Consider the following 72,089-nt stretch of genomic DNA (forward strand, 5'->3'; position numbering starts at 1 on the left):
GACAATGGTAGAACACACAGGGATAGGCACAAGACACTATCGACCACTTAAAGCACACAAAGACAGTGGTAGAACACACAGGGATAGGCACAGGGCACTATCGACCACTTAAAGCACACACAGGTATATCATGTAGTACAATCTATAATCGAGATAACATTAAAGTATCCATAGTGTAAGCGAATATGAAATCAAATGTATGCCAAAATGTGAAACCGATTATGTATCCAAAGTATGTAATAATAAGCATTTCCAAAATATGTAGTCATAATTGTATCCAAAATATGAGATTATAAGTGTATCCAAAATATGTAATCAGAAGTGTATCCAAAATATGTAATCATAAGCGTATCCAAAATAGGTTGCACAAAGTCATATCATATAGTACCAAAGTATATACGTTTTACCATAAACACGATTTGTATCCTTTCAACCCCATGAAAACATGTGAAAAGGGGATTACGAAACTCACCAGAGTGCCAACAACAAGATTAAGCTACGCAAGGTATCAGAAGCAAGTAATCCGAAACGAAACAATTTGTTTCAAGTTATCATAACTAAGTATGTGTTCATTATTTGTAAACGTGCTCATAACGTGCCGTCAAGTGTTGACTAAGTTGTCCGAAAGCCTACTAGTTTGACTTTGACCACATTTTACAAGTTTGACTAAAGTTGACCAAAGTTGACTAAACTGACCAATGTTGACTAAACCGACAAAGGTTGACCAAAGTTGACTAAACCGAGGTAATAATCGAAAACCGAGGTCTCAATTGAAAGTTGTGGGGTATTAAATTGAATCCGGGGTCTTATTTCACTAAAGGACAAAATTGAAATTGAGAGGCTAAAATAAAGGCTAAATTGAGAGGCTAAAATAAGAGGCTAGTAATTTGGGGTGTTATTTGGAAATACGAGGTCACAAATGAAATACGAGGTCAAATTTGGAATATGAGGTCGCAAATTGAAATACGAGATCACATTAGAAATACGAGGTCACATTTGAAATACGAGGTCACATTTGAAATATGAGGTCGCAAATGGAAATACGAGGTCACATTTTGAAGGGGTCGCAAACTGGGCTGTTCTTCCCCAAAATTCATTCTAGAAAACCCTAATCGTATCTTTTGATCTGGAAGGTGTTTTTAACATCAGATTGTACTTTTAGACTCCCTAATATGATGGAAAAACAATACTAAAGTTGGAAACTCGAAAACAAAATTAAACCCGAAAACCCATTTGAACAAAGTTTATAAAAAATGTACAAAAATTCTTATAACTCAAAATTTTGTTAATGAAATCGCACGAGACTTTGACAAAAGTTTTGGTATGTATTTCTAAACATTTTGGACATAAAATGATTTGATACTTGGCGGATGTAGTGTGTGAATTTGAAGAAAAACCGAAAAATACCAAAAGAAGAGCATAAAAATGGGTTTTGATTTTATACCTTAAATCTGTAAAATAGATGTTTATGATGATGTTTAGGACGTGAAAACACTATTAATGAAAGCTAAATCTAAACAAAACAATGTTTGATTTCCATAAGGCTTGATGTTTATGAGGTAGTAAATGTGATGTAGTAAAATGAGTTAGTAAAGTGAGGTAGCAAATTTGGGGTAGTAAAAAGGAGGTAGTAAAGGTTTCTGTGTGTTTTTCTTAGAAGCTAAGTTGATGAAAAATGAGAATGTGTGGGGAATAAGAGTATTTATATGTAGGGTAAAAAAGAAGGGTTTCCATACAACTCACGAATACGATGCCGGCTAACAAATATGAGGTCGTTTATAAAATACGAGGTCGATTTTCTAATACGATGCCGACAGATGAATACGAGGTCGTATTTTTGAAGTCTAAAGTTTTAGTTTGACTTAAAAGCTTTCGTGGTCAATTGATGGGTGTTACACCTACTGCGATGTAAGTGACTTGATCTTTACAAGGTATAGAAATAGGACGCAAAATAGAAAACTATGAGATACATACAAATTCTAACAGTACAAAAACAATCTCAAAACTTTACGTGACAGGTCATCATGGTAATACTAACTATGGCTCACTTGTATATGAAACTATATAAACATATACATGTTGCATCTATGATGTGAATTATATATATATATATATATATTGAAAAGTTATTCTGAGAAGTTTTTTTTACGAGAACCTTTGAAAACTTTTCAAATCAAGCCCAACCGATGATTATTCTTTACATGAAAATTGTTTTTTGATTGTTTATAGAATAATTTATGTGTAATTTTGAAGTTTATAATTGTGTGGAGGCATGGATTATCATCCGTTACACAATTATGTGGAGATTTGGATTCTTGATCACATGTGCACGAATATTTCTATGATTACATGTGATCGACTTACATACATGTAATCATAGCAATATTCGTGCACTTGTGATCAAGAATCCAAATCTCCACATAATTGTATAACGGATGATAATCCATGCTCCACACAATTATAAACTTCAAAATTACACATAAGTTATTCAGAAAACAATCAAAAAACAATTTTCATGTAAAGAACAATCATCGGTTGGGCTTGATTTGAAAAGTTCTCGCAAAAAAAAGGGTTCTCAAAATAACTTTACCCTATATATATATATATTGGTCCGGTCCAGTTTTCACGGTTTTTTCTTTGTTCAAACCGTAACTGGACCAACGAACCCGGTTTTCATAAACCTTAAACCACCAGACCAAGCTTTTACAACTCAATCCACCAAAACCAGCCCAAATACCCTGATTTGGTCCGATTTAACGGTTCAATGAACACCCCTATCACAAATGTTACAATAGCTTTGCAAAATGTTGTGGCGAAAAAGAGAAAATATGTATCCAAATGTGAAAACAACAAATACAAGTTTATACCATCCACTTTTTTTTTTCACGGAATTCAATAAGGGTGCTTTGTAGTTTGTTCACATTTTCAAGTGTTTATTTTATTTCTTGTAGCCACTCAAAGATAGTTAGTAGTCACTCTATTTCATAAATTATATTTTTGTATTAAAAAGGAGGAATACCATTTAAATTAGGGAAGTGATATTTGTACCATTAAAGATAATGTATCTACCACATAGTACAAGTTGTACAGCTAATTGTACAAATCAGTATTACACAGTTGTGGTAGATCTATCAAAATAAGTGGTATGAATATCACTTCCCTTTAAAGAGATTAAGCTCACATTCAACTTCATGTAAATAATAATAATAATAATAATAATAATAATAATAATAATAATAATAATAATAATAATAATAATAGCCCAACTGGACATTTAATGTCCCTTATGTCTTTCAGTCAAATATTGGTCACGAGTTCGAAACATTTGAAAGCATTTAGCTGGTTTGCTCCAGAATGTTAGTGGGACTTCCACCGCTAGGCATACCTTCAGATTGACTGTGCTGGTGAGGTGGTCGATCTCTAGCGGACGATGAAGAGACAATGCCGTTGAGTCCAGTTACAAATGCTTTTAAAATAATAATAATAATAATAATAATAATAATAATAATAATAATAATAATATAATAATAATAATAATATAATAATAATAATAATAATAATAATTTTGAATATTTTTAAAAAATTTACTACGTTAAATATGTTGACCAGTTTGTTGTCCCATTGGGCCGAATTATGTAGGTTATTTCAACTTATCTGGGCTAAGGCCCATTACCAAAAAATAACTAAATCCGGAGTTTTTTTTTTTTTCAAACTAGTGTATTGTATAAATTTATTTACCAAATTAATATAGTTTTAAAAATATTTATCAAATTAGTATAATTTTTAAAATCATTAGATTACTAAACAACTTTCCTATGCTTCTTTTCTTTCAATTGCAACAAATTACTTCTAAAATCCTCACAATAACTAGGGGCTTGGATGAGGAGCATAGATTGAAGTATTTACACATACTGATGAGGTAATTAACAAACTAACAATGCTAAAACTTATCATGACTTAAATGAAAAAACTACTTTTGCCTCAATTGCTTTGTCTCTATTGTGTCCGAAATCCAGATAAAATCTGCTTACCGAAATCTAGTGATATATCATTTTTAACAAATCCTCCGAATAACATTTTTAATGTCTTCAATTTATGTCTAATCCATTAGTTTTTTTCTTCAAATCCTATTCTTTTTACTTTTCTTTAATTTTTCTTTTTTCGTTTTAAATTATGGTATGTATGATGATCATATCGATAACATGTTTTTAAAAAATTTATATTAAAAACTTAATCTTTTTCTAAGTAAAGTAATATGAATTTTGCATTTTGTAAATTTTTGGCTGCTGGTTGGCAAATATGTTTTTGGGTTTTGAATACCATAAAATATATAAGGCGGGCTTTAAAATGAAAATTACAAATTTTTTATTTAAGTTAATAACAAACAAATTCTATTCTTTTTAACCCATATTAAAATTTTAATCTCATCATTGAAAAATATTACGAGCATAACATTCTGATTTTATACTTACAAGTAACAGTTTTAAACTTTTAATCCTTAACTTATCAAATGTATAAACTATATATGTCTGACATTATATTTTAATTTATTTTAAAAAATTAAAAATCTGGTCTAAAATTTTAGGGAATAAGTTGGACTGACTTTTCTTAATATACAACCACATATTTATAGACTTATCAAACTTTAGTACATATCTTGCATCTGGTTGTAAAAGCAATTCTATTTTCATTATTTTGCATGGTTGGAGAATTTGTGACTCGGATTCAATTCAATGAAGAGGGGAGTCAAGAGTTTTTGGAGAATTGCACTTAATTCAGGGAGAACTCGGATTAGAATTTTATATACAAACATAAGAATTTTTGAAATTATATGTAATAGAACTTTAAAAATATATTTCAAACTTCATATTTAAATATAATTGTTTAAAAACATTAACATAATAATTCAAATTTGAATATTAAACATTAGATTAGTTGAAAAATTCACGTTTCATTATCATTTTGTCCGTATCAAGGTTGGAGAACTCGTGACTCGGACTCGACTCGGCGAGGTGGGGAGTCAAGATTTTATTTTGGATATTCGGCCAACTCGGTGGAGTTTTACAAACTTTTTTTTTTGTGTCACATAAAATGAATTATCTATGTTGAAACTATAAATTGTAAAATTAACAAAAAACCAAACAAAATAACCAAACGCATTAGAAATTTCGTTTCATATACTTCAGAAATATGGACCATCATATGATGTTTCAGTCCTCAACTATTGCAGCATCACATATAAAATAATTTTCACTCACAAATTACTCTAATAAGCCACATAGATATATTTTTTAAACAAACGTTGATATTAAGGACAACCTTTAAAATCGGAACAACCGCTAGGGTCAGGCTTGTCTATAAAACCACAACTTTTTGTGATATCTTGAAAACGAGGTTTAATAAGATCCTTGCAATACCTTGAATCCTTTAATAGCTCACAATAACAACCAATTTCATCATTGAGATTTTTGCAACATTGTGAAGCTTGGGTTGGAAGTGGAGCATTATCAGGGAAAAATGCAACACATGCACTTAATAAGTCTGAAGAACATGCTGGAAAATCATCCACCATTTCTGATTGCAGTCTCCCCATAAAAACTGTTATCATGATCAACACTATCCCAAATAGATGATATTTCTTCATATTATGATGGAAAGAATGAAGAGGATAATTGATGAAGTTGAAGGATAATAACATGGCATCCAATAATTGTTGTTACCCTACTTATATAGAGATTAATTTAAGTTCATATTTGAAAGTCAATAAAGTACATTGATGACTGATATGATAACTATAAATTTAATCTGTTACTATGTATATAGATATGTTAACTACTAAATTAATTTGTTACCATATAAATATAGATATCGAAAGTTATAACTATTAATTATCATAATTATTAGGGTTAATTTAATAACAAATCCATAAATTGCCATTAACGTATATAAAAAGTTATATTGTTTTATCATAAAGCTCAACAAGATATAATTTTTTATGATAATAATAAATCAACCTAATTGATGTGTCTAAATATAAACTTAATAATAAAATGTGATATTTGAAAAATTCTAAGGATAAGATTAAGAAAAAGAGTTGGTGATATACACATATAAAAATTTTAGGTTGATTTTAGACATATTTTTAAGACTATTTTATCATTTTTCATATTTTATATATTATTAACAAAGTTCTAAATGATAATATCAATTTAATTTGATAAATGAAAGTCAATAAAGTAAACTAAATAAATACCTGCACAATGCGATACTTGTGGTGGTGGAGGGAGAGGTGTGTTGGTGATGACAACAGTGAATAATGTAAGTAATTGATATAAAATTAAATAATTTAAAGTATAATGAAGATAATTTAAATGATAAGAGTCCGATGATGTAAATTTACTCATTAAGAGATAATCATTTCCCATGTTAAAAATCTAACTTTTCAATATTATGGTCAGAACTTTTATACTGTAATATGGATATTCATAAATATTGATACACAAAACTATCAATCATTTACCAACTAATACCTCAAAATATTTGTTATGATGCATAGGGATTTTCGTGGTTTGGTTTTTACCCGGTTAAACCGTGAACCGAACCGTTTAAAAAACCAAAAAAAACTAAATCGAATTTGAATTTGGTTGGTAACCGAAACCGAATTGTATATTTGGTTTTTGGTTTGATTATGGGTAAACGATAACGAAATTAGTTAAACCGAAAAAACCAAAGAACTTTTATCATTATCATGTATTTCAAAAAATATTTAATATTTGTCTTATTTATATGGATTAATACTAATGTATTTCTTACATTAGATGTTTTATTTGTTTATTATATTCATCTTTTTTAATTATTTGAAACGATTAGATAGAAAAAACAATAAAGAACTTGCAAATCGAAGATTAAAAGTTTTTAATCATGATGATAACCAATAATTTATTTGTTTCAGTACTTTCTAAGACTAGGTTTTTTTGTGATGATTATGTTACTTATTTATCCATTTCGTGTTTGAAGTCTAAAATTACTATTTTGGTGAAAAATTATGAACCTTTTGGTAAAAAACAACTTAAACAAAAATTGTGAATTTGTTTTTTCGTATTTGGATTTTTTGGTTTTAAACCGAAACCGAACCGGTTCTCGGTTTGGTTTTTAAATTTTGAGTTAGGTTTTGGTTCGGTTTTGGTTTTGAAAAACAAAAATAAAAAAACCAAAAAATCCGAACCAAATAGACCGAATAACCGAAAACCAAACCGATTAAAACCCCTAGGAATAAATACATAAAAAGATATCTATACATAAAAAGATATATATATATATAGGTTGGGTATTGTAAAACTAGTATTAAAGTAAAACAAATAAGACATGATCTTGACCCTTGGATCATGGTTAAATTGATGCATGAAGATTCACGAAGCAATTGATGCACAATGATTTTCATGTTGCACGGTGATCTTCAATGAAGAAAAACCTATTAATTTATTTGTTTTACTTTAATACTTGTTTTATTTTACCTAAAACCTATATATATATTATAGATAATGTACCACAAACCAAAAAAAATTTTTTTTTTTTAAATTATAACTATAAAAGTAAATTATAAGCATAAAAAATTACCAAGTTTATTAATATGAAAGTAATAAATTTCATATTTTTGTATAGGTTTAACATAAAACGAACAATCCCAAAAAAATACAAATATACATATATAATGGAATGTAAATTATTGGGTAAAATTAACAAAATCTAAATTTGAAGGATAAAAATTAATAAAGTACAACAAATTTATTTATCTAACTTCAAATTATTAAAAAGGACTTGAATGGATGAGTCTTAGAAAGCATGACATCTTCTTCTATTTTGTCAAACCTGCAAATCAAAACTTCCGCCGCCGGCCACGTGAAATTTTTTTTTTACAGTATATATGGGTTGAGGGTGGGGCGGTGACCACCCTCTGTCTACATTGGATCCGCCACTGCCACCAATACGCAATTCCAACGGATCATACAACCACTGCTGTTGCTCGTTCTTATCCACTACTGCTGATGTCGTTCGAAACTTACAGCCATCACCACCACTGATCCACTCTGATGCACGGAATTGGCCCAAGACTTCTGGAAACCTTTAAAAAAGGTCCTAAAAATAGAAACGGTTCAAGAAACGGGTGTTGACTTAAGGAAATGGTCAAGAAACGGGATGGAAACGTTTCCAGCAGTCCCCGTACACGTTTCCGTCCCCAGGCAGTTTCTGGTACGTGGGACGGCACCTGATTGCCGTTTCCGTGCATCAGAGGTGGAAAGCCAACAGTTTTTTTTAAAGGTGAATTTCGTTTGAAGCTCTGTGTCGCAATTCAACAGTGGGAGGTCTAGCATACGTTGTCTTAATCGGGTCTGCGCTAGAGAGTTTCCTCGAAGTAGAATTGCCTATTCCAAATACCCGACGGAGGGAAAACCCCCTACTAATCTTCCCGAAGTCACGATGATTAATAGGGGTAAATTCTGCCCCGGTATACCCAAACCAAGCCATTGGGACTTCCTATGTCCTCCTAAATTCTTGAACTCAAGACCTCTTTAATTGAGGTGGCCCTTTCATTTTTTTAATCATTGAGCTAGTGTTCAAGGACAAAAATTCAACAGTTTTACGCTAGGGTTTTTGAGTTTGAAGGTGTGGACTAGGCGAGTATATGATCTCTGGGATACTTGAAACATAATCCAAGCTGAAATCCCTTGTATCGTAGTGGGCGTAACACTCATTCATTTAGTGAAGTATGGATCTTGTAGAAGATAGCTTTGGCTTTTCTTCAATACACCATATCAATACAATAATAACACTACTTAAGTTTGTCAAAGTAAGATGTAGATATACTCTACTCAATTACTTGAAGGTAGAGCGACTACTTCTAGAAAGCCTTGCAGCAAAAGTGCATGTCAAAAACACTAGAAATATGCAAGTATATGTGTGGGCACATAGGTAAGAACAAATTAATATGATTAATTTTTTTTTTAGTACGACAGTTAGTCAATTAATATGATTAATATGTTTTAAGATGAACAAACTAATATGATTAAGATGAAAAAGTGACATGAAAGTTCGTAACTCTTGTTGATGGGTATCCAACTGTGGTACTGGGGTTAGGGTTCCCCCGATTACCCTTTTTTTTTTCTTTCTAAGTTGGTAACTCTTTTCAACCGGTTAGCCATCTTAAGATATTATTAATTCACCACTTCATTGATAGCACTTTATTATGTATATTGTTGATAGACTGATCAAGTCCTTACGTGGGTTACTCTTTCCCATTCACTTTCCTTTTGTGTGTATATATATCTTGTTTACTGTATTGTAATGATTATCAAAGAGACTACTATTATTTGTAGTTCTCATATGGTATCATAGCCTTCTTTGACCCCTCCCTTCCCATCCCATATTCTCGATTCCTCTCTTCTTTCTTCCATGGCTTCTTCCTCCTCTGACTCTTTCCCCATGAACTCCATCATGCATATGATCACCAACAAATTATGTTCCTCTAACTACCTTCTTTGGAGAAATCAGATCCTACCAGTCCTTACATATCAAAATCTGGTTGGACATGTTGATGGCACCTCCCCTCAACCCGATAAAGAAAATGTTGTGTCTGAAAAACGAACAGCCAATCCCGCTTACTCGGCCTGGATTCTTGATGACCAGCGTGCTATCATCATCCTCCAAGCTTCTCTGACCGAAGAAGCCGCCACTGAAATCATTGGATTGACCACCGCTTGTGAAATATGGGTGGCTCTTGCTAATGCCTATGGCAACTCCTCCCCGAAACGCATTCAGAATCTTTGGGACCAACTTCGCCTCCTATCAAAGGGTTCCATGACTGCCGCTGAATTTGGTCGTAAGTTTACGACTTTATATCATCAACTTGCTGCCATCGGCCATGCCGTTGATGAATCCGACAAACTCCATTGGTTTCTACGTGGTCTTGGACCAAGCTTTGAGAATTTTTCCACTTCCATTCGTGCCGTTAAACCGCCCCCATCGTTTCAAGAGCTTAAAGCCCAAGCTGAAAATCAAGAACTTTTCATCCAGTCTCTTCATGGCAACAACACTCCTTCTGTTGCATTCTCTGCCCAAACAGATCATAATTGATTCCGTAACAACATCCGTGGTCGTGGTGGTCGGTTTTCTCGGGGTGGTAGGGGTCGTGGCCGTCGCACCCCTCACTGCCAGTTATGTAGAATTGATGGCCATTATGCAAATTCTTGCCCCTAACTTGCATCATATGCTTCTCGTGTAGTTCCTAATGATGATCACTTAGCTCAAGCATTTCTTTCTCAATGTCATGTGAACACTGGTAGACCAGATTGGGTTGTGGACTCGGCGGCCACAGACCACATGACTCCATCTCCTTCCTTACTTTCCAACCCAACACCCACCACAGGCATTGAAAGTGTCAGTTTTGGTAATGGAGCTACTCTCCCCATTTCTCAAAAAGGTCATTCCATACTTCCTAATAATATTAATTTAAAGGATACCTTGGTTGTGCCCCATCTAACCAAAAATCTTTTGTTTGTTAGTTAGTTAACAAGAGATAATTTTGTTGACGTCTTACTTTCCTATCCTTATTTCTTCATTCAGGATCGTCAAACCAAACAAGTCTTGGCTCAAGGCAGATGTGAGCAAGGTCTATATGTCCTCCAACCTGATCATCAAGTGTTTTTTACTTCAACCGCGCGTCCTAAAGCTTCCTTTGAAACTTGGCACTCCCGATTGGGACACGTTAATTTTAATATTATTGCCTTGTTACAACAGTTGGGACATTTATCTATTAATGCACTTTTACCTAAACCAAATATTTGTTCATCTTGTCAACTTGCTAAAAGCCATCGACTTACCTTTGATCTTAATCAGAAACGTACATCTCACCCGTTAGACCTTATTCATTGTGATGTGTGGGGACCTTCCCCTGTGTTGTCTGTTGATAGTTACCGCTATTATGTTGTGTTTGTTGATGACCACTCTCGTTTTTGTTGGTTCTACCCACTGAAGTTCAAGTCTGACTTTTATACTACCTTGTCGGTTTTTTCTCAAATTTGTTCAAACTCAATTTTCTAGAAAAGTTAAAGTGTTTCAGAGTGATGGAGGCAAGGAATTTGTAAACAATAGAGTTAGGTCTCTATTTGAAGAAAATGGAACCCTTCACCGTCTCTCGTACCCCTACAATCCTGAACAAAATGGCCGTGTCGAACGCAAACATCGACATATTGTTGAAACGGGCTTGGCAATGCTCTTCCATGCTCATCTTCCCTCTTCATTTTGGGTTGATGCCTTTTCCTCGGCTGTTTTCATTATAAATCGCTTGCCCACATTGCTTCTTGACGGTAAGTCCCCCTTTGAGTTACTATATGCTCAAGTTCCTGATTACAATACCTTTTGGCCTTTTGGTTGTAGTGTATTTCCGTATTTACGGGATTACGCTGCACATAAGCTTGCCCCAAGAAGTTTACCATGTATTTTCGTGGGTTATAGTTCTACCTACAAAGGTTATCGTTGCCTTGATCCAATCACTTCCCGTGTGTATCTCTCGCGTCATGCTCGTTTTGATGAGAGCAATTTTCCCTTTGTAGGGACTACACTTGAGAAACCCGTTACCCACCTTGAACTCACTACATTTCTTGATATTAACTCCCACATCCAGCCCACCATCACTCCCGTGATACACACCCCATCTCCTACCTCTGTCCCACCATGTCACTTATGTTCAGACTCACTAGAACCAAGCCAAGAAACCACTCCCATATCGGTTTCAACCATCCCCTCCACCTCTGACTTACCTCCCTCTCTTTCTGCAACATCACCTGATCCGATATCTGACCCCTCACCCCCTACATCCCCATCCTCTTCTACTGTCTCATCATCTATCCCTACCCATACTCCACCTCCCCCACCTCCTCACCCGTCTCACCCAATGATTACTCGTTCTAAAGCTGGAATATTCAAACCTAAGCATTCTGCTGACTTGTCGCATGCTACTGATCATGCTCTACATGCTGCTCTTTATGCTTCAACGGATCCTAAAGGTTATAAATCTGCTCTTAAGGATCCTAAGTGGGTCATAGCCATGCATAATGAACTTAAAGCGTTACATCAAAATCACACATGGACTCTTGTACCTCGTCCGATGAACCAACCTATCGTTGGGTCTAAATGGTTGTTTCGGACAAAGTTTCATTCTGATGGCACTATTGACCGCCATAAGGCACGCCTTGTTGCTCAGGGTTATAGCCAAACACCGGGAATTGATTACTTCTACACCTTTAGCCCGGTTGTTAAAGCTTCTACTGTTCGCATTATCTTATCATTGGTTGTTCTTAATAGTTGGAACTTACATCAACTTGATGTAAATAATGCATTTTTACATGGCTAACTTCATGAGAGTGTTTATATGGAACAACCCCCTGGTTTCATTAGTCATTAATTTCCAAACCATGTGTGCAAGTTAAACAAAGCCTTATATGGTCTCAAACAAGCACCGCGTGCTTGGTTTCATCGGTTGAGCACCTTCTTAATAGGTGATGGGTTCTTTTGCAGTCGTGCAGACCCATCCTTGTTCATTTTAAAACGGGACTCATGCATCATGTATTTGTTGGTATATGTGGACGATTTAATCCTCACAGGTAACAATGAGCTTATGGTCAAGTCATTCATTGCTTGGTTAAACAAGGAGTTTGCTATTAAAGATTTGGGGAAGCTGAATTACTTTCTTGGGCTTGAGGTCACTTACACCAATGGTGGTCTTTTTCTTAATAAGTCCAAATATGCTAGGGAAATCCTGGATCGTGCGCACATGATAGATGCAAAACCAGCTCCGAACACATGTCTCATTTTCTACCACCGGAGAGCCGTATTCTGATCCAACTCACTACCGTTCTATTATCGGTGCCTTGCAATACTTAGCAATCACCCGACCTGACATCTCTTATGTTGTCAATCAAGTGAGTCAATTTCTTGACAAGCCAACGGTTCATCATTTTCAGGAGGTGAAACATATTCTTCGATACATTAAAGGCACATTGACTTTTGGTCTCACTTTTTCTAAGCCATCCATGCCATCTCTACTTGGTTATTCAGATGCTGACTGGGCTCGATGTCATGAGACTCGGCGCTCCACATATGGCTACTTGATCTTTTTTGGTGGTAATCTTGTCTCTTGGAGTGCAAAGAAGCAATCCACAGTGTCTCGGTCTAGTTGTGAATCTGAATATCGTGCAATGGCTAATACAGCAGCTGAAATTATTTGGATCACGCACCACACTCTTTGTGAATTACATGCACTACCTCCAACGCGGCCAACCATTTTATGTGACGATCATAGTGCGTTTTTTCTCACTCAAAACCCAATTTCACATAAGAGGGTCAAGCATATTGAGTTGGATTATCATTTTATACGTGAGCTTGTTGCTTCGAGGAAGCTTCACACTCGCTTCATTCCTACCAAGCTTCAAGTGGCGGACATATTTATGAAGAGTCTTCCTAAACCCCAGTTTGAGTTTTTCTGTAGTCTACTTCATCTTGGACCACCGCCATCTCGCTTGCGGGGGGATATTAATTCACCACTTCATTGATAGCACTTTATTATGTATATTGTTTATAGACTGATTAAGTCCCTACGTGGGTTACTCTTGCCCATTCATTTTCCTTTTTTGTGTATATATATCTTGTTTACTGTATTGTAATGATTATCAAAGAGAATACTATTATTTGGAGTTCTCATAGATATAATAGCGTTGGTGTTAAACAAAAAAGTAGTCAAAAACAGTCAGTTGCTCTTTTCAACCGGTTGGCCATTTTAATATATATAACATCATTGCTGTTAACAAAAGGTAGTCAGCAACTCATTCACTATAAGTATATGCTCTCACAACATCGACTATAGGAGCTTCACAAATCGGGCATTTCCTGCTAGTACATTTCAACTCTAGACCGCAATCATAGCAAGTGCACATATGCCCACATCTGACATACATACAGACATCATCAACAACTAAAAAAATGTCTTAAAAAATATCAGATACCAAGATATACAACATACCTGTACAGAAACGAATCGGCTTGCATTGCATCACATACACAACAGTTGCGTTTTGTGTTGATTGGCTCATTTGTTTTCTTTTGAGCTATATTCATTTATAACCATGACATACAATTAGTATACAACTATACATACTAAAGTAAATATTTGTAAACTAATTTTCTATAAGCTAGAGTTAAACCCCTCCCACTCAATAGTCATTTTTACTATTGCAATCCAATTGGCTTAGTTGGTCTGACCCATTAAGAAGAATGCATTTTGGGACACCCAAAATCAATTGTTAATAAATACAAATTTTAAAATTGATTTATTACAATAAAAGATTTTATATTGATACTAGTAAAGTTGAACATCTTGACCCTTGGATTAAAATCAAAGGTCAAGATTGATAAATAACTTTTGAATATTGACCTTTGATTTTAATCTAAAGGTCAAGATCCCTCCAATCTTAATAGTAAAGATGTTTTTAACTTTAGAGGATCTTGCCGTTCCAAAAAAAAATGTATGTAGGTCAAACAAATCAAGGCACACCCATACCCATTTTGAAAGGTAAGCAGCAATGTATGCATTCAACCTGAACCCGTTACTCAACCCGCCCATTTTGTCACCTCTAGTTTTAATTTGTAGCTCTATAGATGAAAGGTGTCTCACATGGCTGTTCAATCTTGATTGTGGTTATTGATTTCTTTAGTTCAGTTATTTCATGATGGAGTTGCTCCACATATCGTCTCAAATCATATATTAGTTCCATCTCCTGTTACAATTGTCAAAAGTAAGCACATACGGAGAACAACCGTAGATTTTTGATTTTTTTACAAACCCAAATAGATTCTAAAAACTCACGATGGAAGATGTTTGAGGAGCGTTGTTGTGCCAAAGAGATGATGGAATTGGAGATTGTGACGGTGTTTGATAAGAGTCGTAAATTGCATTTGGATGACTCCATGATCTTGGTTGTGCTGGTGTGGATGAGCACGTGGTGTGATCATTAAACTCGATGTTTTCACTACCTTGCCTATCACTTCTACTGTCATCATCCTCTTCTTCTTTCCTTAATTCTCTTACCAAGACTTCTTGTTTATTTGAACTTCCTTGTGCCCGGCTAACCATTAGCTGGTCTAACTTAATCCGCTGATTACTTGAAAGAAAAAATGAAACACTTCTTCTGTACACAAAAAGAGATAACATATAATAACATATTATTACCAAGAGTTGTTACTGAAAACTGAAATTGTTCAGAAAGTTACAAATTTATTACCTGTCTAAAAGTTCCTGAAGGTCTCGATTGTAAGAGAAAATATGATGCATTTCTTGGTATCTTTTTTGCCTCATATATTCCCAATAACTTTGTGGGCGAGCTATCTCACTAATCCAGTCATCGTTGTAGTAAAACTCGTCTTCATCCCACTCACTTTGCGATTGCGAGTATTCACTAATCCAATTATGACAGCTTTCTAGACCCATATCACTTTGTAATTGAATAGAATCATCATATTCCTTCTCCTTAACCCCATTTTCATTTAAACTTTCTGATTGAAACTGAGGTTTCACGTGGTAATCTAAGATATTGGGTACCATGATCTCAGAATGTGTATCTTCTTTACTTTGGATTGAGTGAGATGAACTATTGACGTCTCGAAACTTATCAAGAGTCAACTCTGTATTTTGTTGATGATCTTTGGCTTCTTGTGTTAACTGATTATATGATGTGCTTGTTGTTTCCAGTTCTTGGCTGTTGGTGGCGGTGGTGGTGGTGGTGGAAATGGTTGAGGTGGCGGTCGTGATGGTCATTTCCATATCTTCAACTGCATTACAGCCAACCGAACATTCAAGACTAGCATGACTCCGTGTGTCTTCCCCATTTTCGTTTACTTTTCTTGATGCGGTTGCACCATGTTTTACTCCTGTGCTAAATTTATCCCTACACGTTACGTGCCATATCAAGTCAATGATACATTTGAGTTTCAGGATTGATTAAATTGAGTATGTTCCAGTTCAAAGTGTTTGCTTAACATGTAGAAGGCTATATTATAAAAGTAACTTTCAGAAGGGCTTACCAGATGGTTTTCATTGTTTTTGAAACGCTACGCTTATAGCTTTTGGTTTCTAATTTGGGCTCGGCTCCAAGCCTTATTAATCTAACACGGAGCATAGCCTGCAAATCAAATTCATAACGAGAAGGATCAAGAGACCGATTCCTGTTTTTTTCTTCTTCATATATAAAAAAGAGATGGTGATTACTTGAATACGACCACGGTGTGGGAATTTTGATACTACTCTTTTGTGAGTTAAGCTTTCAAGCTCTCGCCTTTTATTGAATTCTATTAAACTAAGAAAGTCTAGGTAAGCTTGTCGACCACGTATCAAACGAGTTTTGCCTAAAACAGGAGAAACACATTTGTTTTCTTTTGCAAATGATTCACTTGTACTTTTTACAGCCCGTGAAGCTGCCAAATCCTCCTTTGGCAACTTCTTAATTTTACTCCCCATCCGAATATTCTCTTTTTCTACATCAAATGCTTCCATAATATCATTTGTACCAGAAGGAATGTTGCAAGAAAGTGACCTGTAGGGGATCGATTTGCATGATTCTGAACCAATAAAAGACTCATCGGCTGTGCAACCATCGAAACATTTTGAAGGCTTTCTTGAATGATTAATATTGTTGTTGCTACTAAAGGAACTTCTTTCTTTTCTATCAAAGGTCTTTGTTTCAACGTCCTTCCATCTTCGAAGGAGCGTAGACACTCCACCTAAACTATCCGTCTCCACTGAGCTTTCTGATATAGAAGGAGAAACTCGGCCCTGAGATCTTGAAGAGTCTGTTTTCTTACTCTGCAAAACCTTTGGATGTTGGATTTCAGCAGTAGATGTTGTTGCCTCACGGGCACGTTCCCAATATTCTTGATTATCTGATTTTCTATGAATGCTGATACTTTCCTTCTTTTTATCCTCATTTTTCACAATAGGGTAACATGGCAAGCTTGAACGATTCAAATTATTTGATTTTGAAGTTGTTTTTGTATTGTTCTTCTTGATATAGCTTTGTCCCTTTATTTTGTTTTCATTTTTCACAGTTGTATTCGAAGGCAACCATGAATCATCAAAACCATTTTCGTTTTTATGAGAACAATTATTAGGCTTATTCAAGATCGGGACACTTGGTGAACTTTTCTTTTTGGTTTCATTGTAAGTAGCAGGAAGCCATGAATCATCAAAATCATTTTGTTCATATTGATGACATGATTTATCATGACCGTTGGCGAAGTTATCATCGTTGTAATTGGGAAGCCACGATAAATCAACATTGTTTTCGGTTTTTGGAGAAAAATTATCTGTGTTGGATTGGATGCCTGAATTAAGATATGTTTTGTTATTTTTCTTATAAGAATTTGGGTTTGAAGTCGTGGATGTTGATTGTCGATTGAGCATCCACGAAGCAAATTCCGCCATACACAATACATTAACACCACAACTATGTCCTCCTCATCCAAACAAAAGCTCGAAACTCTTCTAAAAAGTCTACCATCCTGGGTGTTATGGGAATGTATGTACGTATATACAATGAAATGGCTAGATTGGCTCTTTTTATTTAGAAGAAGAGGGTTTAATAATGGAAACTCGAAGTTGAATGATTCGGATGAAGAGAGGAAAGCCGACGAAATGAAACGATTTTGGGAGCTCCCGAGGCGGAAGAAGGCCAACGGAGAAAGAGGAAGAAAGAAAAAAAAAAGAAAGTAAAATTTGGTTTTTTGGACAAATCAAATAGAGGTTGTTATGAACGTAGGGATATGCATACATACATGGGACTTCAATATCGATCATCACCAAATTTCTAGGACCCTTTCTCCATTAGGGGTGTTTGTTGGTCAAACTAACATATATTTTTGATTTTTGAGGAGGATATTGTTGTCATTATAGATGAAAAAGAATGAGAAGTAAACCTAACAAATGAAGATCAAGTTGTTTATTGGTACTCACTTTCTAAGAATTAACAAGCTCAAAAGAAATGAAACCATAATATAGCAAACAGTATGATGAAGAAGATGATGATAAATGTACGCAAAGCGTTCGGATTTGTATTTTAACTCATGTGGTAGGGAATTAACTTAATGCAACTACAATGATTAGTTTATATGCAAGTTATTAATTTGCATTATTTCACGCTTTCTGACGGGTTCTTGTGCCTAAATCTTCTATTTGAGAGTTTTTCCTATGGAGGGCCTTCTCACACTCTAAAAGGGCTAATTAAGTTTTCGGTGGTAAACAACAATTGTTGGTTGTGCCCAGTGCTGATGTTAGAGGTAAGAACACATGATAAGTGTTGCATTATAATCAAGTGGCGAAGAGATTGTGATATATCGCGTCCATACTGAAGTTCAATAATGTTCATATTGGAAGCATGAGTAAAAACAACAGCTATCCGATCATCTTTCGCGAGTTACAGATGGATGGGATGTAGACAGTTTTACCACTACCCAAAGGTAGAAAGTTAGACTGCTTCAAGAGGACCTCGACCCGACACAACGTTTAGAACTTCAACGGATCCTACTTTTGATCATCTCTAAGAGTTACCAAAACAAGGAGAAATAAAACTTCTTATAAAGTGAAAACATCTTAGGTGTTAAATAATGTTATGTACTTATGCATATATTGTGTTGGAAGTATACATAGAGTCCATACATAGACTATATAGCACAATCGGGTACACTAAACTATAGTATTCTTTTAACATCTAGATGATTTTGCTTATAGCAAAGGTTTTGGCTTTTTCATCACATTATAGATATTAGAAACAAAAAGATGTTTTCAAGAGAAGATTTGTTTTTGGTAAGTTGAAAACCTAGATAGAACAGTGGTTGGTTACTACCAATCACTGTGAAAGCGGGCCGAGTTCTAATTAAGATAAGTCTAACACACAACCAAGGTCCAAACTTTGGATCAACATCCCTTTTAACGTTTGACAGACCAAGTTAGACACCCTAGCGGGTAGATGCCCACGCCTATAAGACAATTTGAAATTTTTTTAATGTTTTATTGACAATTGCCGCATTAATACACGGAAAAATATTTCATTTAAAAGTTGATGCAAATATCAATCGAGTTTGGAAATCCTTGTCACGCCATGTAAGTATCCCCAGGTACATATGCCGACGGGAACAAGCAAGTGCCAGTGGAATTTCGCAACTGATTTCTTGAACTTTAAGTTGGTTGAGCATCATGATGTATCTACATAAAAGAGCCCTTCCCCGGACCCTAACCAAGCCCCCGGGAAATGATTTTGTGGTCTTCTGTTGCACTCAGGGTCTCCTACAAAACCATACCAGAAGAGAAAGCCAAAGAATAATGATAAATATGAAAATCAAGGGTTCAAAAGTGGAAACAAACCATATCAAATGTCAGAAACTATATAAGGTTGCACCTCTTGGCCAGCACAGAACTGATGGTACCGCATTCATGAATTTATCTTCGTATAACATTTCCCCAGAATTTATACTCCACATCCGCAGATAGAAATCTTCTCCCCCTGACACATGCATTTATCAGAAATATAATTGGAGCCTTGGAGGTGGCAAGACAGGTAATTTCTAGTACTGATGGAGTCTGAACCACAAGCATTATCCATCTTTTCAGATTTTACCATTCAGACTATTATAGGGTCTAATATGATTACAAAAACTCCTCTGTATACTATTGCAATAATATGTTAACTATAAAATGTTGAAATATAAGCATATTAAACATGTAATAATCACCAGTAAACGCAGCGGAATAGAAGATCACGTATAGTGTACAATTAATAAATATAGAAAATATATAAATAGAATTGATTACCTTAACCGTGTGGGTTGAAATAAAAATGGGTTTAAGAACACGAATAGATTGAAACCAATATTCAAAAGCATAAATATCTCTACGGTTAGTCCACACTACACTTCAACCAAAGTCATTTGGATGCTAGTCCTTAAGAGTTAAACCTTTTTGCTTTTCCTCTACTGTTTGAATGGAACAAAGGTAACACAAAGAATTGATTGGATTTTTTGTTTCTTGTTTAGTCGGCAAATTAATACAAAGAGAATGGAACAAGGCTGCCGCTTGCGCTGAACAAATCCATGACAAGTCGGACTACATACATCGAGTGACTTGATTGCGTAAGCCTCATAAAAGTATCTATATTTCACATTATCACATAACACAAAGCTGATTGGAATTTACAGCCAACTTTAGGCCTTGATTCGACAAGGAAGGAGTCTTCCCCAAACTTAGGAGTACACTACAAAGTTGTAGCCCACGGTGTCATAAATCTAAAGTAAAAATTTGAGGTCAACTCTTTAAGGTTGATTTGTTACGAACCTTTTAGTGAACAAGTGTCAAGCTGTCAAAAATTAAAAACTTAACCAGCATGCGTATAAAAAGTTATATAAAAATCCCCTTTTTTATTTTAGGTAATTTTACCTTTGAATTACCATAATTGCCTTTGACTTTTTATGTTTAGCCCTTAATGAATTATAATTTACATTCTAAACCTTTATTTTAATAATTAACACTTTAAGTCCTTATCTTCTAAAAATTTCCATTATCACAATTACATCGATCTACACCACTTGACACCGCCACCACCACCAATAGTACCACCACCGCCGCTGCATTGCGCGGGTACCGTGCTCGTTAACCATTAACTAATAGAGTTATATCAACATATCAATAATCTATAGCCATGAAAAAACATACATGTATTCATCATGGATGTCAATTAAACAATTAAATTCGGTAATCAACTCAAACAACGATCAATTAAGGCAATTAACATGCGTTATTTGTAGATAAAATTACAAGATGACCTAAGAGTTTTCTTCTACCAGTTTTCAGACATTTGTTGGTCACTTAAAACCAAAAAAATCCCCTAAATGGCTGATCAAAAATTAAAGTAAAGAAAAACATGCAAAATTTGCGTTTTTAGGTCCAATTTTACACATATTTATGTAATTAACTACACTATACGTCACTAAACAAATATAAGCATATTAAACATGTAATAATCACGAGAAAACACAGCGGAATAAAAGATCACGTATAGTATACAATTAATTAACATAGATAATAAATAAATAGAATTGATTACCTTTAACCGTGTGGGTTGAACTAAGAACAGGACATGAATAAATTGAAACCAATATTCAAAAGCATGAATTCCTCTACGGTTAGTCCACACGACACTTCAACCAGGTCATTCTGATGCTAGTCCTCAAGAGATAAAACCTTTTTGCTTTTTCCTTTACTGTTCGAATGGAACAAAGGTAACCCAAAGAATTGATTGGATTCTTTTGTTTCTTGTTTAGTCGGCAAATTAATACAAAGAGAATTTGGGAGAGAAGAATAAGTGTGTTTGAAAAATGATTTCATATCATCTACCACATACACAATGGTCAATGGGTTTATATAACGGCAAGTGTAACCGCTCCTAACAACCTAAGTTTCCTTTTGTCACTTCTAATCCTTCAACTATTAACAACTCACATAATACCCCCTAAATTCACATAATATGGTCCCAAATGGACTTATTTCGTAACACAAAACAAAGAGAACTAATCAACTCAAACAACGATCAATTAAGGCAATTAACATGCGTTATTTGTAGGTAAAATTACAAGATGACCTAAGAGTTTTCTTCTACCAATTTTCAGACCTTTGTTGGTCACTTTTTAACCAAAAAAATCCCCTAAATGGCTAATCAAAAGTTAAAGTAAAGAAAAACATGCGAACCTTGTGTTTTTAGGTCCAATTTTACACATATTTATGTAATTAACTACACTATATGCCACTATACAAATATAAGCATATTAAACATGTAATAATCATGAGTAAACGCAGCGGAATAGAAGATCACGTATAGTATACAATTATTTAACATAAATAATAAATAAATAGAATTGATTACCTTTAACCGTGTGGGTTGAAATAAGAACGGAACATGAATAAACTGAAACCAATATTCAAAAGCATGAATTCCTCTACGTTTAGTCCACACAACACTTCAACCAGGTCATTCTGATGCTAGTCCTCAAGAGATAAAACCTTTTTGCTTTTTCCTTTACTGTTCGAATGGAACAAAGGTAACACAAAGAATTGATTGGATTCTACTGTTTCTTGTTTAGTCGGCAAATTAATACAAAGAGAATTTGGGAGAGAAGAAGTGTGTTTGAAAAATGATTTCATAACATCTACCACATACACAATGGGTTTATATAACGGCAAGTGTAACTGCTCCTAACAACCCAAGTTTCCTTTTGTCACTTCTAATCCTTCAACTATTAACAACTCACATAATACCCCCTAAACTCACATAATATGGTCCCAAATGGACTTATTTCGTAATACAAAACAAAGAGAACTAATTTCTGTGGTTTAGTGAATTCAACGGCTACATGATGGAAGTGGGATGTTTTATTTGTTTTGGTTATTCGCCGCTACTCATATAGCCAAATCATAAGATCCGTTTTATATACATAGTTAATAATTATTAGGTTAAACTAATATAATTAAATAATGAAATGGCTTCATCCAAAAGACTAATAAATATTTGTCAATACAAGTCCAATCAATTTAAGTCCAACTCCCTTTTAACTCGTGATAATAATATAATGCATATAACTACAATATACAATGTATATGTATTATAATTAATGACATCTAGGTGTATATGTATGTGACCCCATACACTCACGTATATTCCGGACATATATCTATTTTTGATCATTGTTGTTAAAGGCGTGCGCCCAGGCCACCCTATTTAGGGTCTTTGCGCTTTGAGTTCGCCGTCGATTTTGACAACTATGTTTTTGATATGGACATATCCCAACATGAAAATCTTAACCTGTTTGACCTATTTTCCCATTTGTCCCAAAAGTAAAATGAGTTGATATGACACAAATCTGATCAAAAATCAAAATATGTCTGACAAAATAGTCAAAATTCAAGATACCTGACATTAGAAATCTCTCTGATGGGTCCACCCCCATCTGGATACGAGTATGAGAGTTCACATTTCCCTCGTACAGCTGTACAGCTCCTCTTTGTGTCAAACGATGATCATATAGCCTTATCTACAAAAGTCAACAGAGTTAGCAGTTTAGATAACAAGGATTCCAATACTATAACAAGAATTTAAGATGCTATACAGAAATGTTGATGGAGTAAATCTGGTGACCGTTAAGATTTAAATGAACAAATATGAAAAAGTACCGTTCCATCCATGGAGCCGGCCAAGAAATAATCATCATGCTTAAGTGCCACCAAACTGCAGTTTGTAAACCAACATATATGTGCTCATTCAGTCATTCATAAGAAAGAAAGAGAAATAACAATGAACTCTGAAGCATTATCTACTAACCATGAAACTGGTGAAGGCACATGGACATTTCCCATGACCTGCACGTATCAAATTCACTCTCAACTTATTCTAGTTTTGACCTCTTCAAACTCTTAAAGGATAGCAATGAAGGTAAGAAAGCAAGTTTAACTTCTTGGAAATAAGAGTTACCCCAAACCATTCTTTATCACATTTCTGGCGAGTATCAACCATCACAATAGCACCACTTTTAAGTCCACATAAAACAAGCTTTTCCTGTAAATACAAGACATGGTTTATAATAAGCTAGCTACACAAAAGTGATACTCAAGTATTATACACACTAAAAATTCATAAGAAATGAATTGAGCAATGACATCAATTTGGTCAGAATAAAAAAAATAATAATATCAAAATAGAGAATAACTAAACGTTTACTCTATAGATCGTGTTCTTACCGAACGATCAAGTTGCAACGAAATAACATCACTTTCGGAACGGCATATCCTTCTCCTTCTTTTTGTTTCTATATCTATCAAAGCAGCTCCAATGTTGGTACCTACAAAGGGATATCAACAAATATATGTAGACCTAAAATTGGATAGATGAAAAGGAAAGGAAGACAGAATGCAAATATAGGTGGAATGAAGAATGGACTTTTTTTTTTTTTTCCTTTTTCAAATATAGGTGGAGTTGAAGAATGGATTTTTTATCCTTTTTCATATGTAATAGTATTTGACCATAAGAGATAAGATTCATTCATTAGTGAACAAAGATCAATTAGATATGATTAATAACGTGGTAAATAAACCTACCAACTACTGCTCGGCTTCCATCTGAATAGCTATCTGCCGACCATATTCTCGATTTGAGTGAAAAAATCTCATCCATACCTCGACCCAGCGAGCCAGCGTCAAAACGATCCAATGGACCTCTAAGGTTTATCAACCAAACAGATCCACCAGATGTTTCGGATCCCAAAGTAGTCATTCTATTAATTTAGTTAAAGTCATTATAACAGCAAAATCATGCAATCATGAATTACGTAAAAAGCAGGCACAATAGCACCAGCAAATTAGTATTTTGTAAAAAAAAAAAAAAAAAAACATGTGAAGGATACAAAGCATGAGGAACTGATGAATCAACATCAGTTGCTTGAGGATAATACTTTTTTGGTATACTTATATTAGATATACTTGAGTCCATGGAAAACACACATTCGCTCCAAATAGGTCCTGGTGATTGTAGTGACGTGGTTTCTGTTTCTATCTCCAAAGACTGCAAAAGATCGGGCACACTCTCCTCCCCTTTAATACCATCCCATTTCGCATATCCAACCTCATAACAACTGCACAACATTATTAAAAGATAATATAATTGTGGGGAGCAAAATTTGGAAATGTATAATTGTCATTTAGACAGTGACATCTATATACTACATAGATTATCATAAGCTATATAGCATATATTCAGGGTACGCTAGGTTGTGTGCCAAAGATCTCTCTCTCAGTAATTAGTTCTAATAACATAGTTCACTAAGGGAAAACTTTAACTTACATTTTTAGCCAATATAACTTATAAACCTTACATCAAAATAGTAACAACACATAGTCACATACAATACTGCATAAGTAAGTGAAACCATAATGTACATGTGTAAACATTCAAGACTTATGCTTGTGGCATAAATGATTGCCGGCTAAACCAGTCTCTTATTTATAGCTTTTACGGAAGATTGGATTATAATGTTGATACTTAAAAATCTTTTTAATTTTGGAGAAAACATTTGTTTATTTATAGAAGATTATCAAGAATTGTGGGATAATCCCTCTGTTGTTCATAAGTTCTCATACACTGACTTTTTTTTAAATGGCAATCTATCCAACTCCTACTCCTAAACTACACGAAATGCCCAATGCAACCTAGGTCTTCTTTGGGAAAAAACCCCAAGAATTCACTCTCACAAATGTGAGGAGTGAGACTCATACCTAGGTGGATTAGCCCAAGGTGGAAGACACTACCAATGGGCCACCAACCCCATTGGATCATACACTGACTTTAATGTGCCAACTGAACTACATACAATACCGAATTCAATAAGATAGAATATTTCACTCCTGATGAAACATCAATACGTTAAGCACACTATAATAAGATTAGATAAATTAAATGCGCAGCTGCAACTAAACTTGGAATCTTTGTGGTCATTTATGAAGAGTGAGTTTTAACAAAGATTCCAGAATAACTAGACTTTAATCTATCTAACTGATAGCGGAAACATACCGAAACATGTTACTATGACTTCCAGTTAGCAACATTTCAGATTTAGTAAGGCCATCTTGTGTCTGCATGTCGACATATACGTGTTCCAATGCAGTATCAGAATCCCTCTCTGTCTGTGGATATTTCCAAACCTGATACATAGCATGCATATATTGCATAAAATAGAATTCATATTGATCACCAAAATAATGTGGCAATTTATATTAGGCAATCACCAAAATAGAATTCATATTGATCACCGAATGGGTTGGTGGTCACTTAGCTTCATAGTGAGTTCTAACTGCACAGTCATAATACAGCATCCAGATGTGCAAAAAAACATATCTTGATTTCAAATAGAATCAAGCTGAACTTACCATAGGCTTTGATGCCCATAACTTTTGGCATTCAGCTTCAAAGTTGCCCTTCTCTTTCTTAGATCTAATTGAATTGCCGCATAACTCCCTGAGATGAATTCTCTTGAAAAATTTCGATGCTATATTACGCATTCCACTTCCACATTTTGTCTGTATGAATGTTAAACATATAGTCAGTAGCTTTAAGCATTGATATACAAGGCCACAAAAAAGGGAGAAAATTCTTAGAAATTCATATTGATATACGAAAAAATAGAGAGGACCTGAAAACATCTAAAAGCACTTGGATTTATCCTTGTACTTGAACTTTATAACTATAATCCACATGTTATGGACACAGTGTTAACAGTAAAATCAGATTATCATCCAAAACAAACTCACATCAATGCTTTGAAGCTAAAGGTTCACTTCATAAAAGGCCTAGATCTCAACCACGGAACCTTATCTTATCGTGAATAACTAATGCAGTACCATTAAATGAATCAAGTAAAAGCAAACAATAAACAAAATACGCAATTTTCCTCCTATCTATTTTTCATAGAAATACCGGTGTCCCAATCCAATTTTACTTCCATGAGAGTAAAGATACATAGGAATACATACTGATACACGAATGTCATATGGATAGGTTATCTTGTATTGAGCTACTATTACAAAAAAAAATAAAATAAAATAAAAAAAAAACCCAAACCTCTAAGCGTATTCATTTACATGCGGTAATCACCTGGTTTCACTCTGAATTTTTTTTTGAAACGGGTGTATTTCAAGGGTGTTTTGTCAAACAAGTTTTCGAAAAAAAAAAGTAATAAAACCAGTTAATCCGGTATTTGAAATACCGGATTCAAATTTTTCCCTCGAATCCGGTATTTGAAATACCGGTTTCAAAAAAGCAACTTTGAATCCGGTATTTCAAATACCGGATTCAGACTTGATGTGACTGGGACACAGGTTGCTACAGTGGTCGATGGCACGTTTTTTGAAACCGGGTTTTCAAATACCGGTTTCAACAATTACGAGTTTTTAGAATATTTGTTGTTGCAGATTTAAAACCAGGGAAATATCTATGCTTTGGTTCAGACACTTTGACAAAATAATCCGAATGCACACACAATACGAAGGAAAGTATATTCTTCGATGCATATATGAGACTATGAGTTCATACATAAATTGTCTTATGTTACATACTTACATGTATAGCGTTGGGGTTATGTGAAATCTTGCAGGCAAGATTTCAAAACTCATTAATAGTGCTATTCACTCAAACGTCTAGTATTTCCTCCAAAATAATGAAAATGCTTTAGTTCCTCACATTTCCAATCTTTATCCTTTTTGTAGCATCTTTACCGCATGTCCGCATCAGAATAGGGGGATAGTTAAATGTGTGTTTTGGGTAGAAGATAATGTTCAGATTATTCTAATGCTAATATCTGACACTATACTAATTATATAAATAACAGTTAAAATGTTGACTTCCAATTTTACTCGTAATTGTTGAAACCGGTATTTGAAAACCCGGTTTCAAAAAACGTGTCATCGACCACTGTAGCAACCTGTGTCCCAGTCACATCAAGTCTGAATCCGGTATTTGAAATACCGGATTCAAAGTTGCTTTTTTGAAACCGGTATTTCAAATACCGGATTCGAGGGAAAAATTTGAATCCGGTATTTCAAATACCGGATTAACTGGTTTTATATCTTTTTTTTTTCGAAAACTTGTTTGACAAAACACCCTTGAAATACACCCGTTTCAAAAAAAATTTCGTTTTACTCTACACTTGACAAAGTTTCAATCTTAACCACGATTATACGTGTTTCTTTATAAAGGAAATGATGAAAATTTCACATAAACCTTCAACTTAAGCCAACAAATTTATGTGCTTAAAATGACAATTATAGGATATAAATTGTTTAGCGCGCGACTTAAAAAGGGTAAACATTAGTTTACCTTTTTGGAAGCTGAAGAACGAGATTGAGCACCATGAATCTCAGCCGAAGAAGAAGGAGGAGCACCGTGAATCTCAATCTCAGCAGAAGAAGAAGGTGGAGCACCAATAATCTCAGCCGTAGAAGGAGGAGGAGCACCATGAATATCAGCTGAAGAAGAAGAAGAAGAAGCTGAAAAACAAAAATTAAAATGTTTTTTAGTCTTGAAATGAATAATATTACATGTTATCCAAATTGCAAACACAAATTAAATTGTATCAAACTTTATCAAACCTTGTGCCATCTTTTGCAGTTTGTTTTGATTGCCGGCTGAAAACGCGTAACAATTTTTTCTTTTTGCAATTTGCTTTGATCAAACCCTGCATCTTTTATTTGGATAAATAAAATATTATATACTGGATAATTCGAGGATTATTAAATTATTAAGAAGGTTAGGTAGACGGAATCTATTTGTTTATTTCATGGCAATAAAAAATAGTGTCAAAGGAAGAGGATATATATAGTGGTGGTGCTGGTTTTCATTGGCGGCAATTTATTTTGCCTTTTTATTCAACTTAATTTAATATTTTAATTTTAATATATACGTTGAATTGCAATGAAATAAAAGATGATGTGTCTGTTTTTAATTTTAAAAAAATAAAAAATTTAAAAATATGATGTGTCTGTAGCCTTTCATGTGATAGATTTTTTGTTTTTTCAATTTACTGAATTTTAGTGGCTGCGTAATATTCCATGGGTCCTGCTTTACATTTTTTTTTTTTCTTCTTTTTTCCCGTTTCTTTTTTCGTTTTTACGGCGTCATGAGTCCTGTATTGTTGTTTGAGAGATATAAATCCAAATTTTTATTATTATTATTTTTATAATGGCACGGTATAATTAAAAATAAAGTTATCAAGGAAAGGGCAAAATGATAATTACAATACATTGAAACACAAGGAGCAATTTTCCTAGATACCTCCTAAGACCTGAACTTCGAATATTGCAAAAAAATAAAAAATAAAAAACACACACCAACTACTCTACGAGACATGAGAAAAACTCTTACTCATAGAAACCGAGTCGCTAGATTTCAATGTGTAGTGTTTTTGAGGTAATATCAAATAGGTACAACGAAAAAAAAGCTTAGAACTAATTAAGTGGGTTTTAAAACAACTCATCTCGCAAAACAGCAACCTTTCAATGTTTCCAAGTGACATTGAGCCACAGTGAAGTCAAACAAAAAATATGAACGATGTTGACCTACCAAAAAAACTTTACCATTTCGATGTATCCAAATAGTATAAGTTGTGGAAAACATAATGCCTTCAATGCACATTTTCTTAACAGACCTAATGCGCATATCAGCAATTAATTGAAAAGCATCTTGCAAATGAGAGACTTAAAATGGATGGATGTCTAGCCAATTAAAAACCAATTTCCACAATTTGGTAGCAATTGAACATCTAGACAAAAGATGGAAAATAGTCTCAACCTCGTTTGAACATAACAGACATATGAACGCAGGATATCAATACCCGTACCTAAAAAGATTCACCCGAGATGAAATGCCACCCGAAAAAACTCTCCAACTAAGATATTCACCTTTTCCGGAAGAATATTACTCCAACGAGTTACCAAAAAAGCATCGGATAAATTCTAGCGCCATTTATCAAAATCAACGGCCTTACATCATTATGTTAAGTTCCGTAATAAACAACCGCCATTCACTTTCCTCCGCACCTCCCTTTATAGATCTCCACCAATGTGACTGAAATTGTCCACCACTCCATCGATCCAATACCTTACAATCTTTACTTTGTTCCAACTTCCAACCTATATAGACAGGGAATCGGTTTTGAAGGGGAGTATGGCCGAACCAAGTGTCATGCCAAAAATTGTCAAGCTTCCATTACCAATTAATAACAATTATTCCAACATATAATTTTACACTTTTGTACTTATACCAATGGGGTTGGTGGCCCATTGATAAGGTTTTTAACTGTAATAAATCCAACTGTATTTGAGTCTTATATAGTGAAATGGCTCGATTGAGTCTTTTTATTTAGAAGAAGAGGGTGTAATGATGGGAACTCAAAGCTGAATGATTGGGATGAAGAAAGGAAAGCCGACGAAATGACAAGATTTTGGGAGCTCCTGAGGCGGAGGAAGGCCATCCTAGGAGTAGGAGAAGAAGAAAAAAAAAAAGAAAGTAAAATTTGGTTTTTTGGACAAATCAAATAGAGGTTGTTATGAACGTAGGGATATGCATACATACATGGGATTTCAATATCGATCATCACCAATAATCTAGGACCCTTTCCTCCATTAGGGGGGTGTTTGTTGGTCAAACTAACATATATTTTTGATTTTTGAGGAGGATATTATTGTCATTATAGATAAAAAAGATTGAGAAGTAAACCTAACAAATGAAGATCAAGTTGTTCGTTGGTACTAAAGTTCATTAGAAGCAGTGAGCTAATTGACTTGAATAAACAGTTACCAATGTCGCGTCTTCCATAAGTAGGGATGAGCAAAAACAAAACCAAAAACCGAAAAACCAAAAATCGAAAAAACCAATGGTTTTCGGTTTTATTTTTCTAAAAACCGAATGTTTGAAAACCAAAAATCGAGAAAACCAATGGTTTTCGGTTTTATTTTTCTAAAAACCGAATGTTTGGTTAGGCGTCGGTTTTAGACCCGGTAAGGGAAAGAGGCAACTCTATTACATAGACTAGTAGGAAACACTTACCAATAGCTAGCTATTGTTGCACCTCCCCTCTAGCCTTAATGTGCCAAATATAATATAAAAGAATAAACATATTTAACTTCAAAATGTGAAATGCAATTGAAAAAAAGCTACCAAGTCTGTGAAAGTATTACAACACTATCATATCCCAACAAAACTGGGTTCGAGTTCTAAAAGCATCATTATTAAGTAAATAACTTAAGATGTAGTAAGTTTGACCTAAATGGATCACGGGTTGACTAATAGCAATTAACATCAGAGCTAATCAGTAGGGCTGAGTTCTAAGTTATGTCTAAGACACAACCAAGGCCTAGATTCCAGCCTTAAGTGATTAACCCAGCATGGAGGATCGTTAGCAGACTGAAAACATCTATTTTATGACCAAGTAAGACGCACCCAAGCAGGTAGATGCCCACACTTGAAGACAATTTGAAATCTTTAAATGTTTTGATAGATCATATTCACATTGATGTTGACCCGCAGTTGCCACAAGGAAATTGGTCGTTTGAATGTTGAAGCAATATCAATCCAGTTTGAAAATCCTCGCCACACCATTTAAGTAAACCCCGGCACATATGACGATGGGAACAAGCAAGTACCAGTGGAATTTCATGACTGATTCCTTCTAGAACTTTAAGCTGGTCAAACATCATGAAGTATTTACATAAAAGAGACCTTCCTGAGACCCTAACCAAGCCCCCGGGAGATGGTTTTTAGGTCCTCTGTTGCAGTCTGGACCTCCTAGAAATCCATACCAAAAGAGAGAGCCAAACAATTATCATAAATATGAAACTCAGAAGAAGAAAAATCAAAGGTGAGAAATACGGTTGTACCTCTTGCCCAGCACAGAACTGATGGCACTGAATTCATGAATTTATCTTCGTATAACATTTCGCCAGACTTTATACTCCACATCCGCATATAGAAATCTTCTCCCCCTAATACAGGCATTTGTCAGAAATATCACTAGAGGTGGCAAGACAGGTAATTTTTAGTACCAGGGGAGCTGAGCCACAAACATCGTCCATCTTCTCCGAATTTACTATTCAGTTATGATGTCTAATACGATAATAAAAAAAACTCCGCATATTATTGCAATAATATGTTAACTATGTCTATGTGAAAATCTCACAGCCTGTTTGACCTGTTTACATTTAGTTTATTTTAAATTTTCGTGTTTGTCCCAAATTCAAAACTAACCCTTTACAACTTAATGAGTTGATGACACATCTAATCAAAAGTGATAATAAGTCTGACAAAATAGTCAAAATTCAAGATACCTGACATCAAAAATCTCTCTGATGGGTCCACACCCATCTGGATACGAGTATGAGAGTTCACATTTCCCTCGTACAACTGTACAGCTCCTCTTTGTGTCAAACGATGATCATAAAGCCTCATCTACAAAAGTCAACAAAGTTAGCAGTTTAGATAGCAAGGAGTCCAATACTATCACAAGAATATACAGATGCCATACAGAATTGTTGATGCGGTAATCTTGGTGACCGTTAAGATTTAGATGAACAGATATGAAAAAATACCGTTCCATCCATAGAGCTGGCCAAAAAATACTGATCATAAAGCTTAAGTGCCACCAAACTGCAGTTTGTGAACCAACATATATGTGCTTATTCATAAGAAAGAAAAGAGAACTAACAATTCAATTTAAAGAATTATCTACTAACCATGAAATTGATGAAGGCATAAAGATCATTCGAGAGTGATCGACATTTCCCCTGACCTGCATGTATCAACTTCACTCTCAACTTATGCTAATTTTGACCTCTTCAAACTCTTGAAAGATGGCAAGGAAGGTAAGAAATTAAGTTTAACTTATTGGAGATAAGAGTTACCTCAAACCATTGTTTATCACGTTTTTGACCTCTTGCACTGTTAGATTTGCCAGTTTTAATAGATGGAAAAGAGATTTCATGTTTAGGACACCCAGCATGTAAGTCTTGGGGTTTCTGGCGAGTATCAACTGTCACAATAGCACCATTTCGGAGTCCACATAAAACAAGCTTTCCCTGTAAGAACAAGAGAGGGTTCATAATAAGCTAGCTACACAATAGTGACAATCAACTTTATATACTTTATAAAGTTAGTAATCAAGAAATAAATGGAGCAATGAGATCAATTAGGTCAAACTAATAAAAAAAGAAAAAGAAAGTAAAAGCGAGAATAACTACATGTTTATTTTATAGATTGTGTTCTTACCGAATAATCCAATTGCAGAGACAAAACATCACTTTTGGAACGGCATATCCATGACTTTCTTCCTGTTTCTATATTTACCAAGGCAGCTCCAATATTGGTACCTACAAGGGGATATCAACAAATTGTAATGCATTTATATCAACTAATAACTGGATAGTTGAAAAGGGAAGGAAGACAGAATGCAAATATAGGTGGACATGAAAACAGAGAAAAAAAAAAGTTCTTTCTCATATGTAACTGTATTACCAATAAGACTCATTCATTAGTGTAGCAACAAATCAATTTTATAAGATTACAATAACGTTGTGGATAAGCCTACCAACCACTGCTCGGCTTCCATCTGAATAGCTATCTGCTGTCCAAATTGTTGATTTGAATACAGAAATCTCATCAATTCTTCGACCCAAATCCAATGGTTCACTAAGATTCATTAGACAAACAGATCCACCTGATGTTTCGGATCCCAAGGTAGTCATTCTATTAAATTTAGTCAAAGGCATTACAAGAGCAAGATCATGCAATCATGAATTACGTATAAAGCAGGCACAACATCCACCATCAAATTAGTAAAAAGAAACTTCAGAAGGATACAAAGCATGTGAAACAGATGAATCAACATCAGTTGCTTGAGGATCATAGTTTCTTGGTATCTTTATACATGATATATTTGAGCCCATCTGAAACAAATGTGGACTATAAACAGGTCCTGGTGACTTTAATGATGCAGTTTGTTTTTCTATATTTGTAGGCTGCAATAGATCTGGCACAATTTCCCACCCGATAATACCATCTCGTTCCATCACAGATCCAACTTCATAACAACTGCACAACATTTTTATAAGATAATAAAATTACAGGGAGCTAAAAATTGGAAATATATAATTGTCAATTACAAAGTGCCTTCTTTATCCTGCATACATTATCTTAAGCTATATAGCATATTGAGTACACCAGGTTGTGCCAAAGACCTCTGATAAGATCCCACAGCTAGGCTGTTCTTAATCTGGTCCAGGTCGGGCCCAGTTATTGTTCCTGGGCAGAAAATTAAATGGGAGGGAGGGTTGACTGGCAAGATACCAGAAAGTCAGGGTGACTGTTAGAATGGATAACTGTTAGCATTTAAATAGCATGCTTAGTTTTAATTTTGAGTAGTTCATGTCTTTGATGTTTTTTAAAAAGCAAACTTGTATGCTTGTTCTGGAGATTTGCCTTCTCGAATAGGCCTTATCATGTGTTTTAAGATCATAGATTCAAGCAGCAAAAACTTTTATTTAACCTGAGATAAACGGCCCAATTCGAGATGGGCAAGGTCTCCAATCACACGATACTTTGATAATGAAAACTACAATGAGAAATATGAAAGTAAAAGGTCTGCTTTTATAACCAATGACATTTAGAAACTGTTCCAAAAAGTAAGCATACGAACAGCTCTTTACCCCTTCGTCTTCTTGCTAATTATGGGGAGAGTAACTGCTGCCCACTCTTTATTGATGACTAAAATAGATAGTCTAGCAGTAGCTGGATCAGACCAGCCAACGGCAGGATCCAATAACTTAATTGGGTCTGCATCAGCCCCTCTCTTAGTAACTACTAGTAATAACATAGTTCACCAAGGGAAAAACTTTGATTTACATTTTAGCCATAATAATTAATAGACAAAATTCACATACAGATACTGTATTAAAGTAAGCGAAAACATACGGTAGATCTATAAACAGTCAAGATTATGCTTGCGATATAAAAAATTATCTTTAATATGAGATTAGCTTGAAATGTTGATACTTAAAGATTGACTTTTATCAGGAATTATAGGTATATAGTCCCTCTGTTCTACATAAGTTCTCATACACTGACTTTTAAGTGCCAACTGAACTAGTTAAAATCCCAAATTCAATATGATAGGGTATTTTACAGTTAATTATACTAAATTTAAGTATACTAGAAGTAAAACTAGGTTGATAAATTTACAGGTAAGTCATCACTAAGATTGGATACACTTGGAACAGCTTTGTAGTGGTTGAAGATGAGTGAGTTTTAACAAAGATGCCAGATTAACTAGACTAAAATCTAAGTGATAGTGGAAAGTGGAAACATACCGAAACATGTTATTAAGACCTCCAGTCAGTAATACTTCAGACTCAGTAAGGCCATCCCGTGTCTGGACGTTGACATATACGTGTTCCAATGCAGCATCAGAATCCCTCTCTGTCTCTTGATATTTCCAAACCTGATACGTAGCATACATGTATTACATAAAAGATGTAAATGATATGGCCATTAATATTAGTCAATCACCAAATTTGAATTCATATTAATCGGCGAATGGGTTAGTGGTCGCTTAGCTTCACAGTGACTTCTAACCTCATATAACATCCATACAGAAAAAAATATATATAAAAAAATAAACAGGCCAAACTCCACTCGGATGAGAGAGCTTCCTATAGGTTAAAAGGCCCTTTCAATAAAATCAAACTGAACTTACTATAGGTTTTGATGCCCGTATTTTTTGGTATTGATTTTCAAAGTTGACCTTCTTTTTGTTAGAGCTGATTGAATTACCGCATAACTCCCTCACATGAAGCATCGTAACAACTTTGTCTGCTATTTCATTCCCTCCATATTTTGCCTGTATGAATGTTAAAAACATAGACAGTAGCTTGAAGCATGGATATACACGGTCAAATAACAAGCAGAAAAGCCCTGGAAATTCATATTGATATATGGAAAAATAGGAAATACATAAAAACATCTAAAAGCACTTGATTCTATCCTTGTACTTGAACTTTATGATTTTAACTACACGTTATATGAAAAACTTTTAAAGCTTAGAAACAATTGTTAACGGTAAAATCATTAAAACAGAAGATCTTCCCAAACTGACATCAAAGCTTTGAAGCTACGGGTTCCCTTCATAAAAGCCTAGACTTACAATCTCATTGAAGGAATCAAGTAAAATCATTTTCCCCTAATTATGTTCAATTTCACTTACATGAGAATAAAGATACATAAGAATAACAAATGTAATATGGATAGGTTGTCTTCTATTGAGCTACTAAAAAAACAGAACCTTGAAAATCTTAATATAACAAGGAAGCATATTCATTTACATGGGTTGAGCACTAGCCACTAGGTTTTACGCAATTGGCATGAGAAAATGAAGAGATGGATTTGAGACCACAGGTCCTCGAGTTCAAATCCAATCCAAGGCGGGTTTTACCAAATGAGCATTCGAGAGGCGGATTCTTCCCAAAACTAGTGGATTTGGTGGGCTTTGGCTATATACCGCTATCTGTCATTCGAGGGCTTCTGGGGTGCCTTTTGCCATTGGGTAACCCGGGTAGCTTTACATTAATCTTTGTTGGACGTTATAAAAGAAAAAGCACTAGACTTTTACTCTACACTTACAAGTTTCAACCTCAACCATGAGTCCACTATACGTCTTTTTTTAAAAGGAAATCATGTACGAGTCACATAAACCGTAAACATAACTACATAAGTCAACAATTAATATGTTTAAAAAAGACAATTAACTGCATTTGTGTTATTCGTGTAGCAGGTATTAATTATAATACCAAATCAAATAAAACAGGATAAAAAGTTAGGAACTGTTTGTTTAGTGAGTTTAAAAGGGTAAATATTATTTACCTTTTTGGAAATTGAGGTTGGTTTTTGAGAAGCACTGGTGGAAGGAGGGGCACCAGGAATAGGGGATTTAATAGGGAAATACCTGTTCTTTTCAGCATCATAATAGAATCCGGGAAGCTCTTTTTTCAATAAATAAACACACAAAAAAAAAAAATTATTAGATTTTTTAACACTATTATGCAACTGTAAGTGCGAATTAACATGTATCAAAGTATCGAAGTTTGGAGCATGTGATATACCTTGCGGCATCTTTTGCTATTTGCTTTGTTTGTCGGCTCCGAAGAGATTATATATATCTGTATAGATATATGTGTGTGTGTATCGTGTAAGAACTGCAGTCGTCGGGTTCCAAAGCGGCAGCACCAAACGTGGATTCTACGGGGAAGAAGCCAGAATTTAGGAATTTAGAAATTCAGTCCCTCTAATTGGATCTATTTAGATACACGGTCCCTTTTCTAATACTATGGCATTTTTTTTACCTTATGGTAGGGTGGTTAGTGGTGTGCAATTGTGCAAACGAACTATCCTGGGAAATTCGTTCATGTTGTTGTTAACATAAACGATAGAAATGATATGTTGATTAACATTCAATGATATGTTTACGAAATAAGTTTAAAAAAATATGATTTTATAATGTGTTGTTAAACATTATTTTACTTTTATGAACTTATTAGAAAAAAAAAGAAGTAAAAAGTAACTTTCATTGTCGTCTTCAACGGTACGTGAGAAAAGTTGAATGCTAGATAGCCTTACCCCTACCAAAGTTGAGATACTGCTTCCAAGTTCTACCAAAGGTAGAAAAAGACATCTAACCTTCTATCTTTTTGGTACCTACCACAGTTGAGAGGTTTCATGTATCTTTTTATTACCCAGAGTGCACACCACATAAAACTCAATCTTGGTGACTCACAATTATCATACATAGATTAGAAGTTTTAGTTTCTTCATTTATCTTTGAAAAAATTTAAACTTTATGACTTGAAGCCTTGTGTGGATCCATGTAATCACATGGTAGTAGTACCAATTAATCTCAATCTATAATGGGGATTGATATATCCACAATAGTTTTTTGACATTCATAACAAATGTTCATGTTATACTATAAAGTGTACAATTGTATAAAACATGTATTGTTGTGAGTAGCTAAAAGTTGTTGTAGATACATCACTTCATATCTATAAATGTATAATCATTGTATTTATAAAGAATGATAAATGGATAGGGACCATCTGGTCCATGTACATTTTTGGTATTGATAGTTATATTCATCAATCATCATTATGTATATCTTAATAAAAATTAGTAATTTGGTTCTGTTTTATCATTCAATAGCCATAGGTATCATTCTATAGGTTCAAGTGGTGCTCAACTTGGATTCACCATGTAATTTATATTGGAGTCGTCTCTATAGGTTATAATCCATTACGGTTAAGATGTATATGCATACAGATTTGTAATCGTCTTGGGATGAATGAAATAACAAAGGAATTCATTTATATCCCCTATTCATATTGCATGTATACGGTTTTATGTATGTATGTATGTACGTGTCAACAACTCAACACGTATAATCCTCAAGAATGATTCTAGATGAATTCCGCACATCGAGAAGTCATACAAATCTCAATATCAATAGGATCCTGCATCCGTCAAAAGAGCATTTTACAAGTTGCCCGCATCATATCAAGTTAGACACACCCTAGCGAGTAGACCACATTCGCATTGATGTTGACCCGCAGTAACCATGAAAAAACATTGTCAAATTGATCGTTTGAATGTTGAAGCAATAATAATCCAGCTTAGAAACCTTGTCACGCAATTTGAGTATCTCCGACACATATTACGGTGGGAACAAGCAAGTGCCAGTGGAATCTAATAACTGATTACTTCTTTGACTTTAAGCTGGTGGAATATCATGAAGTATTTACATAAAAGAGACCTTCCTGAGACCCTAACCAAGCCCCCGGAAAATGATTTCTAGGTATTCTCTTGCAGTCCAGACCTCCTACAAATCCATACCAAAAGGGAAACCCAAAGAATTTTTATAAATATGAAAATTAAGGGACAAAAAATGAAAACTAGCCAAATCAAATTTCACAAACAATAAAAGGGTGCACCTCTTGTCCAGCACACAGCTGATGGCACTGAATTCATGAATTTATCTTCGTATAACATTTTACCAGACTTTATACTCCACATCCGCATATAGAAATCTTCTCCCCCTAATACATGCAGTTGTCAGAAATATAACTAGAGGTGGCAAGACGGGTAAAATATTAGTACCACTTGAGTCTGAACCATAAACGTTGTCATCCAGATTTTACTAATTTGGAGTTTCAGACTAGAATAGTGTCTATACGATTACAAAAACTACTCTACATATTATTGCTATAATATGTTAACTATGTGGAAATCTTACAACCTGTTTGACTCATTTGACTTGTTTACTTCTAGTTTATTTTCAATTTTCCAATTTGTCCCAAAAGTCAAAATTACCCCATTTATAAGTAAATGAGTTGATATGACACATTGACCAAAAGTCAAAATAAGTCTTACAGACTAGCCAATATTCAAGATACCTGAGATCAGAAATCTCTCTGATGGGTCAGCAACCATCTGGATACGAGTATGAGAGTTCATATTTCCCTCGTACAACTGTACAGCTCCTCTTTGTGTCAAACGATGATCATAAAGTCTCATCTACACAAGTCAATAGGGTGAGCAGTTTAAATAGCAAGGATTCCATACCTATCAAGATGCTATAAAGAATTGTTGATGCAGTAACACTGGTCACCGTTCAGATTTATATGAACAGATATGAAAAAGTACCGTTCCATCCATGGAGCTGGCTAAGAAATACTGGTCATAAAGCTTAAGTGCCACCAAACTGCAGGTTGTAAACCAACATAAATGTGCTTATGCATAAAAAAGAAAAGAGAACTAACAATGAACTTTGAAGAATTACCAACCATGAAACTGATGAAGGCATAAAGATCATTCGAGAGTGATCGACGTTTCCCCTGACCTACATGTATCATTTTCACTCTCAACTTATGCTAGATTTGACCTCTTCAAAATCTTAAAAGATGGCAAGGAAGGTAAGAAACTAAGTTTAACTTCTCGGAGATAAGAGTTACCTCAAACCATTGTTTATCACATTCTTGATCTCTTGAACTGTTAGATTTGCCAGATTTAAGAGACGGAAAAGAAATATGATGTGTAGGAAGCCCATCAGGCAAGTCTTGGGGTTTCTGGCGAGTATCAACCGTCACTATAGCACCATTTTGAAGTCCACATAGAACAAGCTTTCCCTGTAAAAACAAGAGAGGGTTCATACTAATCTAGCTACGAAATAGTGATAATCAAACTTTATACACTTAAAAAGTTCCTAATTTTGAAATGAATTGAGCAATGACATCAATTGGGTCAAAATGTAATGATAATAATAATAAAATGTAAAAGCAAGAAAAAAAATACATGTTTATTTTGTAGATCGTGTTCTTACCGAACAATCCAATTGCAGAGACAAAACGTCACTTTTGGAACGGGATATCCATTACATTCTTCTTGTTTCTATATGCACCAAGGCAGCTCCAATATTGGTGCCTACAAAGGGAGATCAACAAATTGTAATCCATTTATGTCAACTAACAATTGGATACATGAAAAGGGAAGGAAAAAAGAATGCAGATATAGGTGGACATAAAAAGAGAGGAAGGACTTCTTTTCTTTCTCGCACAAATGTAACAGTATTAAAAATAAGACTCATCCAATAGTGAGCCAAAATAAAATTTTTCATGATAAAAATAAGTTGTAAGTAAGCTTACCAACCACTGCCTGGCTTCCATCTGAATAACTATCCGCTGTCCATATTGTCGATCTGAAATCAAAAATCCTATCAAGTCTTTGTCCCAGCAAGCCAAAGCCCGAATGACGATCCAATGGTTCACTAAGATTTACAATATAAACGGATCTTGAAGTAGTTATTCTATCTAATTTAGTCAAAGTCATTATCAGAGCAACATCATGACCAATCATGAATTATGTAAGAGCTGGCAAAACATCCACCAGCATATTAGTAAGAGAAACATCCGAAGGATACAAAGCGTGTGAAACAGATGAATCAACATCAGTTGCTTGAGGATAATAGTTTCTTGGTATCTTTATACAAGATATCTTCGGCCCAATGTAGTACACACGTGCACTAACTGGACGCCAAACAGGTCCTGGTGATTTTAAAGATGCGGTTTGTTTTTCTATCTCCAAAGGCTGCAAAAGATCTGGCACACTTTCGCACCGGTAAAAACCATCTCTTTCCACTTCCACAGATCCAACTTTATAACAACTGCAGGACATTATTAAAAGATAATATCATTACGGGGAGCTAAAATTGGAAATATATAATTATCAATTAGAAAGTGACTTCTATATACTACATGGATTATCTTAAGCTATATAGCATATTGAGGGTACACCAAGTTGTGTGCCAAATGCCTCTTTCTCAGTAACTACCTGTAAAAACATAATATACCAAGTAACTTACAGTTTTAGGAGAAATACATACCAATTCTGAATTAAAGCAAAAACCATAATGTACATTGTGTAAACATTCAAGACTTATGCTTGCGATGTAAATGATTGCCTACGGAAACCAGTTTTTTTATTTATATTTTTCATTTAAGATTGGATTTTATTGATACTTGAAAATTGTTGTGATTTTGGAGAAACATTTGTTTTATTTTTGAAGACTAGCATGGTGCCCGCGCAAAGGCGGCGGTAGTGGCGGCAATGTGGTAATGATTGGTGGCGGTGGCGACCGATAGTGGTGACGATGAGCAATGTAGGCTATTGATGTAAATGTAACTAATATAATGTTTAGTGTTATTTTAAGAGTTGAGAGATATGTGGTGTAATTTATTTCATTAAGGGTATTTTAAGTATATTAATGGAAATAATTAAATTAGTGAAAAAAGAAGATGATTTAGAGAAAGAATAAAGGGTATTTTAGTAATATTGTATAGAGTAACTTTCAACATTACCATAAATAAAATGGGCTATTTCTTTTATATGTAGGTATAGATATACATATAGATTATCCAGATATGAAGGTATATAGTCCTTCTGTTCTCCATAAGTTCTCTTACACTGACTTTGTAGTGCCAAGTGCCAACTGAACTATCTACAATCCCAAATTCAATATGATAGTATTTCAACAAGTTAAGCACACTAAATTCAAAACTGAGTCTAGATTATCTACAGCTAAGTCATTACTGAGATTGGATAAACTAACTATACTTAGAATCTTCGTTGTAGTTTAAGATGAGCGGGTTTTAACAAAGATTCCAGAGTAACTTAACTAATATCTATCTAAGTGATAGTGGAAACATACTGAAACATGTTATCAAGACCTCCAGTCAGTAGTATTTCAGATTCAGCGAGGCCATCTCGTGTCTGGATGTTGACATATACGTGTTCCAATGCAACATCAGAATCCCCTTCTGTCATTTCATATTTCCAAACCTGATACATAATATACATGTATCTCATAAAAGATGTAGCAGTAATCACCATAATAGTTATAATATTGATCGGCGAATGGGTTGGTGGTCGCTTAGGTTCACAGTGAATTCTAACCTCATTGTGAATTTGTGATAATATAACATTTAGACGTGAAAAAAAAAACATAACGATTTCAATAAAATCATGTTGAGAAATTAATAATTCGTATTAATAAATATAATGAAAACATGATTAAGATTACTAACCTGAAGATCCTGTGGAACCTGTTAGTTGATTCAGCATTCTTGCCATTGAGATTGATTCCCAAATTAAGGTGATTATAGGTTAGATGGGGAAGAAGATTAGAGCGAAAACACACACACAATTAGAGAGGGGGGCGTGATTAATGATTCATTAGTCACAAATGACTTGATTAGGTTATATTTATATATATAACATTTATACTTAGCCCCCTTGGTGTTTTGTGTGATGTGTATTATAAGTCTCTTTAATTCTAATCACCTAATGGGAAACCCTATATTATGTCATTAATGGTAAATACGCCCATCGTATATTTACCGACATAAGGATTTCAATTATTCGTCAATTATCATATCGGACTGATATATGATCAGTGAAGGTCACAACTTCGTGGTTCCAACATTCTCCCACTTGACCAAGCGATCATTTATCTATGAGTATCACAGTTAATCCCGCCGGGATAATACTCATTTTGTTTTAAACCGAAATCATAGCCAATAAGTACAGTCGTAGAGAAGAACATTAACTCAGGACCCCCACTAGTCAAACTATGACTCAAATTTAAAACTAAATAAGCAATGATCAATTGACTAAGACAAATTTTGTTACAGTAATGTTCATACATCATTATGCATGCTGAATGTAAATAATAGACAAACAAAATCTGAATACAGAGGAAAAATTTTATTAAATTCAATAATAATGACCATGACAAGTACAATATGCTATCAAATTAAATCTTTTGTAAGCCCCATCTTCGACACGTGTCCTACGAAGATATTAGGAGGAAGACCTTTGGTCATCGGATCCGCTAGCATATCATTTGTACTTATGTACTCAATACAAAGAACATTTTCCTCAACCCATTCGCGTACAAACAGATACTTTGTATCGAGGTACAGTCCAGCGCCAGTCGAACTGTTACTGTTCGAGAAAGTTACGGCAGCTGAGTTATCACAGTAAAGCTTCAATGGTCTAGAAATAGAATTGACGATTTTAAGTCCACTGACAAGGTTCCTTAACAACATCCCATGACAAGTGGCATTGTAAACGGCAATATATTCAGCCATCATGGTGGACGTTGCAGTCAGTTTCTGTTTATGACTTCGCCAAGAGATAGGTCCGCCAGCTAACATGAAAATATATCCAGAAGTAGATTTCTTGTCCTCTTTGCTTTTAGCAAAATCAGAATCAGAATATCCTACTACTTCTAAGTCATCACTCCTTCTAAAAGTTAGTTTGTAGTCTTTGGTCCCTTGCAGATATCGTAGAACCTTTTTAGCCGCTTTCCAGTGTGCCAATCCAGGATTAGACAAATAACGTCCTAGCATACCGGCGATGTAAGCGATATCTGGTCGAGTGCAGACTTGAGCATACATAATGCTCCCAACTACAGATGCATAAGGTATCATCCTCATCTGCTCCTTTTCAATCTCAGTACTCGGGGTTTGGAAAGAACCGAATACGTCTCCTTTAACTACTGGAGCTACAGTGGGCGAGCAGTCCTGCATTTTATAGCGTACCAGAATACGGTCAATATAGGCCCTTTGAGAAAGACCCAGAACACCATTACGCCTATCCCGGTGTATTTCGATACCTATGACATAAGAGGCCTCACCGAGATCTTTCATATCAAAATTCTGCGAAAGCATACGTTTCGTTTCATGCAGCATATCCAAGTTGTTACTTGCAAGTAGGATGTCATCTACGTACAAAACAAGGATTATGAAGTTACTCCCACTGATCTTAAGATAGGTGCATTGATCCACTGGATTCTTTAAGAAATCTTGTCCTTTCATGACTTCATCGAACTTAAGGTACCATTGACGTGACGCTTGTTTCAACCCATATATGGACTTCTTCAACTTGCAGACTATGTGCTCTTTACCTTTTGGAATGAATCTTTCAGGCTGCCACATGTATACGTCTTCTTCCAAGTCTCCATTAAGAAAAGCGGTCTTGACATCCATCTGATGTAACTCGAGATCAAAATGAGCTACTAGTGCCATGACGATCCTTAGGGAATCTTTACGAGACACAGGAGAAAAGGTCTCTTGATAATCAATTCCAGCCTTTTGAGTATAGCCTTTTGCAACCAGTCTAGCCTTATAGCGTTCAACATTTCCATTCGGGTCTAGTTTGGTTTTGAAAACCCATTTACAACCTGTTGGTTTGGATCCTTCAGGAAGTTCAACCAAATCCCAAACGTCGTTATGTTTCATGGAATTAAGCTCCTCAATCATGGCGTCATTCCATTTAGAGGCTTGGTTACTATTAATGGCTTCTTGATAAGAGGTAGGATCAGTAAGCTTTCCAATGTCCTCATCTTCAGCTAAGAAGGTGACATAATCATCAAAATTTGTGGCCCTTCGTTGCCTGGATGATCTTCTAAGCTGAATTTCGGGTTCTATAACGGAAGGTCCTTCATTATTCGTAGCATCAACATTATGATTAGGAGGAGGATTTTGATTAGGAGTAGGAGGATCATTGATATTAGCAGCGTTGTGATTAGGAGAAGGTTGATCAGTGGTTTGAGCAGCGTCGGGTACAAGAGGAATGATTGGAGGACTAATAACCGACGAGTGGTTTCCCCCCGCATCTTGTACATCATGAAAATCCAAGTTATGATTTGTCGTGCTCCCACTGATCTCTGAGTTCTCAAGAAAAGTGGCATGCTGCGTGTCAGTGATGGAAGTAGTATGGGTAGGATAGTAAAACCGATAACCTTTTGAATTGTCTGGATAACCAACAAAAAAACATGTAATGGTTTTAGGGTCCAGTTTCTTTAGGTTTGGGTTATAGATTTTAGCTTCGGCAGGACAGCCCCATACTTTCATATATGCTAGACTTGGTTTCTTACCTGTCCAAATCTCATGAGGAGTGTTAGGGACAGATTTGGATGGAACCCTATTGAGTATATGAACGACTGTTTTTAAGGCCTCAGTCCAAAGGAAATTAGGTAAGTTGGTGTTGGCAAGCATACTTCTCACCATGTCCATTAAGGTTCGGTTTCTCCTTTCAGCAACACCATTTTGTTGAGGAGAACCAGGCATGGTGTATTGATTAATAATGCCATGGTCTTTGCAATAATTATGGAAAGGACCAGGAGCTTGACCGATGTCAGTATGTCTGCCATTATATTCACCTCCCCTATCTGATCTTACAACTTTTATTTTACGATCAAGTTGGTTTTCAACCATAGTTTTATAATCAATAAAAGTTTGCAAGGACACAGATTTTTCCTTAATTAAATACAGGTGCATGTAACGCGAATAATCGTCAATGAATGTAATAAATGATGTATGACCAGTAATTGATGTGGAATAAGGGCCACTAATGTCAGTGTGAATTATTTCCAACAAGTTTGAACTCCTAGTGGCTCCTTTCTTGTTACCTTTATCCATTTTGCCTTTAAGGCACTTAATACATGTTTCAAAGTCACTGAAATCGAGAGAAGGTAAGATTCCATCTTTCACGAGTCGTTTCATGCGATCTTGTGAGATGTGGCCAAGACGTTTATGCCACAACATAGAGGAATTCTCCAATTTCTTAGGTGATTTTGTCTTTGTTTTAGTTACATCATCAACATTAAGAGACAACAAAGACTGGGAAAATTTATGATCTAGTTCTAATTTATACAGTAATCCATCCAAAAAACCACGACCAAGCAATTCATTATTTAAAGTAATAGCAATCTTGCCGCTACCATGAATCATTACATAACCTTCAAGATCAAGTTTACCAATAGATACAAGATTCCGAGTAATTCTCGGTACATATAAGGTATCTACTAGTCTAATAGTCTTTCCGGTACTCATATGTAAAATTAAAGTTCCCATGGCTTCGACATCTAAGAGATCACCACTTCCAACTCTAAGCTTTCTTTGGTCCTTTGGTAGCTTCCGGATTGTAAGGAATCCCTGCATTGAGTTGGTCACATGAACCATAGAACCAGAGTCACCCCACCATGTATTAATAGGTACATCAATCATAAAAGAATCAAATATTGCATAAAGTACGTTACCTTTCTTAGCTAGCCATTCCTTGAATTTAGGGCAATTTTTCTGAGTGTGCCCATTTGCACGACAGAATTTACAATGAAGTTTGCCACTCAAGGGATTAGAGCTAGAAGCAACTGCACCAGGATTGGTCTTAGGGACTTTATTTGCATTCTTATTACCAGAATTACCAGATCTACCCTTCCTTTTCTTAGAATTAGCAGTGGTGGTAAGATGAACAGACTCAGGTTGTGCCAGTTTGAGGCGTTCCTCCTCTTGCACACACATCGAAATTAGTTCACTCGTTGACCACTTATCCTTCATAGCATTGTAATTCACTTTGAAGGTGTCAAAACGAGCAGGTAAGGATGTCAATATGAAGTGCACAAGAAAGTTATCCGACACTTCCATTTCAAGGCTCTTAAGCTTATTAGCCATGTCAGTCATCTTCATAATGTGTTCACGAACACCACTGCTACCATCATATTTCAGAGTAAGCATTTGCAGCATCAAATTACTTGCCAGCGCTTTCGATGATCCCTTGAAATGATCCTCTACAGATTTGAGGTATTCCTTCACCTTGTCAGAATCAGGAATTGCTCCTCGGATGCTGAGGTGGATTGTATTCTTGACCAGCATAAGTGATAAGCGATTCGCCTTTTCCCATCTATCATAAGTCGCCTTCTGCTCCCTAGTGGATTGCTCGGTAATGGCAGCAGGTTCATCCTGACGAATGGCAAGGTCGTAATCTAACATACTTAGAGTCAGCATTAGTTGATCCTTCCAAGAAGCATAGTTCGCGCCAGTGAGTGGCTCAATGCCAAAGTTAGGTACTGACAGTGGAGATAAAGAGGATATGAATTTACGATACGAGTTAAAGAAGGTTATTTATAGTGACGTAGTTAGCTGTGTAAAGCGGACTAAGTGAGGTCTCTTAGAGTAATGGAACTAAATTAAGTATGCCTAATGTTCCTAAAGTTATGAGACTGTGACCATTATATTAATGAAGCAAGTGATAAGTACGCTTATAGTAAACACCAAAACCATAAGCTAAAATTAGGCTCCACTTAGATGTTACATCACCTTTGGGCAGAAGTAACTAATATTTAAGCGAAAAACATGAGCTTTAGGTTCATGCAACACAACACTTATCTTTTGACTTTTGGGCACAAAATTAAGCATCGTGTATATTATGCATGAAAAAGAGTTCCTTTTGCTACACATAACATATTAAATCACCTTTGGGCAGAATTAATACGCTAAGTGTTTATTATGCTAAAGGAAAAGAAAAAACGCAACACGAGAATCATATTTGACCTTTGGGCACAAACAATGAAACCATGTATTAGTGCGAAGCCCCCAAGGATTACGGGGGTCCGGGGGCAGCGCCCCTGGAAGCGGGGTCCAAGGGGCGGCAGCCCCTGGCGGGGTCCAAGGGGCAGAGCCCCTGGCTGGGGTCTATTTCCATTAACTTGTTATGGCAAAAACGTCTCAGAAAAAATTATTTCTGAAAAATTAGAGACAAATTTGACCATAAAATTATGGGGTTATTTTAAGGTCGTATAATTTCAGATTTCGATAAAGACTAAATCAAAAGACGACTTAGGTTAACTCAAGATCAAATTCAATAAAGACTAAATCAAAATCGACTAAAATTAATGTCGATTTCAATAGAGACTAAATCAAAAGGACAACTTAAGTTAACATCGAATTGAGTAAAGTCTAAATCAAAATTTAATATACGATTAAATTTAATAATGCAATAAGGTCGAGCTAAGCTTTGGTCGAGGTCGAGCTAAAACTTAGGACGAGGTCGAGCCTTGTGGTCGAGCTCGAGTAGCAAGAGTGAGGTCGAGCTCGAGCAGGTCGAGCTTAGATAGGTCGAGTTCGAGGTCGAGCTTAGAGGTCGAGCTCGAGCTCGAGCAAGTCGAGGCTTAGCAGCTTAGGTCGAGGTCGACCATACTTACTTTTGAGGTCGAGGTTCGACTTGCTAAGTGGTCGAGGTTTAGCCATGCTTAGGTCGAGGTCGACCATGGCTGAGGTCGAGCTCGAGTTGTCTAGGGAAGGTCGAGCTACAGTGATCCAATGTAAGGTCGAGGTTCGAACAAGATGATTAAGGTCGAGCTTGACTATTTGAGCTTAAGGTCGAACTCGACTTATTTGATTAAGGTCGAGCTCGACTTGTTGTTTAGGTCGAGGTCGACTTGGCTTAGGTCGAGTTCGAACCAAAACATGAATTAGACATCGAATTTAGGTGAAATTAGGATCAAACTCAAGAAAATTAGATGAGTTTTATCAAGAACACGAAGAACACAATTAAGATTCTTCAATTTTTCTAAGAAAAACAAGGCTTTTTATGATCAAAATTATAACCAAAACCTTATTTTTGTTTATTAAAATCACGTTTAATAATAATACGAATCAAGATCAAAAGAACGAGGCTCTGATGCCAGATGTTGAGAAATTAATAATTCGTATTAATAAATATAATGAAAACATGATTAAGATTACTAACCTGAAGATCCTGTGAAACCTGTTAGTTGATTCAGCATTCTTGCCATTGAGATTGGTTCCCAAATTAAGGTGATTATACGTTAGATGGGGAAGAAGATTAGAGAGAAAACACACACACAATTAGAGAGGGGGGGGGGGCGTGATTAATGATTCATTAGTCACAAATGACTTGATTAGGTTATATTTATATATATAACATTTATACTTAGCCCCCTTGGTGTTTTGTGTGATGTGTATTATAAGTCTCTTTAATTCTAATCACCTAATGGGAAACCCTATATTATGTCATTAATGGTAAATACGCCCATCGTATATTTACCGACATAAGGATTTCAATTATTCGTCAATTATCATATCGGACTGATATATGATCAGTCAAGGTCACAACTTCGTGGTTCCAACAAATCAAACTGAACTTACTATAGGTTTTGATGCCCGTATTTTACGGTATTGATTTTCAAAGTTGACCTTCTTTTTGTTAGAGCTGATTGAATTACCGCATAACTCCATGGCATGAAGGATCTTAACAACTTTTGCTGCTATTTCACTCTCTTCGTATTCTGCCTGTATGAATGTTAAAATCATAGTCAGTAGCGTCAAGCATGGATATACACGGCCACAAAACAATCAGAAAAGCCCCAGAAATCATATTGATATATGAAAAAATAGCAAAGAATAAGAAATGTAATATGGATAGGTTGTTTTCAATTGAGCTAATACAAAAACAGAACCTTGAAGATTATATTAAAACATGGAAGCATATTCATTTACATGAGGTAAGCACTAGGTTTTACACCAATGAGGTTTAGCTCAATTGGCATGGGGTTCACCATTATGGGCCATTGGGTAAACCCCGGGTAGCCGGACATTAATCTTTGTAAGGACTACAAAAAAAAAACACTAGCTTTTACTCTACACTTGACAAGGTATCGACCACGAGTCCACTGGACGTGCTCTTTTATAAGGAAATCATGATCAAGTCACAAAAACCTTCAACAATATATGCGTTTAAAAAGGACAATGAATTGCATTTGTGTTATTCAGGGCAGGTTTTTTTATTTACCTTTTTGGAAATTGGGGTTGATTTTTGAGAAGCACTGGTGGAAGAAGGGGCACCAGGAATAGGGAAATACTTGTTCGTACCCTTTTGCCTTCACGTCTTGTTTCGTGTTCTCCTTTGTATCATACTGTCGTTTGCATTTCCCCTCTATCTATAGAGAATAGATATACAATCTAATTAATTTAAATTCTGGTTTGAATCTTAAAATTATAATTCATTTGAAAATGGATTCACTAAATTAATGGATTAATCAGAACTACAAGGAAAAAGACATAACTTAAGATAACAAAAAGTAGTTACCCTTGCTCATGGTTAACAATTTTTTCTAATCTATCCTACTATATAAAAAGTATAGTCTTAGGTTAAAAATTTACAATTTTAAGACATGTAAAATTGTTATTTTACCTTTAATTAATTAATTTACACAATCATTTCATAATTTTTTTATCAATTACCATTTTACCTAAAAATCAAATATATTTGTATCAATTACCTATACCACTTGACACCGACGCCACAACATCGTAATTAATGTCATCGCCGTCACATTGCGCGGGACCATACTCGTATTACTAATAATTATCAATATTATATATAAATATTGCCACCAATCAGTAAACTTAAAAGTAAAACAAGGCCATCGGATTAATTTTTGTTTCGATCAACACCGTTTAAACTCCTCCTTTTAAAGCGGACTTAATCTCTTTGTTAGTTACATGTATTACTCCATGTGCACAATATTCATACATGATAGACATCAGAACTTCAAATTTAAAATAGCGTGAGAGCCTTATTAATTTATTAGAGATATATAACAACTAAGACCCCTATATCTTTGAGCCAACTAAAAGCCCTATCTTTCAGCATTTTTATAGACTCATTCAGGATTACGTGATGTGCTTGGTATATATAACGACTCCTGCTACTCTTTGGTGGCAATCTCAAATCTTCTAATATTACATTTGAGATTATTATTATTACTCTCGTATTATTATTTTTACTAGCTACCCTCAAATCTGTTTTCTATTGTAAGTAATACAACGCTACAAGTTAACCCACAATGGGTTCGAACATGATCTCGGCAACCATATATATGTATAGGCATATACCCAAATTCTGGCGAATTCATAGAAATGATTTCTAAGAAATCCCTCCAAATTAGAAATAAAAGAACGACACACCATGCATGGGCATGATGTTACGTGTGTGTACACATAGATACACAAAGCTACGTACGGAATGCACGTATACGTAAAAGTGCTAGCTAGCTTAGCAAAAAGTTGTTCGATAGTGATGGTGATGACATATTGGAAGATCTGGCTGATAGTGATGGTGAATAGGAGGTGGTGGTTACGGGTACTGGTGTATATTACACCGGGAGGGGACAGGGGGGAGGTGGTGATGGATAGTGGTTATTATCGGGAGGTGGATGATGAGAAGAAGGATGGTGGTGGTGGTGGTGGTGACCTGGTGGATATATGGTGGCGGAGATCATGGGAGGTTGTGTCGAAGAGGTCTATTCATGTCTTGTAGTAATGTGTTAATAACTAATAAGTTATCGCTATATTTTGAATGAATTGAATTGATTGTACCTGTGGATCCATGGAAGAAAAAAAATCGACTTTTTGACTTTTAAGGGTATATCCTTTAGCGGTTTAGCCTACTGATTTATGGTTTATTTTTTTAATCAAGTAGTATACAGATGTATGATGTATACCTATACATATATGTCATATATTCATTAAAAGGTGTGTAGTTACGTGTTATGTTTTTATTATTTTTTATACATATATATACACAGATTGACAAATGTACGTGTTGCAACTTCTGCGTCATCTTTTTCAAGCATGCATGTAATCCGTTTCTATAATCTATTTCAGAAATTCTTTACCAAATGCGTTCCCTTGTGTATAAATTCGAGCTGTGTAGTATAGTAATTAAGTGTTGCTTCTAATGGTGAGGAAATTACTTTTATTTTGTAGTTTACTTATTAAGTTTTACAGCTTAAAGTGACAAAATGATTCTCAAGTATTGGTCGGGTTTTAGACTTGAATGGTCGATAAACTGAAGGCACCAACCATTTCACCTCCTAGCAATAAGAATTTTTTTGTAACCAAGTTAGTTAATTTATTTAAAATCATACTCGTATCTTTTTATCTTCATTTGAATGTATTTAGGTTGACGACGTTGTTACCAAATCTTTGCATTTTTGAATATGAAAACATAAATTTATAAATATTTTAGCAGGGTTATCATGAATTTGAAACAATATACAATAGTATAAATTATGTTAGGTTATATTAAAAGGGTATACAAAGGTTGCTACAACCTTCTTAATTATATCGTTCATATATCAATTGGTTGTATCATTGATTAAATATGGTGATGATGTGGGTTTGTGTTTAAGTGGAAAGAAGAAGAAGAAGGGATCATGGTGACATGGGTTTGTGTTTAGAGTTTTTCTATAGTTAAATTATTTATGGGTAATAACTTAAAATTCATTCAACTTGAACAAAAATGTAAATTTCTTTACAATATATAAACACCGTTAATGTTGTTGCCTTCATTAGTCATTACTAAGTAAACAACATATCTTTTTATTTGGGGGTTGGGCTATTATCATAGATCAATTTTTTATTCAATAAGCCATTGGTTCCACTACATGAATTTATATACCGTTTTATTTCATGCGGGTTTTCTTGATCCGTACACCATCAATCATGCTATACAGTGTTGTACAGTACAACATTTTTATGCACATTTAGTGGTGTACGGTTAAAATTAGGTGATGTACAGATCATTACTCCTCTTTTTGCATTCAAGTTATGCGACCTTGTATAAAATACGAGATTGGAAAAGAGTGACTAAATAAATAATAAGGACGTACGTAGTAGGCTATTAATTTTGGATTTAACTTACTTACTATCCCTCATCATTTATGTTTACTATGTTAATTAAGCTATGTGAAATATGTGATGTAAGTTACAAATGTGTTTTATTTAGTGTTATCCGAGCAACGTACGGATATTGTTCTAGTTTTATATGGTAAGAAATCTTATGTTCAAATCCTGTCTTATATCGTAGTGGTGCTAGAAAAATAATTGCAACCATCTACGGTGGAATCATTTACGAGAAAAATCTTTTTAGACTACAAAGAGCAAAAATACTCCCCGACAGGATTTTTTTTTTTTGTTGTGAAAAATAGAACATAAAAGATATGTTGTGGTAATATACATGTGAGATACAAAAAAGCCTTGGAGATGACGAAGTGAAGTCTGGTTTTATGAAACTGAAAGCCAGAATTCTTTTCAAATACGTCATCACTACCGTTGACGTCCGTCCGGTGCTACTCTTTTGAAATGGGAAATCCTTTTTAAAAACAGTGGGAGAAGTAACTTTGCGTGTGACACGTGGTTTGTTTTGCCACACGTGTTACAAAATGTGCTGCTGATCCTTCGAAGTCTAGTTCTATTCTAGTTATTAACTAGAAAATTTTGGACCCCGCGTTGCGGGATTTCAATTCCTTTGTTTAAACGGTTCGTTATTTTAGTATATATGTCGTGAATTTTTGACAAATTAATAGAAATAATTTTGTCATTAATATGTTTGTTTAAAAGTATGCAAGAAAACAAAACGTAACCCGTAGTAGAAACCTGAACGGGATGTGATATGACAAAAATATTAATATATTAATTCATATATCAGGTCGATGCGATATAGCAAAATGCAAGTAGTGGTACGGGGTGTATCACAAGGTTGAATGACAATTAAAAAGTGTGAAAAAAGAAGTAACCCGTAATAAAAAATCCGAAAAGGAAAAACAAAACTAAAAAAGAAAAAGACGTGACAAAATCCGAACAGGATGCAATGTGGCAAAATCCAAATTATAGGAAACGTGCGATGTGTCACTTTATAACCGATGCGACGTGTCAAGTTTTAATAAGCATGGTAACTATTGATAACCATGCCAAAAAAAAAACGAAAGAAAAAACTCAAAATGAGATCCGTAATGTCAGAATCTAATAGTGATGCGGGGTATATGATGAACCAATAAAAGAGATCATATAAGCAAAAAAAAAGGTATCAAAAAACCAAGAAAAACCAAAAGATAAATAACCTTAACGAAAATAGAAATAACAAATGAAAAATTAAATATTGTGTAAAAGTTTCCAATATATTAATTCAGAACACAAAAGCCAAAAAAACTATGATGAACACTAAGAAAAAACCCCAAACGGGATCCAAAATGACAAAATGTAAATAGTGATGGGGGGTATACGATGAACCAATAAAAATAAAACACAAAAGCAAAAAACTATGTAATAAACCAACAAAAACCGAAAGAAAAATAACCTTAACGGGATCCGATATAGGAAAATCCGAAAAAACGCGGGGTATAGGTGGACCAATAGAAAGAAAACACAAAAGCAAAAAAAACTATGTAAGAAACCAAGAAAAACCGAACAAAAAATAACCTTAACGGAATCCGATATAGCAAAATCTGAGAAAAACGCGAGATACATGCGAAACCAAAAAAACAACGTCACGTGGCACGTGGCACTTTTAATTGGCGTCGTCTTTAATGAGATTACAATACAATGTACTATAACGCCGTTATTCATTTTGTTAAAATTGATTCTCGATTGCACATATGCTACAACATTTGTCAAACAATAATGCAAAGTTATATAATCTACAACAATTATAGCTTTCAACTATAAAAAATTCACATTAAATTCCTACCGGATGGCAAGCTGTAAAATAACTTACACTTATTACGTTACGTTGTAACTTATGAGTATGAAAATACGTAATTTTAATTAGCTTTGAACTTTTTAAATAAATAAACTAACCGGTCTTAATTGGGTTGGGTTTAAATACCTTGATTGTGCATGTAAAGATTGAAATAAATAAAAAAATTGTCTTTAGGTTTTAATAAATAAAGGGAAGAATTTCATATATGTCTTATATCGACACTCTAATTACATATTTATCCAATTTAAATTAATAATTACATATATATCTAACATTTGTTTAGATTATATCATATTTACCCAAACTATAAATTATATTGTGATTAAGACTAAAAAGGAAAAAAAAATTCCTATTCACTAATATTGTTCATTTCATCGATCCTTCTAGTAACATATAGTCATCTAGGTTTTTCTTTTTTGCCATTATGTTTAAAAATCCTCTGTGCTTACAAATCCTCTTATGGTTGTACTCTGTTTCTTTTTTATGGTAGTCACTTTCAAAGTAACTTTTAAAATCCTTGCATAACTGCAATATTATATATTTTGAGGATTCGTTTCTTACATAATATTACAAAATCTTAATATAAACATAGTTCGCCATGATAACATAAAACAATAACATAAGCGTCAGTCATCATTTACCGCAACTTCGAGATGTGTTTAGATCTTGTAGAGGTCCACCTTGTATATTACTTATATAATTCGTTTAATATATAATTGGTTGTTAGTTAGGAAGGATAAATAAAGAATTTATTGAGTAAATTTGATTATAAATCATTTTATAACACAATGGATAAATATGATATAATCTAGACAAAATTTGAATATATATGTAATTATTAATTTAAAATTAGATATATATGTAATTAGGGTGTTAATAAGAGATATATATGAAATTTTTTATAAATAAAGACCTTACAGTCATATTGCAAGGCTTGTAAGCATAGTGTCAATATTGTCAATTGGTCATCCTAATACATACAATAATTATATACGGAGTATTTCATAATTACAAACTGAAAAGATTTTAAGTTACCTTATCACAATATTACAAATTATCTACTTTCAATTCCACCAAATTTATTTCCTATGTAGAAACTATACATAAAGTTTAAATTGCATATACCATGCTATATGTCGCAGCAGCAACACATCAAAATGGATTTTAGTTAAAAAAATGCATACAAATTTGCAGCCTCAACCCCACATAAATCTATACGTACAAATATACATGCAAATGCATCAAAAATCAATCCCTATAGATAAGGCCATCTCTTCTACGTGGCTACTCTAATTTTGGTGTTTTTTTGTGATGCATCCAACCTGTTTGATGAAATGCCTGACAGAAGTATTGTCACTTGTAACACAATGATAACGGGTTTCTCTAGATAAGGCAATGTGGACAAGACAAGATCGTTGTTTGATGATATGCCGTTGAAGAATGTTGGTTGTTGGTCTGCTATGATTGCGGCGTATGTTAATCGTGGTGATCGGAGAAAAGGGGTGGGATTGTTTGGTAAGATAGTCGTGGATGAAAAGATAAAACCCGATGTATTTACTTTGTGTGGTGTGTTAGGGGCGTGTGGACATATGGGTGCAATTGGGTTTATTTTAGGAAAGTCGGTTCATGGATTTATTATAAAGATTGAATGGAGGGTTAATGTGAAGCTTGGGACCGCGCTGATTAATATGTACGCAAAATGTGGGTACTTGAAAGTTGCTTTTGTAGTGTTTGACATGATGTGAGATACTAACATTGTTTTCCTGGACCGCGTTGATTTGTTGGGTTGGTTGACGAGGGAGAGGGACGGAAGTATTTTGAAATGATAGTGGATTATGTGGTATAGCCTAATGTTCATCATTATTGTTGTATGGTCGATTTGTTTGGCACAACAGGGGAGCTAGAAGAATGTACGAAGTTATAATGAAAATGCAAATCGAGCCTAATATGAATGTTTTGGAGTTTTTTTTTAGTTCTTGTAAGGCACAAAATAACTTTAAGATTGCAGAAAGGGTGATTGATGAATTAGTTGAAAGGTTAAGACCAAGGAAGGATGGAGGTGTTTGCACTCGTATTGCTTTTTTGTTTGCTATGAGTGAGAAGTGGGATGACACATAGAAAGGATGAGACGGTTAAGACAAAATGTTAGGAATGTAAGAGGAGCTAGTTTTATCAATAGAGGTAGATTGTAATATTATAATGCAATTCATTGAAAAACATGCTGGGAGGGTCTGATCATATGTTGCGTTGAAGACTATCAAACTATCAAAGTGAGAGCCTACATGATTTTGGAATGCAAGGATGTTACAGAGCCTACAGGATTTTAGAAGGTAAGATTTTACGTGTTAATTTTTATATGTAACCGTAGTTTTATATAGTGGCGGATCCAGGATTCCGAATCACAGGGGTCCTTGACATTGTTGTGAAAACTTAGATGAGGCGGGAAAAAGAACAACTATAATAGGTCGGGTCACAAATGCAAACATAAAAACATACAATAATATTACTATTAAAGAGTAATAATTGTTACAATACTACACCTTAATAAGGTCTTAAACTTCAAATTTCTTCATAATCTCCTTTTTACTAAATGTATGAAAATAACAATCACGCATAGAGTTGCGCAAATCAGGTACGAGTATTTTCAAAGATTCACCTTTACCTTGTAATTATAAAGTAAATATAAGATAAAAATTTATAAAAAGTTGATCTAGAGTGTTAAAAAGAAAAAAAAAACTAAGCTAATATAGCCTATATATAGAACTTCTATATATACATGTAAAAGATTAGTTAATAATATTACAAATTCAGTTATGAGTTTAGTGACAGTGTCATCCTTGTAAGATCCAAGACAAAGGAGCTTAAACCCCAACTTAAGTAGCAAAACGTTAAAGAATTGAAGAAGGCCGATATGTCATAACGTGATAACCAGAAATGAAATACAAAATGCGAGTGTATTAGCAGTAGCTGGTTTCTAGCCTCAAAAAATAGGCGCTCTTTTTATAATTGGAAGGGATTGATAAGTAGAAATTGCCATGAAATGGTACTTTTGAGTTTTAGCTTAAACATGTAATGGTTAAAAAAACATGCTTCATAGGCCAAGAGTATTAAATATGAATGCTTACACACCTTTACAACCCGATACCAAGTTAATTAATACTTATAGCTAGGTTAAACAATTACTCCGTATATGAGGTAGTAGTGATCAAGTTGGTAATTTCGAATCATGCCATGATCATGAACATAAGAAATTTAACTACAATTTAAGAACATAAGTTGATACCTTAAGTAACATAATTAAAGTGCAAGTGACTTGGGTCTATTTCGAGGCATCATATCAAGTGCACCCAAGTGGTTGATGTGTCGTACCCAAGTTGTTGATGTTAGCAGACCTTTAATGTACGCACGCTGTATGAAACTCAGGATATAAGACATAAAACCTTGAGCGGTTCTTTATTATAAGCAGAATTGGAACGTACAATACAAGGAAAAGAGATACCGTGACAGCATGTACACTCAGGTAAATGCCCGGTGCTTACAATATATACAGAAATTAGGGAATCTATATATTGGTGGACGATAGGCTGCTAATTCCTTTAATTTTAAGCTAACTAGGATAAAATCCTATTAGATATAGCACTTCATCGGTGGAGTAATTAAATCACCCTCTACAATACTTTTTACAGCCTTTATACTTTGTGGTGCGGGTAGTAGCCCACTCATATAAACACCTCAACTGACATTGCGACTTAAGATATGTACGAGGGGGTTCGCATTCTGCTTGCTTCAAACATATAGTAGTTATAGCCTCTAATCCTCCAGATACTTTCTCGCCGATACTCTTTACTTTTGCTAATAAATTTGGTGGCATTTTTTTGTTTAGATCTCTAATACGTTGCAAAGCAGTCTGAATATTTATAAAACCATCAGGCTCAACCATTTGATCATGGTCTCCCACCCTGCATGTAATTAATTCATATATTTAAATAGTTAATACAAAGTTTAAGCTTTAATGTTAAGCATGAGATGATACAATAACTTTGTATTTATTTTATATATTTTTTTTAAAGTAACTTTGTATTTATTTAACATGAAAAGATAGTTACATACCGAGCTTGAGGCACCTCACTTGCACTGGAACAACATATTAGAAGAGTAATTGCAATGAAAAAGTACAATATTGCTCCTTTCTTGTTAATGATATCCATTTTTATGAGGAGAGTAAGCTCATAACATTGGCTTTTATAAACGAGTATATTTCATTTTTGCCCCTTCAACTTTTTCATTTGTTCTATATTTTTTTAAGTCAAATGTCCATATGTACCACACCCATATATTCTCGTAGTGAGATGAAGAGGATACATACAATCTTATTTTCACTCATGTACAGATAAACTGCTTTTACAAAACATCTTGTATTTAATAACAATTCCTGTTCATTCATATGGTGAATGAATTCCACCACTAAGACCATTTGTGACGCTCGGTTAATAGCCTCGGTAATGCATGCCACGTAGCAGGTGAACGGTTATCACATGTCAGTGAAATGGATAGGTGAAATTGTTCCAGTGATTCCATTCACCGGGCTCTTTTTCTTTTCTCTTATGACTTTTAATTGTTTTGTGGGACCACCAACTACTCTCAAGTTATCACAATAACTCATAGCCAGAGGTTGATATCTTTATCATGTTATTTATAATTTAAATATATAGTGTAATTGTATTGTATTTTTAATTAAAAAAAAGGTAGGAACAAAATAATAGTTGAATGGTTAACAAGAAAAATAGAAGGTGAAAGAGGTGAGAAGGTGATACTAATATGACAGGAAAAAGTGTATGTGAAAAAGTGAATGGTTACGAATGGTCTAACACGTACATACAAAAATATATTCTGTTAATAAAATAATTAGAAATATTATGAATACAGAACGTAATCGTTCTTCGTAAATGTTTAATTTATTTAATTACATATGTTAGTTTTTGTTTGTCAATGTTTAAATTAATTATGACATCAAAGCTCTTTTTTTTTATATATATATATATATATATATATATAGTTTTTCATCATAAGATCATATAAGAGTTATTCGTAATTAAAACTAAATAATAACAATAAAACATGTTAGATAATAATTATATTAGTTTTAAATGTGTTATAAGTTGAATTTACATCATGTTGCGAGTTAAGCATTAGTTTGCATTCATATGTAAAATTGTATCAATTTGTGTTCGTTCATGAACACAATTGAACAAATACGAACATGCTAATTTTCTTAGTGAACGAACGTGACTATTAGACTATCTATTATTGAACAACTTGTTAAGTAAAGTGAATAAATGTGTGAACGGTGAATGTCGTTTCTTTCGATTTATTTACAACTCATCATGCCCTTCCTCTTTCCTACCCAAGGTTTTGTCCACCAAACAAGTTGTTATGTAACAACTTGTTCATGTTCGTTGTATCGTGCACTAAATTTCAACTTGTCATTTTTTAACCATAATGTGTGAGAAAAGAACAAGGCTAGCTACCTTCCTAGAACTAAAGTAGGAACACAATGTTGACTCACATGAGCATAGTATATATTGTTTGATAAGAATGGTTTGGATTTTGGAGTATACTAAATGGGGACCCATATCTATCATAATAGTCCGAAGGTTTCACTTTAGGAATTTAGAAATCTATACAAGCTAGAACACAGAAATATTATCCAGGAATTTTAAATCAGATGGCATATATATAGATACATATTGAATTTTCAATGTCCGTATGCAATATAACGTATATAAGGTTTGGATTCATGTATTCATAGTTTTATAATGTTTTATTTCTTAAACAATTATGCTTAATAATATCAAGTATCACATTTTTATACGTGACACATTAAGTTTCTCACATTAGTATTAAATGTCTAGACACTTATTTTCCATTTATGTACGTTGAGACTCGATAAGTTTTCATATCTTTTGATCTCTCGATGATAGGGTTCATCGATAGATTTAAATTCGGAATCAATTTTGCGAGAGAGGTTTCTTTAGCGGACCCGATTAAAAAATTTGTGCAAGACTTCTCGATATTTGTGAATATTTCACATTCTTAAAAAATACATTTCAATATATATATAATATATATATATAAGGGCGGAGCCAGGAATTACAAATGACGGGGGCCGAATATCAAAAATTTTGTCATGATATTTTTAGCGAATTGGTTTGTCGTGAAATGTAATAAATGGAATGAAAAAATTTAGTAATTGGACTCTAACTTATATGCAATCGAAGACGAAATTGACTTTGTTCTAAATATATCCTAAACTGTTATAAGAACAATATATATAAACATAGATACAAAAGTGTAAAAGTAAAAAAGATGTCATATTTTTCCTCCTTAACATTACCCCGTATTATATATGTCCGGTAAAATAAACAAAAACATTAAAAGTTTAAGGGGTAAAGTTGACAGTTTAAACATATGTAAAGGATTTAAGTATAAATCGTAAAAAGCTTCATCTTCTTCTTGAAACTAGAAACCTGCAACTCGATCTGCACATAAAACTCAATCTGCAAAACTCTTATAAACATAGCTTCGATTAACCCATGGATGAACCTTGTAAAAGAAACTACAACTGGTTGGGGGGACCAAGCATCCGCTAGTCCCCCCATTGGCTCCGCCTCTCTCTCTCTCTATATATATATATAGGGAAAGGTTATTTTGAGAAACTTTTTTTGACGAGAACTTTTGAAACTTTTCAAATCAAGCCCAACCGATGATTATTCTTTACATGAAAAATTGTTTTTTGATTGTTTTCTGAATAACTTATGTGTAATTTTGAAGTTTATAATTGTGTGGAGACATGGATTATCATCTGTTATACAATTATATGGAGATTTGGATTCTTGATCACATGTGCACGAATATTGCTATGATCATATGTATGCAAGTCGATCACATGTGATCAAATATTGCTATGATCACATGTGATCGACTTGCATACATGTGATCATAGCAATATTCGTGCACATGTGATCAAGAATCCAAATCTTCACATAATTGTATATCGGATGATAATCCATGCTCCACAGAATTATAAACTTTAAAATTACACATAAGTTATTCAGAAAACAATCAAAAAATAGTTTTCATGTAAAGAACAATTATCGGTTGGACTTGATTTGAAAAAGTTCTCAAAGATTCTCGCAAAAAAAGGGTTGTCAAAATAACTTTACCATATATATATATATATATCCATATATAATCATGAGATGTTCAATTCAATGTATTTCACAATTTCTTAATATTTTTGATGGATCTTACTTGAATATATGATAACTATAAATTTCGATATATGATAACTATATATTACAATAACCAGAGAATAACGACCCCGATAATCTATAAGAGAAAAAAAAGAGGATTATTAAAGTTATAGATTGTTGTTGAAATTTTTTTTTAAAGTTATAAATTGTCAGCGGTGTGATGGTGGCCACGTCGGTGCATCATTAACAATAGCCGTGTGGTTATTAATGTAAAGGTAATTGGTGTAAAAAGGAAAATATTGTTATTTTAAAGGTTAAAATATGTATATTGTAAATAATTTCATTAAGGATATTATAAATATATTAGAATGGGATATTTAAATTAGTGAACAAAAGAGTAAAGACATTTTAAGATTATCAACAACTTAGTTAAAAAAATGAAAACCAAACACTTTATAATATAGCATGGATATAGATAAAATATAACAGATAAAGATATTTTCTTGTCTATAATGAATAGTCTCAACGCGTGTACATATATATATATAGATATATATATATATACACACAAAATTTTAGTCGATATGATTGGTAGTTCATTGTTAAGGTTTTTAATCGTGGTGAAATCCAACTAGGTTCGAGTCCCCACTTCTCACATTTGTGAGAGTGAATTATTGTGGGGTTTTGGTAAGTCATAAGTTCCATCCTAGACTTTCTGGTAAAATATATTATGGTTCAAAAACAAAAGTAAAAAATTTTAAACTAAATTGAAATAAATCATGGAAATCGGGTTAATAAATTAACATAAATCACAGCGATAGTGTTGTCGCTCGTCCACGGTTGCTGTAGATTGTAGTCCATATAACACTGCACAACAAAAAGAGAATTTTCGAGCATAAAACATAAATATGTGAACAAATTTTGGAAGGTAATAAAGTTACCGAATTTAAGCACATTGGAGCGACTCTTAATTTTATACTATATGGTAGCCCCATCTCTTAGTTCTTTTGAGGGCTATTCTTTTTGAGCAGGCTTATTACAATCCTGCTATTGGGCTTTAAACCATTGACTAGCCTATTACTGTTGAGAAGTGGTTGTATTTCTTCAATCTTAGCTTCGGTTCCATCTAAAAGTGTGTGAGAAAGTATTTTATTTATCATCAAGTTGAAGGGCATAAGTATATTTTACTTGAAGATAAAGGGTCAAATATGAGTGGGTTATATAACTACAAGACACGCGTTAGTACTTGGAGCACTTGTAACGATCATTTATCAGTCTATATATCAGCACAAAAAAGAACAGCTTTTCAACTAGAAAAAATCATCAAAACATATTGAATCATTAAAGATGTAGATCGTTTATTCTTTTACAATCTGATTTACTACCATCAGATTTATGTTCTGTATATAAGTTTTTTCTTCATCATTAATATAGCTACTTATTCACTTATATCATTGTTGGTGCTCCTTAATTGTATGCAAATTATTATCTATCTTTTATTTTCTACAATTACTCAATTAGTATTATTGGGCCGACACTGAAATTCTATGTTCTTTCAGCAGAAATGGCAACAGTCAGAATCATAAGTTCAATGAATGGAATCATAATCGGTTTCGTTTGGGAAAGTAAATCAGCCAGACACCATGTTTCTCTCCAGTTATAGCATGGATTGTTTTTGACCAAATTTAATTGATATGCTATCCAATTTGACTTGTTCTATCAAAAGAGGTGTTTTAAATTCACCCAATTAGACCCTCAACATTTCATGTACCATGACAAACCCAAATTTCTAGATAAATAGCCATAATCATCCGGTTTTTTAGAAACGTTTTAACATTACCTTATACAGTTTAAGGACACCTTGAATTTTTAACTAACAATGGAGTATTTTCATCTCAGCCATCAATACATACAGTAAATACAATTATATTCCACTCCATTACCTTTTCATTAATTCATTGGATCAATCATACATACAGTAAATACAATTATATTTCATCAATACATACAAGTTCACACACCGTCCAAACATATACATATTGCATTTTTAGGTTCAATTGTACTTCTTCTCATCAAGAGGACGCCTTTCAACATCGTATTCAGTTTGATCAAGCTCTTTGTCCTGATGCTGTTTGGCTGGCCTCGTCACACTTCTGGCATAACTTTCCATTGTCTTTTTCGCTTTCTCCATTTTCCCCATAACTTGATCTTTTGCTCCCTTGGCCATGCTAGTTGTTTTATCCGTCACATCTTGACCCGCGGACTCTTGGCTATTCTCTTTAGTATCATCTCGAGTTGCATTGTCTTTTGTTATTTCTTTACCTTCTGCCATACAATCCTTTGGAATTCCACCCATTTCGTTCCCTTTTTCCTTCATGTCTCTGACGTCTCTTTTTGTGTTTTGCTTTCCTTGTCATACTATCGTTTGCATCTCCTAGTGCCATTGTGGTTAAATTTGAAGAATACAAACATATTGATATATACAACACAAATGCACATCTCAACATACCTTTTTCTGCTTACCATACCTTCTGCCATTGTCTTCTTCATCAATCATCAAGTGAATTCTTTTTTTTTCTATTAAAATATAAAAGTGCAGATATAGAACTGTCGTAAGAAAAACTAACAGTCACAAGTGTGTGGTCCCCTCCCCTTTTCGATTTTATGGTCACTGGGTTAAAAACCCTCTAACCAAACCACTATCATGGTGTTTAAGTTGTTTATTATTGTGTAGTTCTATTTTCTTTTCATCGTGTAATTATGTTGTACTATTTGGACTTGCTAGCGACTTGCTATTAGTTGTTGAATAATATATTCTTCTGTCTTTAAAAACAACCCACTGAGCTATGAAATTGATATCGGCGGTGGTGAAACTGACGTCCACGAACTCTAGTGCCCTAAAGTTTATTACTTTGATCAATTGTAGTTGTTGACGTCATTATTATTTTTGTTAAAACGTGATTGTCAATCGTACATATGCTAGAACATTTGTCCAAAAACAAATAAATGATGTAATGCAATATAATCTTCAACATGTTGGAACCACGTTAAATGTGACCATCACTGATCGTTTATCATTCGTGATATGATAATTAACGATAACTAAAATCCATATTTCTAGTAAATATACTGTAAAACCGCGCTTTAATTCGTGTTATGACGCGGAAGTAAGGTGATCAACAATGGTGGAAAGTGTGTGTGTTAGTGTGTGTTCTTGAGAGAGAAAGGTGTGTGTGTGTGGAAAGCTTGTTTTATACAATCAAGAAAAGTGTGGGAATGTTACAAGAGATGAAGGCTTGAGGGGTATTTATACTCTAAGCATATTACATAAGCTCCCCCTCAACCTTACAATTAAAACTCAAAATACAATGTTTAGAAATATAACTAAGCACTATTTTAAATTTCTAACATTCTCCCCCTTAGTGCTTGGTTGTCCATCATTACTTCTTTTGTTGTCTTCTTTTGTTTGCTCGTCTTTGCTTGTTCTTCTTCTTCTTATATCTTTGAGCAGCATTTGAAGTTGTTGGCTTGTCGATCTTAGAACTCCAGAAGACTCTCTTCTTGTAGCTGTTCCATGTGTCTTTCCAATATTTCTTAGGAATGAAGTGTCAGTTATCACCTTCAGGACGTTCATCCGGTGTCTTGATATTATCTTGGAAATTCACAGGAGGAATGTTATGAGGACCAAGTTCATGACTAGGATTCCAAAGAACCTATGAACCTGTCTTGGTATGAATAATTCCTTCTTTCGCCTTGGGAGTTCTTGCGATGATGAGATCTCTAATCCTTTGACGCATTTCAAGAGTATCTTTGATACGTCTTATATATTCTTCTCTTTGGGACTTGATGTTTTCATCTTCTTCATTGTCAGAGTCTTCATCTATTGCACTCAGAATGGATAGGCAATATTTCAAAGTACCATCTGAATATTTAGGAAAATCAGAAGCACGAATGAAGATCTTTTTCTTGAGTCGATTGATGAAGACAAATCCATCCAAGTCTTCAATCGGATCTCCAATCTGAAATGAATCTAGCTCATAACCTCCTGCTCTTTGGTTGGGTCTTGTAAGATTAATCTTGCTAGTTCTTCTTTCTAAGCCAATTTGGAAGTCATTGAACTCAAAGAATCTGATCAATGCTTGAATATGACTTTTCAGTGATTCATAGGCTTGGAGTTGATCTGGAGTCTTGATTATCAGATAAGCATATTGATTGTAAAGGAATAGGATGTCTGAGATCATCATATGTTGAAAGGATTCTTCTTGAACAACATAGATATTACCATCAGCACGACGAACTTTGAATCGAACAAGTATGATATTATAGGTTTTAAGAGGAACAAATAACTCTAGAACTTTAGTGATTGGGATTTCAAATTGCTGATACCACCATTCAGTTCTTACAGTACTTTCAGCATTCATCAGCTCCATGTATGCATCTCTTTTACCTTGATGTCTGAACAAAAAGAATGCTCTTAGTTGGTTCAATGTCATGTTGAGTCTTTCATTTGATGAGCAATAGATTTGGAAGGCTCTTTCTTCAAGGTATCTTGCTCTACACACAAACTCTTCAGGTTTTGTGCTTAAATCCAAAATCTGTTCATAGTTCTCAGCAAAGTAACCCTCATTGATCTGCCAAAATTTATCTTTTGAGATCCTTGGGTGGCTAACTCCTTGTCCAAGCTCAATGGGAGTCTCAAGATTTTCTGTGTTTCTGAGGTGATAGACTATCTCTTCAAAGATATCTTTTCCATATTCTTCTTGAGATATATGTTGAGATTGAGGAATAGCTTCACTTGTGGGAGCATAATCAGGATCATCAGAATCAGTCTCATCATCAGTGGCATCCCCTAGTAGAAATAGATCAGGATCACTTGACTCATTAGAACTTGATGTTGTAGAATAATAGTGAGAAATGTGTCTGACAAGTGGAGGTAAGTCATCTGAATCTGAATCATTAATCTGAGATGATGATGGATGATCAACACTTTGAGCTTGAGAGAAAGTAGCACTTTGAGCTTGAAAGGAAGTGGCTGGAGGATCTGAAATCTGCAATCTGCTTGGTTTGTCTTTCAACTTCTTCTTCTAGCTCCTTCAGATTAGCAAGTCTCAACAATTCAGCTAATTGTTGATTTTGGGCTTCTTGATTTTGAACAACTTCTTGAACATTTTCTTGACCAACTTGATCTTGTATCTCATGATCCTCTCTAATATCTCTAATATTCTCCCCCTTGGGGTGATCATCAGGATCTTGATCGATATTAGCCGGTCTACATTGTTGGTCAAGCTCTTGGATTCGTTTTTGAGAGGCTTCAATTTTAGCCCGTTGTTCTAGTTGAGTACCTCTGACCGATAAATATGCAAGGAGTGATTGGAAAATAGATCTTTTATGTGAAGTAAGATGTGGTTCTTCAGATCTCAACCGATGCATAAGTGCTACAATAAGAGTATCGGTTGATAAACCACTGATGGCAATTCTGTTTGGTGAGCAATCACTTAAGTATTCAGATGAATCAGACGATTCAGAAGAAGAACTTGAAGAATGATGTGGTGAATTTGGATCAAGAAATGATTGTGGTGTTGGTGTTGATGTTGTTGTTGTTGTTGTTGTTGTTGTTGTTGTTGTTGTTGTTGTAATGTTTGGAGGTGTTGATGTTATTTAGAATGGTGTTGGAGTAGCTACCAGAGAACCAATGCGTAAAGCACCTCCAGTAAGCAATCTAGATGATGGAGCTGTTATTTGTGAGGCGGGAAGTTTACCAGTGATGGTGTTTCTTGTGACAAGTAGTTCACTTCTTTGTCCTTCGACAACACCTTCAATAAAATGAGTTATCAACCTTTGAACTTTGGGTGGTAAAGGAATATCAGAATCTGGCACATCAGTAGTTTCAAGTGATTCTACTTAGTGACCTGAAGACATCAGGACTGTCTCAGAATTTCCTGTTGGTTCAGGAGTATGAACAACAGTTGATGATTCGGCTTTGCAACCAGAATCTTATGGGAAATGGAGGAAAATAACACCGGAGTCACTTAGACTTACCGTTAAGCCCAAAGCACGAAGAGCTGATGCAACAGATTGAGCTCGTAAGAATTCAGACAGTTGCACAACTGATCTAGCTACTAGAGCACCTTCGTTCAAAACTGGCGTGATGTTAGCAATGGAAGGATTTCCAAACAATCCTTGAGAGGGTACAAGAGCCAATCTCTCTATGTTTGTTCTGGCAGCATCACGTAGATGTGCAAAGGGTATCACAATTGGTGACCTAAGGGTACTAGACACACGTGCATAAATGAAATTCAAGAGAGGGGCATATGTCTCTTTTACTTCAACATTCACAGACTCTGAAGGAGAATGGAATGGAGTACGTGATTTTTGCCCGTGAAAAATTAGACGTTAGTCTGTTGAGAGACTTCCGAATGGCTTGTGGAAGTTTGTGCACGTGAGAGTTGGGAGCTCTTGTCTTCTACCCTACGGCGAACCCGGCATTGATATAACTTTGTTACTAATTGGAGGCGAACGTTTTCTTTTTGCCTTTCTCCTAACTCGGACCTCTCAACCTCTCTGGTATTTTCAACTCTTCCCTCATTCTTTCCTTGTCCCTCCGGGATGTCCATGACATCAGTGGCAAATTGATTTACATCATCAGAATCAGACTCATTATCACCTGAATTAATCACATTTTCTGGTTCGGTTTCTTGATATCTATCATACTCAAAGCGAGATTTCTTGGAAGTTTTTCGAATATTTACAGGAACAAATTTCTTTCTGCCTTGAGTATATGTAGGTTTAGGAGATGGAATATATGGTGATGATGGAGGTACGGTTGAGGATGGAATTTGAGTTGAAATAAATTGAGGTTGGGGTTGTTCATGGTTGGTTGTTCAGGAGTTGTAATTTTAGGAAGTGGTGAAGATTGATGAATTGGTGTTATAGATGTTTGAGATAATTTGGGTGAAGATGGAGATGATGGTCTTTGAGGTGATGGTGTTTTGGGTGATGGTGATCGTCGCAAATTGGTTGTTTCGGGGGGTAGTGATCGGATTGGCTTTGGAGACCCAGAAACAGATATTGTCTCCTCAGAAGATGTGGGAGAAGAAGGTTCAACTGGAGCTTTTCTTTTGAGTTTCTTTGATGAACTCCCCTTCTTCTTCTTTTTATGCATTTGTTTACTCAATTTCAACACAAACATTTCACCCTTCAGTTTCTTTCTTTTTGGCTTACTGGACCTGGATTCACCCTCACGCTCTTTTCTTTTTCTACTTGACCCCTCACCAGGTGTCCTATGTATAGCTTGGGTAGGAACCGGGAGGCTTTCCGGTCCCAGAGCTGTTCTAATCCAGTCCAGATAAGTGATCTTATCTTCATCAGAATCAGAAACCATATCTAGTAAGAATGATGGAATCAGAAATGTATAATGAGCAACTCCTGAATCTCTGACATACTTGTAATGATGAATGAAAACTTGGGTATTATCTCGAAGTCTTGGTATGCTTCTATCATGTCTGACTGCACTGTAGACAATTGCTGTGAGAAATCTGATGAATGGAATATACTTCTTAGGAGCAGAAACTTTGCCATTGACCAATACAATCAATTAGTCCCACAGAAGTTAAGCAATGTCATAGTGTTTGTTGAATATAACACCATAGAATATGTGAGCATTGGCTGTGTCAAATGGTCCATTCCTCTTGTATATGGAGTTAAGCAGTTGCTGAGGATGGAATACACATAATACCATATCTTTGGTAGATTCTTCAATTTGAAATCTTTTGTCTTAGTTAAAGGACCTTCATAACCAAGAGAAATCAAGGCAGAAAACATTTCTTCATTGGACTCAAATGTGTCATAATTAGCTTGTCCATTGGAATTTGCTTCAAGAAGCCTTAGAATCCTTTTGAAGTCATCAAGATTGAACTCAAACTCATACGTTCTATCTCCAGAAGTCAACTGATATTGAAAGTAGCCTTAGCGACGAAGTTCAGGTTCTCCACATATCAAAGAGATAGACTTCAGCTAAGTCTTGATCAACAACAAGTATTTATGTGAGTGGGTGATTATGAAGAATTCGAGGAACAATTGGAAAACCAGGAGAACCAAAAGGATCATATAAAGCTCTGTTATTTCTCATGTTTCTTGTGTTACCGGGAACAAGAATTTCTTCAATTGATTCATTAAGAGCAATTTCTTCGTCATGCTCGATTTCTTCTTGATGTTCCATTATTTGTAAATTTTCTGATTTTAAGACATAAAATAGTTTAACGCACACATAAAAACAAAGTTTAAACAACAAATAACAAGATTCACACAAGTGATTTATATAAGATACAAAGAGGTTCACAAAGGCGATCAACTCAGTGTATTCTATATAAATAACTTGTTATGAGAAAACGAACACGGAATAGTCAAATACATATTTCCATATATAAACTTACACAGAAGTTCACAAAGGCGATCAATTCTCTGCACTTTTATATATTTTCATATGTACATAACTTTGAAAATAAGGTAGAATCATATAAGTACAAGATATTTGAGAATAGTAAGGAAGTACATAAAGGCGTTCAATTCCTCGTATTTCAAATATATTGCAATTATATGATAATACAAAGAACTTTGTCACACCACACAAAAAATTTTTTTTTTTTTTATAAAAAATTTTGAAAAATTTTCTAAGTATAGAATGCCAGGACGATCTTGTTGAGATCGTCCTGAGGTTGAACTCAGTTTTGACAACAAGACGACTATGGAGAAGATCGTCTTAACATTTGTTATGTTGAAAAAAAAATTTAAGTCTGGAAAGATAAGTGGGACGATCTTGATAATATCGTCTTAGTGTTTGATCTCTTGAAAAATTCTGAAGTGAAGGAAAGGAAATTGAGACGAACTTGACAAGATCGTCTTGGTAAATAAGTGGTAAAAACTTCACTTCTCTTTTTGAAAAAATTCTAACACTTAGAAATATAAATTGAAATTATGTCAATTTCTGGAAAAAAAATTGAGCATAATCTCCCCTTATATTTGTAAGTATTAGTTTTGAGCAAAACCGATCTCTTACGAGTTCAGTTACCCATTCAATTGATTTTCTCAAAAGTTTATCAACCACACAACGTTCAGACCCTAGAACGATCCTGACAAGATCGTCTTGGTCTTAGTCTCAAGGGTTATAAGGGAAACACATATATGTGGAACTAAGACGGTCTTGGCAAGATCGTCCTATCTCCAAGTCGTTCTGGAACCAAGACGATCTTTGACAAGATCGTCTCAGAACTAAACAACCTTGAATCTAAGAAGACTTTGCCAGAGTCGTCTTATTTCCAACCAGTTATCACAAAATATAACTATTAACACAGAATGATTCATATTAACATTTAAGCATAGCACAAACACTTATTTGACTCACTGTAAGCAAAATTGTACTACTCAAATCACATAAATCATCAAAAGATAACCTAGATTAATTCGAAGATCGTCCTAGGTCATCTTCTTCACAGGAACAGAGGTTGCAGTTTTTGAATTTCCAAAATCACAAATTTAGGCATTTTAACATGTATAAATCATACACACATAACTTAAACATGCTTCTAAATCATTCCAACAACACAGAATCATCAACAGTTGCAAAAATTTCGAGAAAAATTGGAAAAATAAGATCTACATTCAAACTCGAATTCCTACCTGAAGAAGTGATTAGGTGACAATGATGTTATGGAATGAAATGCTCACCCTTATCTTGTTTCAATGATCAACACAAATATGATTTGAAGTGATTTTGTGAGAGACTATCTGTGTGTATGTGTGTGTTTATGGAAAACTGGAATGGGATAAAAGGAATTTTCCCTCCTCCTTATGAGTGAATAAACATGTCGGGTCGTCGGGTCCTGTGGGTCTTGACCCGATTAGAAAGTCTTGGGCTTTTTCAAATGGGCTTGTGGTTTTAACATGGAAATAGAAATTGGGCTTAAGTATTTATAGTTTTTCTAGTTTTTAACATAACAAATTAAAAAGAAATTTATTAAGAGAAAAAAATATTTTTGTTAATAATTTTTAATTTTTATTATTTTTATGAATTTTTTATCTTTTCAAATTTTATATTTGTTTTTCTAAAAATTAACAATAAGTTTCTCTTCAAATTGTGCAAATACACAAACTCCCCCTA

At 34.5% G+C, this 72,089-nt stretch overlaps 5 protein-coding genes and 1 pseudogene across 7 annotated transcripts; 2 read left to right on the forward strand and 4 right to left on the reverse strand.

Annotated features, from left to right (window-relative positions):
- Window positions 1–12,836: 12,836 nt before the first annotated feature.
- Window positions 12,837–13,607, forward strand: LOC122587684 (secreted RxLR effector protein 161-like). The gene has a single exon (XM_043759852.1). It carries the CDS (start codon window positions 12,837–12,839, stop codon window positions 13,605–13,607), a length of 771 nt encoding a protein of 256 aa, XP_043615787.1.
- Window positions 13,608–15,328: 1,721 nt separating this feature from the next.
- Window positions 15,329–17,527, reverse strand: LOC122587685. Its single transcript, XM_043759853.1, has 3 exons — window positions 16,316–17,527; window positions 16,132–16,229; window positions 15,329–15,995 (listed from the first exon to the last, which is right to left on the reverse strand). The coding sequence occupies exons 1-3, from the start codon at window positions 17,525–17,527 to the stop codon at window positions 15,329–15,331; spliced, it is 1,977 nt and encodes a 658-aa protein (XP_043615788.1).
- Window positions 17,528–19,080: 1,553 nt separating this feature from the next.
- Window positions 19,081–26,199, reverse strand: LOC122589994. Its single transcript, XM_043762327.1, has 11 exons — window positions 26,063–26,199; window positions 25,707–25,837; window positions 24,544–24,771; window positions 24,239–24,414; window positions 23,882–23,982; window positions 23,616–23,699; window positions 23,466–23,503; window positions 23,318–23,372; window positions 23,058–23,178; window positions 19,497–19,601; window positions 19,081–19,384 (listed from the first exon to the last, which is right to left on the reverse strand). Exons 1-11 carry the CDS (start codon window positions 26,192–26,194, stop codon window positions 19,293–19,295), a joined length of 1,263 nt encoding a protein of 420 aa, XP_043618262.1. The 5' UTR covers window positions 26,195–26,199; the 3' UTR covers window positions 19,081–19,292.
- Window positions 26,200–30,805: 4,606 nt separating this feature from the next.
- LOC122590001 (DDB1- and CUL4-associated factor 4-like protein 1) lies at window positions 30,806–36,958 on the reverse strand. 3 transcript variants are annotated; one of them, XM_043762335.1, is made up of 13 exons: window positions 36,833–36,950; window positions 36,594–36,712; window positions 35,431–35,574; window positions 35,045–35,175; window positions 33,540–33,770; window positions 33,268–33,425; window positions 32,949–33,049; window positions 32,585–32,758; window positions 32,417–32,472; window positions 32,273–32,330; window positions 32,012–32,132; window positions 31,565–31,669; window positions 30,806–31,472 (listed from the first exon to the last, which is right to left on the reverse strand). In XM_043762335.1, the coding sequence occupies exons 1-13, from the start codon at window positions 36,840–36,842 to the stop codon at window positions 31,381–31,383; spliced, it is 1,500 nt and encodes a 499-aa protein (XP_043618270.1). In that variant the 5' UTR covers window positions 36,843–36,950; the 3' UTR covers window positions 30,806–31,380. The 3 variants fall into 3 exon arrangements, with proteins under 3 accessions (XP_043618270.1, XP_043618271.1, XP_043618272.1); XM_043762336.1 differs by having other exon boundaries at window positions 36,676–36,712; window positions 36,833–36,949; XM_043762337.1 differs by lacking the exons at window positions 30,806–31,472; window positions 31,565–31,669 and having other exon boundaries at window positions 32,041–32,132; window positions 32,209–32,330; window positions 36,833–36,958.
- Window positions 36,959–51,254: 14,296 nt separating this feature from the next.
- LOC122587686 overlaps window positions 51,255–72,089 on the forward strand; it is a 27,864-nt pseudogene continuing 7,029 nt past the window's right edge.
- Window positions 58,108–58,903, reverse strand: LOC122588897. The gene is made up of 2 exons (XM_043761117.1): window positions 58,791–58,903; window positions 58,108–58,639 (listed from the first exon to the last, which is right to left on the reverse strand). Exons 1-2 carry the CDS (start codon window positions 58,886–58,888, stop codon window positions 58,342–58,344), a joined length of 396 nt encoding a protein of 131 aa, XP_043617052.1. The 5' UTR covers window positions 58,889–58,903; the 3' UTR covers window positions 58,108–58,341.

Source organism: Erigeron canadensis, chromosome 2 (genome assembly GCF_010389155.1).
Source record: "Erigeron canadensis isolate Cc75 chromosome 2, C_canadensis_v1, whole genome shotgun sequence".
NCBI lineage: Eukaryota > Viridiplantae > Streptophyta > Magnoliopsida > Asterales > Asteraceae > Erigeron > Erigeron canadensis.

Coding starts and splice junctions, on each gene's coding strand:
- LOC122587684 (XM_043759852.1), top strand. CDS start 12,837: ATGCAAAACCAGCTCCGAACACATGTCTCATTTTCTACCACCGGAGAG.
- LOC122587685 (XM_043759853.1), bottom strand. CDS start 17,527: ATGGCGGAATTTGCTTCGTGGATGCTCAATCGACAATCAACATCCACG. Junction 16,230..16,315: donor CACACCGTGGTCGTATTCAA/GTAATCACCATC, acceptor TTTGATTTGCAG/GCTATGCTCCGTGTTAGATT. Junction 15,996..16,131: donor AAAACAATGAAAACCATCTG/GTAAGCCCTTCT, acceptor CGTAACGTGTAG/GGATAAATTTAGCACAGGAG.
- LOC122589994 (XM_043762327.1), bottom strand. CDS start 26,194: ATGCGTAATATAGCATCGAAATTTTTCAAGAGAATTCATCTCAGGGAG. Junction 24,415..24,543: donor TCATCAGTTCCTCATGCTTT/GTATCCTTCACA, acceptor CTAAATTAATAG/AATGACTACTTTGGGATCCG. Junction 23,373..23,465: donor GTGCCTTCACCAGTTTCATG/GTTAGTAGATAA, acceptor TACAAACTGCAG/TTTGGTGGCACTTAAGCATG.
- LOC122590001 (XM_043762335.1), bottom strand. Junction 32,133..32,272: donor CCAGCTCTATGGATGGAACG/GTATTTTTTCAT, acceptor TGACTTTTGTAG/ATGAGGCTTTATGATCATCG. Junction 31,670..32,011: donor AGAGAGATTTTTGATGTCAG/GTATCTTGAATT, acceptor TGCCTGTATTAG/GGGGAGAAGATTTCTATATG.
- LOC122588897 (XM_043761117.1), bottom strand. CDS start 58,888: ATGGATATCATTAACAAGAAAGGAGCAATATTGTACTTTTTCATTGCA. Junction 58,640..58,790: donor AGTGAGGTGCCTCAAGCTCG/GTATGTAACTAT, acceptor AATTACATGCAG/GGTGGGAGACCATGATCAAA.